The sequence below is a fragment of the Triticum aestivum genome, chromosome 2D, assembly GCF_018294505.1.
Source record: "Triticum aestivum cultivar Chinese Spring chromosome 2D, IWGSC CS RefSeq v2.1, whole genome shotgun sequence".
NCBI classification, from domain to species: Eukaryota; Viridiplantae; Streptophyta; class Magnoliopsida; order Poales; family Poaceae; genus Triticum; species Triticum aestivum.
The window spans coordinates 517,249,759-517,321,847 of record NC_057799.1 but is presented as its reverse complement, the minus strand read 5'-3'; positions in this window follow the sequence as shown (position 1 = coordinate 517,321,847).

Genomic DNA, 72,089 nt, shown 5'->3' with positions numbered 1-72,089 from the left:
GAGGAGGAGGAGGGTGAAGACGTCGCGCCAGATGGTGGAGCGGCCGATCAGCCTCAGCTTGACCGTGCCTCCAGCAACAAGGCACGCGCGGGTGCATTGCCTGCAGCCGGCGATGATCAAGCCGAGACCCGCCAGCCGGCCACTCCTCCAGCTGGCAGCGCTGTCTCCACCGACCAGCCCGGCTCTCCTGCTGCGCCCTTAGTCTAGTCTGCTGCCTCTACTTTCCTGTTTTACCACTCTTGGAATAGCATTTTGTTAAGTTTGCGCATTTCCACCCACTAGGGGTGTATTCGAACTATATTGATTGTCGGCCTGTTAAGGGCCTTATGTGTAAATATAATTATGCATGCGTTTGGCTTTCCCTTGCTCTTTGCTTTTCATCCTTCGGCTGTTTCCTTTGCCGCCCTCCCTTGGTTGCCGCCTTCCTAGCCGGACAGCTGCTCTGCAATCTGTGGCTGGAGAAGTGCTTGGCCAGTTGGGAGGGCAAGTGCTCTAGCTTTGTTGGATTATAGCGAAGTGACTGGGAGGCCGGTCAGCCGGCTGGTTTGACAGCCGGTAGGCGTGGTTGGAGGTTGTCTTTGCGTTATATAAGTTCGTTAGTCCTTAGTCGTTTTTTGTGTGGGCATCCTTTCTGCCTTTGGCTCTTGCCAGTCGGACAGTTGGTTCTTCGAGCTGCGACTTTCAACAAGAGAGGGCTCGGGTGCCGGCACACTACTTATCTGACTTCAGGTAGAACTTTTAATATAACTTAAGGCGGCCAGTCCCCGGGCCGACTAGTCGAACCCGGTGCCAGACAGAAAATCAAATGTAATAATACATTCATGAGTATGACACTCGTCATTCATAGATAAAGGAGGGCAGTCCCCGAGTGCTCCTCGGGGTGCCCGTTTGTCTCATATTTAATAAAAACGGTAGCATGGTACATACTGCTTTCAACTGTAAAATCTTCTCAGGAGGTTTGCGTTCCATGGTCGCTCCGACTCCTTGCCGGAATCATCCCTCTTGCGTGCTCTTGGTTTTTGTGCGTCGATCAGGTAGTAGGAGTCATTGCCTAGTGCCTTGCTAACAACGAAAGGGCCTTCCCAAGGGGCCGAGAGCTTGTGCTGGCCGGCTGTTCGCTGGATCAGCCGAAGCACAAGGTCGCCCTCTTGGAAGGATCTTGGCTTGACCTTCCGGTTGTGGTAATGGCGCAAACCCTGTTGGTAGATGGCGGACCGGCTGAGCGCTAACAGACGGCCTTCTTCCAGCAGGTCGACGCCGTCTTCTCGCGCTTCCTTGGCCTCCGCCTCCGTGTACATGGTGACCCGAGGTGAGTCGAACTCGATGTCAGTCGGGATGACAGCCTCGGCACCATATACAAGGAAGAACGGAGTGAAGCCGGTTGACTTGTTTGGGGTAGTATGCAGACTCCAGAGGACAGCCGGCAGCTCGTCGAGCCAGCAGCCGGCTGAGCGCTCCAGTGGTACGACCAGGCGGGGCTTGATGCTGGAGAGGATGAGGCCGTTTGCTCGCTCGACCTGGCCGTTTGACTGCGGGTGGGCAACGAACGCTAAGTCCAGTCGGATGCCTTGTGTCGCGCAGAAACGTGCCAGTGCTCCTTTGGCAAAGTTTGTGTCGTTGTCGGTGATGATGTTGTGCGGCACACCATACCGAGTAGTGATGTCGGCAATGAATGTCACGGCAGTCGGCCCGTTCAGCTTCTTGATTGGCTTCGCTTCGATCCACTTGGTAAATTTGTCCACGGCGACAAGCAGATGTGTCAAGCCGCCGCGGGCTGTCTTGAATGGGCCCGGCATGTCCAGCCCCCAGACGGCAAAGGGCCAGGTGAGGGGGATGGTCTTGAGTGCGGAAGCCGGCAGGTGTTGCTTGGAACTGAAGACTTGGCATCCTTTGCAGCATTTGACTATCTCTTTGGCATCTTCCAACGCAGTCGGCTAGAAGAAACCGTGGCGGAAGGCTTTGGCCACAAGTGATCTTGAGGCTGCGTGGTGGCCGCATTCGCCTTGGTGGATATCCTTGAGGATTGCTACACCTTTTTCTGGCTCGACGCAGCGCTGAAAGATCCCAGTGACGCTGCGCTTGACAAGTTCTCTGTTTATTATTGCATATGCTCCGGCTCGGCTTTGCACTAGTCTTGTCGTGATCTCATCAGTCGGCAGCTCTCTGTTGACTAGGAAGTTGAGGATGGGCTGGGCCCATGATGGAGCTGTGACTTCTTCTACTGTTAGTACAGCCACTGTAACTCGGGTGGGTGGGTTGGGTGGTGGAGAGTTGGAGTCGACCACCGCTTCTTGTGCCGCTACAGTCCCCGGGCCGACTGTTGCAGTCCCCGGGCCGGGTTCTGAAGTCCCCGAGCCGCCTGCTGGGTTCCTCCAGTCGGATCCGGCTGCATCGGGGGCGGGCGGTACGAAGATAGAGTCCGATTCTAGAGATGGCTTGATAGATGGTTTGAGGAGGCACTGGAGAGAGACACCGGTTGGCATAGCCTGTCGGGTGGAGCCGATCCGTGCCAGGGCATCTGCTTGGTCGTTGTCGGCCCGTGGCACGTGAAGGAACTCGCACCCTTCGAAGTACCCACTGATCTGCTGGACAAGGAATCGATAGCTCGCCATATTTGCATCCTTGGCGTCCCAGTCGCCAGATGACTGCTGGACCACCAAGTCTGAGTCGCCGTAACACAGGATCCGGCGTATGCCGACCTCTTTGGCTAGCCGCAGCCCGTGTATGAGCACCTCGTATTCAGCCATGTTGTTGGAGGCGGCAAAGTGGATTTGAAGCGTGTATCTGAGCTTGTCGCCTTTGGGAGAGGTGAGGACGATGCTGGCTCCCAAGCCGGTGCGCATCTTGGACCCGTCGAAGTGCATCCGCCAATGAGTAGAGTCGGGAGCTGGTGGTAGGTACTGGGTCTCGGCCCAGTCGACGAGGAAGTCGGCCAATGCTTGAGACTTGATGGCGGTGCGGGGCTGGTAGAAGATTGTGTAAGGCGCCAGCCCAATGGCCCATTTAGCCACCCGGTCGGATGCATCCCGGCTACCTATGATCTCGGCAAGCGGGGCGGTGCATACGACCGTGATGGGATGCTCTTGAAAGTAGGGCTTCAGCTTCTTGGCGGCGAAGTACACTCCATAGCACATCTTATGGTAGTGTGGGTAGTTTTGCTTTGAGCTGGACAGTACTTCGCTTAGATAATATACCGGCCTCTGGACTAGCTGGGCTCGGCCTTCTTCTGGGCGCTGGACCACGATGACTGTACTGACCACTCGGCTAGTTGCGGCAATGTAGAGGAGCATGGGCTCCTTCTCAGTCGGCGCCGCCAGGACAGGTGGAGTGGTCAGCATCTTTTTCAACTCATGGAAGGCTTGGTCTGCTTGGTCATTCCACTCGAAATGAGTGGATTTCTTCACGAGTCGGTACAGGGGGAGAGCCTTCTCTCCTGGCCGGCTGATAAAGCGGTTTAGGGAGGCCAGGCACCCAGTGAACTTCTATACGTCTCGCAACTTGGTGGGAATCTCCATTCTCTCAATGGCCTTGATCTTCACAGGGTTGCACTCAATGCCGCGTTCGGAGACCAGAAAGCCTAGAAGCTGGCCGGCTGGTACTCCGAACACGCATTTCTAGGGGTTGAGCTTGATCTGGAATCGGCGCAAGTTGGCAAATGTTTCTTTGAGGTCTTCCAGCAGGGTGCCGCGCTTTTCTGTCTTCACCACAATATCGTCTACGTAGACGTGGGCATTTCTGCCGAGTTGCTTGAGGAGGCATTTCTGCATGCAATGCTGAAAAGTGGCACCGGCATTCCTCAAGCCGAATGTCATAGTCAGGTAACAGAAAGCTCTGAATGGTGTGATGAAGGTGGTCTTCAGGAGGTCTGCTGGGTCCAACTTAATCTGGTGGTATCCTGAGTAGGCATCCAAGAAACTCAACAGCTCGCATCCGGCTGTGGAGTCTATTACTTGATCAATCCGTGGCAGAGCAAATGGATCTTTGGGGCAGGCCTTGTTGAGGCTAGTGTAGTCTATACACATACGCCATTTGTTGTTCTTCTTCAACACCAAGACTGGGTTGGCAAGCCACTCTGGGAAAAACACTTCCATAGTAAAGCCGGCGGCAAGGAGCCTGGCTATCTCTTCTCCTACGATTCTTCTCTTCTCTTCGGACAGTCAGCGGAGAGGCTGCTTGACCAGCTTTGCGTCCGCTCGGACGTGTAACTTGTGCTCGGCAAAATCCTTCGGAACACCCGGCATGTCCTTTGGGGACCATGCAAAGATGTCTCGATTCTCACGGAGGAAGTCGACGAGCTCACCTTCCTATATACTATCCAGGTTTGCACCAATGACTGCAAACCTCTCCGGGTTCTCCGGGTCCAGAGGTATTTTCTTCGTCTCCTTGGCCGGCTGGAAGGAGCCCTGCGCATCATATTCCTTGGGGTTGGGGGACAAAGCCGGCTGTTTGCCGGCCATGACCACAACTCGCTCCAGCATCTTCTTCTCTTCTGCCACTACGAGGGACTCGGCCAGCCGGCTGCTGGCTGCAGCGCACTCGATGGACTTTTTGTAGTCGCCGGCTACAGTGATGATCCCCTTCGAGCTCCGCATCTTCATCTTCAGGTAGGCGTAGTGGGGCACAGCCATGAACTTGGCCAGAGCAGGTCGGCCAAGCAAGGCATGGTAAGGGCTTTCCAGATCCACTACCTCGAACCAGATTGCTTCTCGGCGAAAGTGATCCTTGTCTCCGAAGAGAACATCCATCTTGATCTTGCCGATCGGGAAACAGGACATGCAGGGTACGATGCCATGGAAAACGGTCCGGCTTGGCATGAGCTGCTCCACCTTGAGGTTCAACTTCTCCATGGTGTCGCGGTACAGTATGTTGATACTGCTTCCGCCATCAATCAGAACGCAGGAGAATCGGGCAGCCCGCCTCTCTGTTGAGAGGGTGACATCCAACACCAATGCGTAGGAGCCAGGGGACGGCATCACCTCTGGGTGATCGGCCCGGCTCCAATTGATAGGCCTTTCGGACCAATGCATGAACTCGGGGCTGCTGGAGGCGACTGCGTTGACCTCTTGGTGATGTCGGCGCCGGCTGCGCATGTCTTCAACCTGGCTCGTGAAGACGACGTAGGCGGCGTGCTCATCAGGGAACTCATCTTGAATGGCTCCGACTGCTGGTCGAGTAGCCGGCTGCTGGGGGGCTGCAGGCGGCGGGCCGGGAGGCGGAGGCGGCACCAGCCCCTCGCCCTTGGAGATCCGGGTGAGCCAGTGGCACTTTCGAGTCGTGTGGTTGGATGGCTTCGCGCCGCTGTGGAACTTGCATGGGGCATCGAGAGTCTGCTCGTAGGAGAAGGCCGGCTGCCAAGCCGGCCTGCCGCCCTTCTTCTTGGGAGCGGGCCGCTCTTCGGGCTGCTCGTCTTCGACTGTGGCCACCTGCCGACTGGTGGAAGGCGGCATAGGGGCCTTGCGCTTGTGGTCGTTCTGGTAGGGGCGCCGATTGGAGTCGCCAGCCGGCGTCTTAGGAGCCGGAGCGAGCACCTTCCCAGAGGCATCCACTCGGAGCTCGGTCTTCATCGAGGAGTCGGCTGTGGCGTACTTGTCTGCAATGACCAGCAGCTCGTCGAGGGTAGCCGGCTCATCGCAGAGGAGTCGGTGCTTGAAGAGGGTGCCCTCTCGGCACCCGGCGGTGAAGTATTCGATGGCCTGCACTTCGTGCACCCCCTCGCAGGAGTTGCGAAGCTCGGCCCACCGCGTGAGGTAGTCGCGGGTCGATTTGCTGGGCCCTTGGATGCATAAGGAGAGCTGGCGGGGCTTGGAAGGCCGCTTGTACGTGCTGGTGAAGTTGCGGACGAAGACTTCCGTGAAGTCCAGCCAGCTGTTGACGCTGTAGGGCTTGAGGCTGTTGAGCCAGGTGCGTGCCGTGCCTTGCAGCATGAGAGGGACGTACTTCATTGCTATGCGCCTGTTGTCGTTCGCTATACTGACGGCGGTAGAGTAGTCGATGAGCCAATCTTCCGGCTTCACAGAGCCGTTGTACTTGGGCGTGTCTCTGGGGAGCGAGAACCCTTTGGGGAAGGGCTCGTCGCGGATGCGGGGGCCAAAGCATGGCGGGCCAACATCGTCCTCTTCTTCTAGCGCCAGGGATCGAGCTAGGCGGTCGATCCGGTGGCGCGCCTCGTTCTCGCCGACTCCCTTGCGGCGGCCTAGTCGGCCACCGAGATTCGGATGCGTGACAGGCGGCGGGGTGGGACATCTCTCTCCACGAGGCGGGGGAGGACGCGGATTGCCCTGGCGCTCCATCGCTCGAGGGCGGCCTTCCGCGTCACGCTCGATGGTGATTCGAGTCCGGCTGCGGCTAGCAGCCGGCTCCTTGTCCTTCCTTGCGCAGGCGCCGCTCGCAGTCCGCGACCGGGATGTCGCGGCGTGCTCTCGGCGCGGGGGAGGACTCTCAGCGCGGGCGCCGGCTTCGTGCCGTTCTGCGGCCGCATTGATCAGCTGCTGGATGCGCCTTGTCATGTAGGGAAGCTCATCAGCCCCTAGCCCATTCAGCTCTTCTGCTGCCGCCTGAGCAGCTCGCAGATTTTCGAGCCGTGTGGCGTAAACGGGGCGGTCCGCCCCCAGCATGCTGGCGATGGCCGCGCCGCGCTTCTTGACAAGGCCGACTCGGCTCGGCCCGCCGTGAGGCGGCGTACCAAAAGCGGCGCGGTCGACTTCACGCTGGTGGGCCTCAGTGAGGCGTCTCATGGAGGCTATCTTCTGGCCCTCCGCGATGAGGGCAAGACGACGTGCCTCGAGGGTCTCGGCGTCGGCATCGGCTGGGATGGGGACAGACAAGTCATGCATCGCCGCCTGTAGGGTGTCGTGGGCGCTCTTGCCCGAGTCGGCGACGTGGCTGATGACCAGCACCTCAGTGACAGCGCTGTTGCCGCTGTCAGCTCGAGGGAGAGGGTCGTCGAAGACTACCACGTCTGAGGGGTAGGCGTCGAACGATGCCATGTCGGAGTCGACAAGCATCGGGTCGGTGGAGCCGACCAACTCCAAGTCTACAGCAAGCTCGCTGGAGACGTGAAGCTGGTCGAGGAGGCTGACGAGCCGGCTCTCGGGGTAGTCCGTGATCGCGTCGGACGCGGGCTCGTCGGAGATGCGAGTCTCGCCAAGAAGATCGGCGAGGCAGCTTGCCGCGCAGGCGTCGTCGACGCCTTGCAGCGCGTCGGGGCAACCGCCGTCGGGCGTAGCAGGCTGGCTGCGCTCGCGGGGGAGAAAAAGGTTTCCCGTCCAGAACAGGTCTCCGAACGACGGTGCACCTGGCCCCACGGTGGGCGCCAAATGTCGGGTGGTAGGTGCGACATATGCCAACGGGTGGCTTATCATTGTGGGAGCCAATAAAACATCGCCGGTGCCTGGAAACGGGATGAGGCGAAGACATGCACGCCGGCGGATCTTACCCAGGTTCGGGGCTCTCCGTGGAGATAACACCCCTAGTCCTGCTCTGCGGGGTCTCCGCATGATCACTAGATCAATACAAGTTGCTACAAGCGCTCCTAGAGCTGTTTGGATAGAGGAAGAGGAAGGGCGAGGCTAGCTCTCCTTTTCTCTCTAGGTGGTGTGTGGAATTCTATTAGATCAACCCTTTGCATGGGTGCCCTGGGGGGTTTATATAGGCCTACCCCCCAGGGGTACAAGGGTAATCCGGCTGGGCACGGGTCCCCGCCGTCAGTGTCTAGGCTCGCCGGCTTCTCCGCCGGTCATTGGGGCCCGCCGACTGGTGGGTCCCGCCGGCTGCCGGCCTCTTGGCCGGCAAGCCGGCCCCACCGCTTGGGGGCTTTGTCGGCGGCTGGTTACTGTTGCCTCGCCTCTGATGACGAGGGCTTCGTCGAGGTAAGCGTGGCTACAGTGTCGCCGACTTGCGAGCTCTCACTGTAGCCTTACCTCGTCTTGTCCCCTTAATGAGGCGCATGCTTCGAGGGAGGGAGGTAGCCGGCTATTGGAAGCCGGCCACATCCCTGGCCGACTAGAGGAGGCCAGGCCGCCTTCAGATGTCTCTCTGGCAAAGGGGCCCGCCGCCCACGGGCCGTACTCGCACCTGCCGTGGGTGACATCGAGGCCAACATGGCTACAGTGCCGCGCCGGACGGGGGATGGCTGGCACATACGGCGCCCTGTGGCCATGCCTGTTCCGGGATTCGGGGGTAGTGGGCTGTACTGTGGCCACACCCCATCCTATCGCCGCTATGTGGGTACAGTCTTGGTGGGTGCAGTCTTGGCCGGCTTCTGGGAGCCGGCTTTCTTCGTGGCCGGCTTCTGGGAGTCGGTCCTCTTGGGGCCGGCTTCCTGGAGTCGGCTATCTCGTATCTTCCTTGGAGGAGGTTTCTGAGGCTGGGTCGCCCTCTGGGAGTCGGCCCTCGGCCGGGGGAAGGTGATCCTACGCTTTGTATGCTTGAAGGCTCGAATGGCCTGGTAATTTTTCGAAGAGCCAGGGGGAGTCGGTTAGGCTACCCGTGGCCATTTACTCCGACAGGGAGGCAACTGGCTGGGTCGGAACGGAATGCGCCGTTGTGTTCATTGGGAGCCAACCGGCTTGGACGGAACAGCCAATGGAAACGAGGCCTGGCGTACCGCAGAACGGAGGAAACGGCCTTGTGTTCGACCGGCCACGGTCGAAACGGGATCCTGTTCATCTGGAGGGGTCTGGCATACCGCAAACCGGAGGAAACGGACTTCTCTTTGACCTCCTACGGTCGAAACGGGGTCTTGTTGATTGGGAGGGGTGTGGCGTACCGCAAAACGGAGGAAACGAACTTGTGTAGGAGCGCTACGGTCGAAACGGGGGTCCTGTTCATCGGGAGGGGTGTGGCGTACCGCAAAACGGGACTCCACGAGATTCTGTTCATCTCCACCGTCGACCTCCTCCAGCCTCCACAGGCTACTGTTCATCCACCGTCGACCTCCTTCAGCCTCCTCCTGTGACAGTTCTTCAACGGGCTCTTGTTCATCCAGTCTCCACCGCGCGCTCCTCCACCGGCTACTGTTCAATCGGCCCTCTCCACGGGGTCTGATAACCTACAAGTATAGGGGATCGCAACAGTTTTCGAGGGTAGAGTATTCAACCCAAATTTATTGATTCGACACAAGGGGAGCCAAAGAATATTCTCAAGTATTAGCAGTTGATTTGTTAATTCAACCACACCTGGATAACTTAGTATCCGCAGCAAAGTATTTAGTAGCAAAGTAATATGGAAGTAATGGTAACTGTAGCAAAAGTAATATTTTTGTGTTTTGTAGTGATTGTAGCAGTAGCAACGGAAAAGTAAATAAGTGAAGAACAATATGTGAAAAGCTCGTAGGCATTGGATCGGTGATGGAGAATTATACCGGATGTGGTTCATCATGTAACAGTCATAACATAGGGTGACACAGAACTAGCTCAAATTCATCAATGTAATGTAGGCATGTATTCCGAATATAGTCATACGTGCTTATGGAAAAGAACTTGAATGACATCTTTTGTCCTACCCTCCCGTGGCAGCGGGTTCCTAGCGGAAACTAAGGGATATTAAGGCCTCCTTTTAATAGAGTACCGGACCAAAGCATTAACACATAGTGAATACATGGACTCCTCAAACTATGGTCATCACCGGGAATGGTCCCGATTATTGTCACTTCGGGGTTGCCGGATCATAACACATAGTAGGTGACTATAGACTTGCAAGATAGGATCAAGAACTCACATATATTCATGAAAACATAATGTAACATCCCAAAACTCTAAATTTTGGAATGTTATAATAAATAAATAGTTATGATTGATTGTTTGATTGATTGTTTGATTGATTGTGTGAAGTTGAGTGAAATTTGAAACTTTTGAAAGTTAAATGAGAGGGAATAAAAGGACTTTCCCAAACTTTCATCTTTGCTTTCTGATCACCTTGAATTCAAATCTATTTCAACACAAAACCCTAGAGAGAAGATGACATGACTTCTTCAATTTAATTAAATGAAAAGGGTTGTTGAAAATATTTGAATTTCATTTGAAAATATTTCAAATTCAGAAACTTCAAGCAACTCAATGATTTTCATGAGAGAAGATAAAATGACTTCTTCAAAATATATGAAATATGAGTTGGGAGTTTAAAAGGATCAAATTTAAAGTCCTTTTGGAAATTATTTTTAATTTGGATTTATTTGGGTTTATTCAAATTATTTTTCTCCAAAAATAAAATATATGGAAAATAGGGTAACATGATTCCCTACATCAGAAAATTGGAGAGAAATCAATTCGACATCATTTTGGTATTTTAAAATGATTTTTATTGGATTTTATTGTAGCAGTAGTACTGTTATATTTATTTAAATTTTTTTGGATTTTATTTGATGCTATAAAAATGTTCATGTTGTAGAAAATCTTTTTGTGAAAGTTTTGATATATTATATGCCTATATAATATTTTAATTTATTTTGTTTTTATTATTTTTCTTTGTCTGGAAAAAATGTTTTTGAAAAACAAAAACTCTCCGCCGACTGGGCCGAAGCCCAGCCAGCCAGCCGACCGGACCAGCCCAGCCGCGCCGCTCGTCCCCGAGCTCGGGACGGAGTCCCGAGCCGCCACGGCATCGCCGCCGCCTCCGTGCCGCCTCCGGCCCCCTCCCTGCCCTCTCCTCCACGCATCCCGTGGTTCTCCGTCCCTCCCTCCATAAATACCGGAGCCCCGGGCCCCGTTCCTCTCTCCTCATTTCGCATCACGCCGCCGCCGCATCTCGCAGCAATTGCCGCGCCATCGCCGCACTTCCCGCCGCCGCCGCCGCCTGCTCGCCTCGCTGCCGCTGCAGTCCCGCGCCGCGTCCACCGCCGCCCCGCGCCACGCCCGCTATCGCAGCCGCCCTCGTCGCCGGAAAACCGCCACCGCCGTTGACCGCCATGGACCGGTAAACCGCACCGGTCCGATCAGGTTTTTCTTTTAAGTTCGGTTTTTATTTAAACCCTAGACTAGATCTGTTTTTTTAGGTTTTATTTAACAGCGAACGTCCACTGTTTAGATCTTATAAACGAACGTTCATCATTTAGTCTTTTTGTTTTCTGTTTATTTACGTCAGGGACCTATACGTAATTATCTTTCTTACAGATTAGTCCCTGTTTTTCAAACGACCACTACTTTTTACTCGTTTGTCCAAATCCAACGAAACCAGCGCCCACTTCTTTGTTATGATCCCCTCTATCCAGTAAAACAACTTAAATATGTTTTTGAAAGTTTTAAAATTTGAATTCAAACAGATTTGTATTTGAATTTCGTTTGATCGTAACTTGAGTTTCGTAGCTCAGTTTGAGTTGATTCTTTTTGCAAATTAAAGCACTTGACCTAAACTTTCTGATAAGGCCAAATTCACATAATTTTGGTACTGTTAGAAATTGTTTTATGTTGCAAGAGTTTTTTCTTGGTTTTGATGTTTTCCGAATAGTCTTCTTCGTTCTTTCCGATCTTTTGAGTGATTGCTTATGTGTGGTTACTATTGCTTGCTTACGATAGATTGACCGGAGTGTGATGAGTAGAACTATTAGGAGTTATGAGTGTGAATCATCTTCATCAACTGTACAGGCAAGTTCACACTTTGATCATACTTTTCATTACCCAGTTTTTATGCATTAGTTTCAACCCTCAAACATTGCATGAGTAGGATTGACAACATGTGGGTATTGGGAAGTAGTTGCTGAGGTAGGAGCTTATTGCCCTGCATTCAAACCATGGGAGTTACTATTACGTTATGCTTATATTGCCATGCTATGCTCGTAGACGTGGATTGGGTTTGAGTGTATTCCATGACAGATGTGAGATTGTTTACTTAATGGTTCAACTTAAGGTGGCTACCTTAATACACATCTGGGTGGATTGGTTGCGGGCACCTGGAGAATCCAGTGTTGTCCTAGGATATCCCGGAGGACCTGTGTGATCATCCTACGGCTCGCCACCCAGGCTCAAAGGGATCGTAAGATTATTCATGCTAGAAACTTCCGTGTGCAGCCACAAGCCATTATGGGCTCTGGCATAGTTGAGTAAGTTGCGTGAAGCTCTTGAAGAGGTAGACTAGCAGATGTAGTGGATTGTAGGTGGTACTGTCTATCCAGAGTAAAGAGTTAATGCTTCTGAAAGACTGTGTCTCGGTCATCCGTTTCTCAAACACCATGTAGTGCGAGAAATCCAACGGAGGAGATCGAGTCTTGTGGGGAAAAGTGTGCAAACCTCTGCAGAGTGTACAAACTAATCATGGTTAGTCGTGTCCCCGGTTAGGGACAATCTTGAGTATCTGGTTCTTGAATTATCATGTTGATCTCAACACTTTATTTAATTAATTTGATTGGGTTAATGATTATTATTTTGGGATTGAGTCGGAGGAACCTTCTCAATATTTATCAACCAACTTTGTAGTTAAATAAAATATATTCCTTTGATGTAGGGAAAATTTGGCTTTTCGCAAAAACATTATAACCATAGAGCTTTTCCACCAGCCAAATATGCATGTAGTGATAGCCTTTATTCATCATTATCCTATGGTGTGAATTTGCCAGTACATTCAATGTACTGACCCTTTGTGGCTGCAACGTCTCATGTTGCAGGAATCTTACGACGAGTAAGTGATACGTTAGGGTTATGATTTCTGCACTCAACTTTGTCGTTGGTGTTGATGGGAATCCACAACCTTGTTGTTACTTCCGTATTTTGGATTGAGGTAATAGTATTTACGTTATTTATCCATGTGATTTACCTCTGTTATAAATCCTCGAGTACTGTATGTGTCAGCATACCGATCCAGGGATGACACTTAAGCATAGAGACTTGACCGTCTAAGGTCAGGTCGCTACACATAATAGGTTCATATCTGAAATCATGGCACTCGGGCCCTAGTGACAAGCATTAAGCATAGCAAAGTCATAGCAACATCAATCTCAGAACATAGTGGATACTAGGGATCAAACCCTAACAAAACTAACTCGATTACATGATAAATCTCATCCAACCCATCACCGTCCAGCAAGCCTACAATGGAATTACTCAAGCACGGCGGTGAGCATCATGAAATTGGTGATGGAGGATGGTTGATGATGACGATGGCGACGGATTCCCCTCTCCGGAGCCCCGAACAGACTCCAGATCAGCCCCCCCCCGAGAGATTTTAGGGCTTGGCGGCGGCTCCGTATCGTAAAACGCGATGAATCTTTCTCTCTGATTTTTTTTCTCCCCGAACACGAATATATGGAGTTGGAGTTGAGGTCGGTAGAGCTCCAGGGGGCCCACGAGGCAGGGGGCGCGCCCCCCACCCTCGTGGAAAGGGTGTGGGCCCCCTGGCCTTGATTCTTTCGCCAGTATTTTTTATTATTTCCAAAAATAATCTCCGTGAAGTTTTAGGTCATTCCGAGAACTTTTGTTTCTGCACAAAAATAACACCATGGCAATTCTGCTGAAAACAGCGTCAGTCCGGGTTAGTTCCATCCAAATCATGCAAGTTAGAGTCCAAAACAAGGGCAAAAGTGTTTGGAAAAGTTGATACGTTGGAGACGTATCAACTCCCCCAAGCTTAAACCTTTGCTTGTCCTCAAGCAATTAAATTGATAAACTGAAAGTGATAAAGAAAAACTTTTACAAACTCTGTTTGCTCTTGTTGTTGTAAATATGTAAAGCCAGCATTCAAGTTTTCAGCAAAGATTATAACTAACCATATTCACAATAACACTTAGGTCTCATGTTTACTCATATAAATGGCATAATCAACTAGCGAGCAATAATAATAAATCTCGGATGACAACACTTTCTCAAAACAATCATGATATGATATGACAAGATGGTATCTCGCTAGCCCTTTCTGAGACCGCAAAACATAAATGCAAAGAACCTTTAAAGATCAAGGACTGACTAAACATTGTAATTCATGGTAAAAGAGATCCAGTCATACTCAATATAAATTAATAGTAATGGATGCAAATGGCAGCAGTGCTCTCTAGCTGGTGCTTTTTAATAAGAGGGTGATGACTCAACATAAAAGTAAATAGATAGGCCCTTCGCAGAAGGAAGCAGGGATTTGTAGAGGTGCTAGAGCTCGGTTTTGAAATAGAGATAAATAATATTTTGAGCGGCATACTTTCATTGTCAACATAACAACCAAGAGATGGCGATATCTTCCATGCTACACACATTATAGGCAGTTCCCAAACAGAATGGTAAAGTTTATACTCCCCGTCCACCAACAAGCATCAATCCATGGCTTGCTCGAAACAACGAGTGCCTCCAACTAACAATAGTCCCGGGGGAGTTTTGTTTGCAATTTATTTTGATTTGGTTTGCTTAGAGCATGGGACTGGGCATCCCGGTGACCAGCCATTTTCTCGTGAGTGAGGAGCGGAGTCCACTCCTCTTGAGAATAACCCGCCTAACATGGAAGATACGGACAGCCCTAGTTGATACATGAGCTATTCGAGCATACAAAACAGAATTTCATTTGAAGGTTTAGAGTTTGGCACATACAAATTTACTTGGAACGGCAGGTAGATACCGCATATAGGAAGGTATGGTGGACTCATATGGAATAACTTTGGGTTTAAGGGATTGGATGCACAAGCAGTATTCCCGCTTAGTACAAGTGAAGGCTATAAAAAGACTGGGAAGCAAACAACTAGAGAGCGACAACAGTCATGAACATGCATTAAAATTAATGAACATTGAGTGCAAGCATGAGTAGGATATAATCCACCATGAACATAAATATCGTGAAGGCTATGTTGATTTTGTTTTCAACTACATGTGTGAACATGTGCCAAGTCAAGTCACTTAAATCATTCAAAGGAGGATACCACCCCATCATACCACATCACAACCATTTTAATAGCATGTTGGGACGCAAGATAGACCATTATAAACTCCTAGCTAATTAAGCATGGCATAAGCAACTATAATCTCTAATTGTCATTGCAAACATGTTTATTCATAATAGGCTGAATCAGGAACGATGAACTAATCATATTTACAAAAACAAGAGAGGTCGAGTTCATACCAGCTTCTCTCATCTTAGTTAGTCCATCATATATCGTCATAATTGCCTTTCACTTGCACGACCGAATGATGTGAATAATAATAATAGTGCACGTGCATTGGATTAAGCTGGAATCTATGAGCATTCAATAAACAGGAGAAGACAAGGCAATATGGGCTCTTGGTTAAATCAACAATAATGCATATAAGAGCCACTTCAACATTTTCATTATGGTCTTCTCCGATCGACCCCCAAAGAAAAGAAATAAAACTATTTACACGGGAAAGCTCCCAACAAGCAAAAGAAGAACAGGAAATATTTTTGGGTTTTCTTTTAATTACTACTACTACAACAAGAAAGTAAACTAGCTAAAAGCTACAACTAATTTTTTTGGTTTTTCATAAAGTTTTTCAAACACACAAGAAGAAAGCATAAAAAGGAAAATAAACTAGCATGGATAGTACAATGAAAGAGTATGAGCACCGACATCTAGCAATGAGTGTGTGAACATAAATGTAATGTCGGTGAGAAATACGTACTCCCCCAAGCTTAGGCTTTTGGCCTAAGTTGGTCTATTGCCATGGCTGGCCTGGCGGATATCCAAAGTTATAATTGGGGTCGTACTGAGATGAAGCCTCGGATTGCCATTGGTTGGCACTCATCTCCGGATCCCACTGGTAATCAGACTGTCGTGGAGGATCAAATTGTTGTTCCGGCTCCGGCTCTGTAGCTGATGTAGGATTCCGATAGGCTTGGATGGTCGCCAGCAGAACGAGATACTGGCCTGCAGATAAATCAAACAAGGAAGGAGCAGGCAAGGTGATAGTCTCAGGGTGATTTTTATCAAATAACAGTTTGTATTTAAGCGCCCTTTCCCTATTCTTAACAATAAAATCATGCGCTGCCATACTCTTATAATCTAGAAAAACAGTAGGCAGCAATTTTTCTTCTCTCTCATAGTGCCTAATAGGTATGTTATAGTATGCAGCGAGGCGTGAGGCGAAGATGCCTCCCAAGATAGGGCCCTTAGTACGGTTAAGATTTAACCGCTTTGCAACAATAGCGCCCATACTAAATGTGTCATCACAAAACAAGGCATGGCACAAAATAATAATATCAGGGACACTCAGGTTTCCACAGTTTCCATGACCAATTAAACACCTACTAGCAAATATAGCAAAGTAACATAGAACAGGAAAATGTATGCTAGTGATTCGTGCGTCGGAAACCTTCCTCGTTTCCCCTACAGCAATTGTATCAATAAACCCCTCCACATCTTTACTATGTGGTTCCTCTATGAAACCTGGAAAAGGTAACTTGCAAACCTCACAAAATTCAGAGAGGGGCATCTCCTTATACTCATCATATAAATAAAAATCCACCGAAGGTGGTGACCTCCTAGAGTGGAAATGAAAATTTTGCACAAAGATATTGGTGAGTAAGAGATACTGTTTGCGTCGGTCGCGGGGGAAGTCGGTAAGGCCTGCATTCTCAGCCAACTCATAAAAATCATCATAAATCCCGGCTGCACTCAAGAAATCATCACAAGGCCATTCACACGGCCGAACCTCCGTGGTGCGAGGCAGATTATATTTGGGCCTCTCCTCTTCTTCGCTTTGTTTATCCTTCGAGCTTCGGCTCGAAGAGCCCCTCAAAAATCTCTTCATTATTTTCTGAAAATTTCTGAAATTTTTAGTAACTTCAAATAAAAGTGAACCAAACTCAATAAAATTGATAGCAACTACTCCTACAAGTGCCTAGAGACTATATCATGCATTAGAACTACTTGGGACCAAATAAATTTGACATGCAAGCTCAAGAACATGGTCACCTAGGCAGCACAAATTTGCAATGAATAAAGCACTAGAACAAAAACTAATTGGACCATTGGAGGAGTCACATACCAAGGAACAATCCCCCAAAGCAGTTTTGTGAGAGGTGCTTTGAGCAAGGAGATCGAAAATCGCAGCAAAATGAGCTAGAACTCGTGCTTGAGCTGGTTGGTGAATTTTTTTGGAAGGAAGAAGGAGTGTGTGGTGGCTGGAATAAGTGAAAGGGAGCCACCATGGGCCCACGAGGCAGGGGGGCGCGCCTTGGACCCTCGTGGCCAGGTGCCAGCTCCCCCTGCTGTGTTCTCAGTGCCAGATATTCTCAAATATTCCAGAAAAAAATCATATTTCAATTTCGGGGCATTTGGAGAACTTTTATTTTCGGGGTATTTTTTTATTGCACGGATAATTCAGAAAACAGACAGAAAATACTATTTTTTCTTTATTTCAACTAAATAACAGAAAGTAAAGGAAGGGTACAGAGAGTTGTGCTTTCTATCTTCATCCATCTCATGTTCATCAAAAGGAATCCGCTAACAAGGTTGATCAGGTCTTGTTAACAAACTCATTCCGAATTGCATGAAACCGGAGAATTTTCGAATAGCACGAAGTTACCTCAACGGGGATATGCACATCCCCAATAATAAGAATATCATATTTCTTCTTGACAGTAGGAACGGGAAATTCAAAACCTCCAAAAATAATTGATGGAATTTTCCAATAGCGTTTATACTATGAACTTGAGGTTGTTTGCTCGGAAAGTGTGCCGTATGCTCATTACCATTGACATTAAAAGTGGCATTGCCTTTGTTGCAATCAATAACAGCCCCTGCAGTATTCAAAAAGGGTCTTCCAAGAATAATAGACATACTATCGTCTTCGGGAATATCAAGAATAACAAAGTCCGTTAAAATAGTAACGTCTGCAACTACAACAGGCACATCCTCACAAATACCGACAGGTATAGCAGTTGATTTATCGGCCATTTGCAAAGATATTTCAGTAGGTGTCAACTTATTCAAGTCAAGTCTACGATATAAAGAGAGAGGCATAACACTAACACCGGCTCCAAGATCACATAAAGCAGTTCTAACATAATTTCTTTTAATGGAGCATGGTATAGTGGGTACTCCTGAATCTCCAAGTTTCTTTGGTATTCCACCCTTAAAAGTATAATTAGCAAGCATGGTGGAAATTTCAGCTTCCGGTATCTTTCTTTTATTAGTAACAATTTCTTTCATATACTTAGCATAAGGATTCATTTTGAGCATATCAGTCAAACGCATATGCAAGAAGATAGGTCTAATCATTTCAGCGAAGCGCTCAAAATCCTCATCATCCTTTTTCTTGGATGGTTTAGGAGGAAAAGGCATGGGTTTCTGAACCCAAGGTTCTCTTTTTTTACAGATTGACTGTAAGGGAACCCCTTACAGTATAATTGGTGCAACAAACCCAAATTGCAAGTACCATGCCTTGAACCTGGGTGGGTGGGAAGGCATCAGCCCCTTCCCACCACTAGGCTATGCCTTAGTCTGCAACCCAAGGTTCTCTTTCTTTACCGTGTTTCCTAGCAATAAAGTCTCTCTTATCATAACGTTGATTCTTTGATTGTGGGTTATCAAGATCAACAGCAGGTTCAATTTCTACATCATTATCATTGCTAGGTTGAGCATCAACATGAACATTATCATTAACATTATCACTAGGTTCATGTTCATCACCAGATTGTGTTTCAGCATCAGAAATAGAAATATCATTAGGATTCTCGGGTGTGTCTACAATAGGTTCACTAGAAGCATGCAAAGTCCTATCATTTTTCTTTTTCTTCTTTTTAGAAGGACTAGGTGCATCAATATTATTTCTCTGAGAATCCTGCTCAATTCTCTTAGGATGGCCTTCAGGATACAAAGGTTCCTGAGTCATTTTACCAGTTGTAGTAGCCACTCTAACAGCAAAATCATTATTCTTACTATTCAATTCATTGAGCAAATCATTCTGAGCTTTAAGTCCTTGTTCTACTTGAGTGTTAACCATAGAAGCATGTTTACTAATGAGTTTAAGTTCACCTTTAACTCTAGACATATAATCACTCAAGTGTTCAAGCATATCGGAATTGTGTTTCAATTGTCTACCAACATAAGCATTGAAGTTTTCTTGTTTGACAATAAAATTATCGAACTCATCTAAGCATTGGCTAGCAGACTTATAACGAGGAATATCACCTTCATCAAATCTATAGAGAGAATTTACCTTTACTACTTGTGTCGGGTTATCAAGACCATGTGTTTCTTCAATAAGTGATGGATTAAAACCATGCATTTCTTCAACAGGCGGTAAATTAAGACCATGTATTTCTTCAACAGGAGGTAAATTCTTAACATCTTCAGCTTTTATACCTTTTTCTTTCATAGATTTCTTTGCCTCTTGCATATCTTCAGGACTGAGAAATAGAACACCCCTTTTCTTTGGAGTTGGCTTAGGAGTTGGTTCAGGGAGTGTCCAATTATTTTCATTAGTCAACATATTATTCAATAGAATTTCAGCTTCATCTGGTGTTCTTTCCCTGAAAACAGAACCAGCACAACTATCCAGGTGGTCTCTGGAAGCATCGGTTAGTCCATTATAAAAGATATCAAGTATTTCATTTTTCTTAAGAGGATGATCAGGCAAAGCATTAAGTAATTGGAGAAGCCTCCCCCAAGCTTGTGGGAGACTCTCTTCTTCAATTTGCACAAAATTATATATTTCCCTTAAAGCAGCTTGTTTCTTATGAGCGGGGAAATATTTAGCAGAGAAGTAATAAATCATATCCTGGGGACTACGCACACAACCAGGATCAAGAGAATTAAACCATATCTTAGCATCACCCTTTAATGAGAATGGAAACATTTTAAGGATATAATAGTAGCGAGTTTTCTCATCATTAGTGAATAGGGTGGATATATTAGGATCAATAGAGAATTCATAATCCTTATCAGTAACAAAGATAGGTGAAGTAGCATAAGCAGGATCATATTTCATTGTAGCATTCAGAGTTTTTTGTTTCAGCTTAGCAAATAATTTCTTAAGATCACTTCTATCATTGCAAGCAAGAAAGTCTCTAGCAGTTTCTTCATCCATAACATAGCCCACAAGCACAACAGGCAATTCATATTTAGGGGGAGAGTCTTCATCATCACTTTCATCAATATTATCAGTTTCAATTATTTCATTCTCTCTAGCCCTAGAAAGTTGTTCATCAAGAAATTCACCAAGTGGCACAGTAGTATCAAGCATAGAAGTAGTTTCATCATAAGTATCATGCATAGCAGAAGTGGCATCATCAATAACATGCGACATATCAGAATTAATAGCAGAAGCAGGTTTAGGTGTCGCAAGCTTACTCAAAACAGAAGGTGAATCAAGTGCAGAGCTAGATGGCAGTTCCTTACCTCCCCTCGTAGTTGAGGGATAAATTTTTGTTTTCGCGTCTTTCAAGTTCTTCATAGTGACCAGCAGATATAAATCCCAAGTGACTCAAAGAATAGAGCTATGCTCCCCGACAACGGTGCCAGAAAATAGTCTTGATAACCCACAAGTATAGGGGATCGCAACAGTTTTCGAGGGTAGAGTATTCAACCCAAATTTATTGATTCGACACAAGGGGAGACAAAGAATATTCTCAAGTATTAGCAGTTGAGTTGTCAATTCAACCACACCTGGATAACTTAGTATCTGCAGCAAATTGTTTAGTAGCAAAGTAATATGGAAGTAACGGTAACAGTAGCAAAAGTAATATTTTTGGGTTTTGTAGTGATTGTAATAGTAGCAACGGAAAAGTAAATAAGCGAAGAACAATATGTGAAAAGCTCGTAGGCATTGGATCGGTGATGGAGAATTATGCCGGATGTGGTTCATCATGTAACAGTCATAACATAGGGTGACATAGAACTAGGTCCAATTCATCAATATAATGTAGGCATGTGTTCCGAATATAGTCATACGTGCTTATGGAAAAGAACTTGCATGACATCTTTTGTCCTACCCTCCCGTAGCAGCGGGGTCCTAGCGGAAACTAAGGGATATTAAGGCCTCCTTTTAATAGAGTACCGGACCAAAGCATTAACACATAGTGAATACATGGACTCCTCAAACTATGGTTATCACCAGGAGTGGTCCCGATTATTGTCACTTCGGGGTTGCCGGATCATAACACATAGTGGGTGACTATAGACTTGCAAGATAGGATCAAGAACTCACATATATTCATGAAAACATAATAGGTTCAGATCTGAAATCATGGCACTCGGGCCCTCGTGACAAGCATTAAGCATAGCAAAGTCATAGCAACATCAATCTCAGAACATAGTGGATACTAGGGATCAAACCCTAACAAAACTAACTCGATTACATGATAAATCTCATCCAACCCATCACCGTCCAGCAAGCCTACGATGGAATTACTCACGCACGGCGGTGAGCATCATGAAATTGGTGATGGAGGATGGTTGATGATGACGATGGCGACGGATTCCCCTCTCCGGAGCCCGGAACGGACTCCAGATCAGCCCTCCCGAGAGAGTTTAGGGCTTGGCGGCGGCTCCGTATCGTAAAACGCGATGAATCTTTCTCTCTGATTTTTTTCTCCCCGAACACGAATATATGGAGTTGGAGTTGAGGTCGTGGAGCTCCAGGGGGCCCATGAGGCAGGGGGCGTGCTTAGGGGGGCAGGCGCGCCCCCACCCTCGTGGAAAGGATGTGGGCCCCTTGGCCTTGATTCTTTCGCCATTATTTTTTATTATTTCCAAAAATAATCTCCGTGAAGTTTTAGGTCATTCCGAGAACTTTTGTTTCTGCACAAAAATAACAACATGGCCATTCTGCTGAAAACAGCGTCAGTCCGGGTTAGTTCCATTCAAATCATGCAAGTTAGAGTCCAAAACAAGGGCAAATGTGTTTGGAAAAGTAGATACGTTGGAAACGTATCAGGGTCCTGTTCAACCACCCCTCCACGGGCTACTGTTCATCCAGCCCTCCACCTGCTACTGTTCAACCAGCCCTCCACGGGGTCCTGTTCATCCAGCCCTCCACGGGGTCCTGTTCATCCAGCCCTCCATTGGCTCAATCGATCGGGGTCCTGTTCATCCATCGGCAACACCACGGGTTCATGTTCATCCAACCCCCCAACAGGAACTATTCATCGAAACCCCCCCCCCCCAACAACGCTCACTGTTCATCCAGAGGCATCATTGATTGGCTTCAGTTAGCAGCAGTAGCGAAGGAATCGCTCGATTGGGTTCAGTTAACAGCCATCGATTGATCGCTCGGGTTCAGTAACGCGTAGCCTGCAGTGCAATCGCTCGGGTTTAGTAGGCGAACGCCTCGCTCGGGTTCAGTTAGAGCCCAACACCTCGCACCCACGCGCGTACATGTACGAGAGAAACGCGCATCGCTCGGCCCCCGACCACCCATCGTAACCATACGAGAGAAACTCCCCGATATTTTCCTCGCCCTCGCTTCTACCACGGTTTTTTCCATCGTGGACGGCCCAAAGAATGTCATGCAGCTGCGTCTCCGGCCCGCCCAGGATGAAATGCCCATTTTCTGTCATGATTTTTTGTCATAGAAGTAGGAGCCCACCACATCTATGATGATACCGGGTTTTGTCACAATTATCGTCATAGAAGTGTCATAAGCATGACAGGAAAAAAATTCGTTCAGCCCAAAATGTCACGGATGTGTCTTTTTTTGTAGTGAATCATCAAAAGACTTCCATAAACAGAGAAATCATCCATGAAAACATCAACAATCTTTTCACAAAAGTCAGAGAATATAGCAGTCATACATCTTTGAAAGGTAGCAGGTGCATTGCATAAACCAAAAGGCATAAGTTCCGAAGGGACAAGTAAAAGTGGTCTTTTCTTGATCAGGTTGAGAAACAGGTATTTGTGAAAAACCAGAATATCCATCAGGGAAGCAAGAATGTGTGTGCTTAGATAATCTTTCTAGCATTTGATCAATAAAAGGCAGAGGGTAATGATCTTTTCTAGTTGCTTTGTTTAATTTTCTAAAATCAATTACCATTCTATAGCCTGTAACAATTCTTTGTGGAATAAGTTCATTCTTATCATTAGGAACAACAGTAAAACCTACTTTCTTAGGAACACAATGAACAGGACTTACCCATCTACTATCAGCTATAGGATAGATTATACATGCTTCCAGAAGTTTTAAGATTCCCGTTCTTACCACTTCCTTCATTATTGGATTTAACCGGCATTGGTGATCAACAATGGGTTTAGCATCAGGTTTCATATTAATCTTGTGCTGACATAGAGTGGGACTAATGCCCTTTAAATAATCAAGAGTATATCCAATAGCAGCTCGGTGCTTCCTTAGAACTTTCAATAATCTTTCTTCTTCATGTTCTAAAAGGTTAGCACTAACAGGATATATCTTCTGTTCATCAGGATAAGCATATTTCAAAGTGTTTAGCAATTGTTTTAATTCAAACACAGGATCACCTTTAGGTGGAGGAGGACCTCCTAGAGTTTCAATAGGAAAATTGTGTTTAAGCAGAGGATGTTGTTCAACGAAAATCTTCTCTATTTCATTTCTTTCATGCATATGTAAATCATTTTCATGGTCTAGCAAATATTATTCTAGTGGATGAGTAGGAGGCACAGCAATAGAAGCAAGACCAATTAATTCATCTTTACTAGGCAATTCTTTTTCATGAAGCTTTCTGCTAAACTTGGAATAAGTAAATGCATGAGACTCATCACCAAAACTAACATCGACAGTTTGTTTCTCACAGTCTATTCTAGCATTAACGGTGTTCAAGAAAGGTCTACCAAAGATAATGGGACAAAAGTCATCTCGTGGGGAACCAAAAACAAGAAAATCAGTAGGGTATTTTATTTTCCCACACAAGACTTCAACATATCTAACAATCCCAATTGGTGATATAGTTTCTCTATTAGCAAGTTTAATAGTAACATCTATGTCTTCTATCTCTGCGGGTGCTAAGTCATTCATAATTTCTTGATATAAGGAATAAGGAATAGCACTTACGCTAGCACCTATGTCACATAAACCATGATAACAGTGATCTCCTATTTTAACTCAGACAACGGGCAAGCCAACAACAGGTCTATGTTTATCCTTTTTATCAGGTTTGGCAATTCTAGCAGCTTCATCACAGAAGTAAATAACATGCCCATCTATGTTTTCTTCCAAGAGATCCTTAACCATAGCAATACTAGGTTCTACTTTAATTTGTTCATCAGGTTTAGGTGTTCTAATGTAACTTCTGTTGACCACAGTTAAAACTTTAGCGTGTTCCTTCATCCTAACAGGGAAAGGTGGTTTCTCAATATAAGAAGTAGGGACAACTGGATCAACATTGTAAAGTATAGTTTCTTATTTAACTGGTACCGGTTCTTTAATTTCTTCTATAATAGGTGGGTAATATTTAAACGACTTCTCTTTAGGGAGATCAACATGAGTAGCAAATGGTGCACAAAATGAGCTACTATCTCAGAGTCAAGTCCATATTTAGTGCTAAACTTTTGAAAAGCATCAGTATTCATAAAAGATTTAGCACAATCATACTTTAGCTTAATACCTCACTCTTTACCTTCGTCGAGTTCCCAATCTTCAGAGTTGTGTTTAATTCTTTCCAAAAGATCCCACTAGAATTCAATAGTCTTCTTCATAAAAGAACCAGCACGAGAAGTATCTGAAGGAAATATGCCCTAGAGGCAATAATAAAGTTGTTATTTATATTTCCTTATATCATGATAAATGTTTATTATTCATGCTAGAATTGTATTAACCGGAAACTTAGTACATGTGTGAATACATAGACAAAACAGAATGTCCCTAGTATGCCTCTACTAGACTAGCTCGTTAATCAAAGATGGTTAAGTTTCCTAACCATAGACATGTGTTGTCATTTGATGAATGGGATCACATCATTAGAGAATGATGTGATGGACAAGACCCATCCGTTAGCTTAGCATAATGATCATTAAGTTTTATTGCTATTGCTTTCTTCATGACTTATACATATTCCTCTGACTATGAGATTATGCAACTCCCAAATACTAGAGGAACACCTTGTGTGCTATCAAATGTCACAACATAACTGGGTGATTATAAAGATGCTCTACAGGTGTCTCAGAAGGTGTTTGTTGGGTTGGCATAGATCGAGATTAGGATTTGTCACTCCGAGTATCTGAGAGGTATCTCTGGGCCCTCTCAGTAATGCACATCACTATAAGCCTTGCAAGCAATGTGACTAATGAGTTAGTTACGGGATGATGCATTACGGTACGAGTAAAGAGACTTGCTGGTAACGAGATTCAACAAGGTATGATGATACCGATGATCGAATCTCGGGCAAGTAACATACCGATGACAAAGGGAATAACGTATGTTGTTATTGCGGTTTGACCGATAAAGATCATCGTAGAATATGTAGGAACCAATATGAGCATCCAGGTTCCGCTATTGGTTATTGACCGGAGATGGGTCTCGGTCATGTCTACACAGTTCTTGAACCCGTAGGGTCCGCACGCTTAAAATTCAATGACGATTTGTATTATGAGTTATGTGTTTTGGTGACCGAATTTTGTTCGGAGTCCCGGATGAGATCACAGACATGAAGAGGAGTCTCGAAATGGTCAAGAGGTAAAGATTGATATATTGGAAGGTAGTATTCGGACACCGGAAGGGTTCCGGAGTGTATCGGGTACATACCAGAGTACCGGAGGGGTTACCGGAACCCCCCCCCCCTGGAAAGATATGGGCCATATGGGCCATAGGAGGGAGGCTAACCAGCCCACAAGGGGCTGGTGCACCCCCCACAAGGGAGGAGGCTGAATTGTAATAGGGAAGGGGGCCACCCCCTTACCTTGTCCTACTCCCTCTCCTTCCCTCTTTCCCCCTCCGTTGGAAGGAAAAGGTGGGGGCGAATCCTACTTGGACTAGGAGTCCAAGTAGGACTCCCCGCTTGGCGCGCGCCTCCTAGGCCGCTGGCCTCCTCCTCCCCCTTTATATACAGGGGAGGGGCACCCCAAGATTTGTCTTAGCCGTGTGCGGTGCCCCCCTCCACAGTTTACTCCTCCAGTCATAGCGTCGTAGTGCTTAGGCGAAGCCCTGCGCGGATCACATCACCATCACCGTCGCCATGCCGTCATGCTGACGGAACTCTCCCTCGACCCTCTGCTGAATGAAGAGTTCGAGGGACGTCATCGAGCTGAACGTGTGCTGAACACGGAGGTGTCGATGTTTGGTACTTGGATCGGTTGGATCGTGAAGACGTTCGACTACATCAACCGCGTTAATCTAACGCTTCCGCTTTTGGTCTATGAGGGTACGTGGGCACACTCTCTCCCTCTCATTGCTATGCATCTCCTAGATAGATCTTGCGTGAGAGTAGGAATTTTTTTGAAATTACATGCTACGTTCCCCAATAGTGGTATCAGAGCCGGGTCTATGCGTAGATGATATGCACGAGTAGAACACAAAGAGTTGTGGGCGATAATAGTCATACTGCTTACCACCAATGTCTTACTTTGATTCGGCGGTATTGTTGGATGAAGTGGCCCGGACCGACATTACATGACCGTGTTCATGAGACTGGTTCTACCGACGTGCTTCGCACACAGGTGGCTAGCGAGTGTCTGTTTCTCCAACTTTAGTTGAATCAATTTTGACTACGGCTGGTCCTTGTTGAAGGTTAAAACAACACACTTGATGAAAAATTGTTGTGGTTTTGATGCGTAGGTAAGAACGGTTCTTGCTAGAAGCCCGTAGCAGCCACGTAAAACTTGCAACAACAAAGTACAGGACGTCTAACTTGTTTTTGCAGGGCATGTTGTGATGTGATATGGTCAAGACATGATGTGATATAAGTTATTGTATGAGATGATCATGTTTTGTAAAAGTTATCAGCAACTAGCAGGAGCCTTATGGTTGTCGCTTTATTGTATGAAATGCAATCGCCATGTAATTGCTTTAGTTTATCACTAAGTGGCAGTGATAATCGTGGAAGCAATAGTTGGCGGGACGACAACGACGCTACGATGAAGACCAAGGTGTCAAGCCGGTGACGATGGAGATCATGACGGTGCTTTGGAGATGGAGATCAAAGGCACAAGATGATGATGGCCATATCATGTCACATATTTTGATTGCATGTGATGTTTATCCTTTGTGCATCTTATTTTGCTTAGTACGGTGGTAGCATTATAAGATGACCCCTCACTAAATTTCAAGGTACAAGTGTTCTCCCTGAGTATGCACCGCTGCTACAGTTCGTCGTGCCGAGACACCATGTGAGGATTGGGTGTGATAAGCTCTACGTTCACATACAACGGGTGCAAGTCAGTTTTGCACATGCAGAATACTTGGGTTAAACTTGACGAGCCTAGCATATGCAGATATGGCCTCGGAACACTGAGAGCGAAAGGTCGAACGTGAATCATATAGTAGATATGATCAACATAGTGATGTTCACCATTGAAAACTACTCCATCTCACGTGATGATCGAACATGGTTTAGTTGATATGGATCACGTGATCATTTAGATGACTAGAGGGATGTCTATCTAAATGGGAGTTCTTAAGTAATATGATTAATTGAACTTAATTTATCATGAACTTAGTCCTGATAGTATTTGCATATCTATGTTGTAGATCAATAGCTTGCGATGTAGCTCCCCGTTTATTTTTGATATGTTCCTAGAGAAAAATAAGTTGAAAGATGATAGTAGCAATGATGCGGACTGGGTCCGTGATATGAGGATTATCCTCATTGCTGCATAGAAGAATTATGTCCTTGATGCACCGCTAGGTGACGGACCTATTGCAGGAGCAGATGCAGACGTTGTGAACATTTGGCAAGCTCGGTATGATGACTACTTGATAGTTTAGTGCGCCATGCTTTACGGCTTAGAACCGGGACTTCAAAAACGTTTTGAATGCCACAGAGCATATAAGATGTTCCAAGAGCTGAAATTGGTATTTCAAACTCATGCCCGAGTCGAGAGGTATGAGACCTCTAACAAGTACTTTGCCTACAAGATGGAGGAGAATAGCTCAACCAGTGAGCATGTGCTCAGAATGTCTGAGTACTACAATCGCTCGAATCAAGTGGGAGTTAATCTTCCAGATAAGATAGTGATTGACAGAGTTCTATAGTGACTATCACCAAGTCACTGGAACTTCGTGATGAACTATAATATGCAAGGGATGACGAAAACAATTCCCAAGCTCTTCGCGATGCTAAAATCGGCGAAGGTAGAAATCAAGAAAGAGCATCAAGTGTTGATGGTTAAGAAGACCACTACTTTCAAGAAAAGGGGCAAAGGAAAAGAAAGGTAACTTCAAGAAAAAATGGCAAGCAAGTTACCACTCCCGTGAAGAAACCCAAAGCTAGACCTAAGCCCGAAAATGAGTGCTTCTACTGCAAAGGGAATGGTCACTGGAAGCGGAACTACCCCAAATACTTGGCGGATAAGAAGGATGGCAAAGTGAACAAAGGTATATTTGATATACATGTTATTGATGTGTATTTTACTAGTGTTCATAGTAACCCCAGGGTATTTGATACCGGTTCAGTTTCTAAGATTAGTAACTCGAAACAGGAATTGCAAAATGAATAGAGACTAGTTAAGGGCGAGGTGACGACGTGTGTTGGAAGTGATTCCAAGGTTGATAAGATCACCATCGCACACTCCCTCTACCTTTGAGATTAGTGTTGGACCAAAATAAATGTTATTTTGGTGTTTGCGTTGAGCATGAATATGATTGGATCATGTTTATTGTGATACGGTTATTCATTTAAGTTAGAGAATAATCGTTGTTCTGTTTACATGAATAAAACCTTCTATGGTCATACACCCAATGTAAATGGTTTACTGAACCTTGATCGTAGTGATACACATATTCATAATAGTGATGCCAAAAGATGCGAAGTTGATAATGATAGTGCAACATATTTGTGGCACTGCCGTTTAGGTCATATTGGTGTAAATCGCATGAAGAAACTCCATGCGGATGGACATTTGGAATCACTTGATTATGAATCATTTCATACTTGCGAACCATGCCTCATGGGCAAGATGACTAAAACTCCGTTCTCCGGAACAATGGAGCGAGCCACTGACTTATTGGAAATAATACATACCGATGTATGTGGTCCGATGAGTGTTGAGGCTCGCGGCCGTATCGTTATTTTCTAACCTTCACAGATGATTTGAGCAGATATGGGTATATCTACTTGATGAAAAACAAGTCTGAAACATTTGAAAAGTTCAAAGAATTTCAGAGTGGAGTGGAGAATCATCGTAACAAGAAAATAAAGTTTCTACGATCTGATCACGGAGGCGAATATTTGAGTTACAAGTTTGGCCTTCATTTAAAACAATGTAGAATAGTTTCACAACTCACGCCACCTGGAACACCACAGCATAATGGTGTGTCTGAATGCCGTAACCGTACTTTATTAGATATGGTGCGATCTATGATGTCTCTTACCGATTTACCACTATCGTTTTGGGGTTATGCATTAGAGACAGTTGCATTCACGTTAAATAGGGCACCGTCTAAATCCGTTGAGACGACACCATATGAACTGTGGTTTAGCAAGAAACCTAAGATGTCGTTTCTTAAAGTTTGGGGTTGCGATGCTTATGTGAAAAAGTTTCAGCCTGATAAGCTCAAACCCAAATCGGAGAAGTGCATCGTCATAGGATACCCAAAAGAAACTGTTGGGTGCACCTTCTATCACAGATCCGAAGGCAAGATTTTCGTTGCTAAGAATGGATCCTTTCTAGAGAAGGAGTTTCTCTCGAAAGAAGTGAGTGGGAGGAAAGTAGAACTTGATGAGGTCATTGTACCTTCTCCTGAATTGGAAAGTGGTTCATCATAGAAATTAGTTCCAGTGATGCCTACACCAATTAGTGAGGAAGTTAATTGTGATGATCATGAAACTTCAGATAAAGTTACTACCAAACCTCGTAGGTCAACCAGAGTATGTTCCGCACCAGAGTGGTACGGTAATCCTGTTTTGGAAGTCATGTTACTAGACCATGACGTACCTACGAACTATGAGGAAGCGATGATGCGCCCAGATTCCGCGAAATGGCTTGAGGCCATGAAATCTGAGATGGGATCCATGTATGAGAACAAAGGGTGGACTTTGGTTGACTTGCCCGATGATTGGCAAGCCATAGAGAATAAATGGATCTTCAAGAGGAAGACGGACGCTGATAGTAGTGTTACTATCTACAAAGCTTGAATTGTCGCAAAAAGGTTTTTGACAAGTTCAAGGTGTTGACTACGATGAGATTTTCTCACTCGTATTGATGCTTAAAGTCTGTCTGAATCATTTTAGCAATTGCCGCATTTTATGAAATCTGGCAAATGGATGTCAAAACTGTATTCCTTAATGGATTTATTAAAGAAGACTTGTATATGATGCAACCAGAAGGTTTTCTCAATCCTAAAGGTGCTAACAAAGTGTGTAAGCTCCAGCGATCCATCTATGGACTGGTGCAAGCATCTCGGAGTTGGAATATACGCTTTGATGAGTTGATCAAAGCATATAGTTTTATACAGACTTGTGGTGAAGCCTGTATTTACAAGAAAGTGAGTGGGAGCACTATAACCTTTATGATAAGTATAGGTGAATGACATATTGTTGATCGGAAATGATGTAGAATTTTCTGGAAAGCATAACATAAAGGAGTGTTTGAAAGGATTTTTTTCAAAGAAAGACCTCAGTGAAGCTACTTAAATATTGGGCATCAAGATCTATAAAGATAGATCAAGACACTTGATAAGACTTTCAATGAGTACATACCTTGATAAGATTTTGAAGGAGTTCAAAATGGATCAGTCAAAGAAGGAGTTCTTTCCTGAGTTGTAAGGTGTGAAGTTGAGTAAGACTCAAAACCCAACCACGGCAGAAACTAGAAAGAGAATGAAAGTCATTCCCTATGCTAAAGTCATAGGTTCTATGAAGTATGATATGATGTGTACCAGACCTATTGTGTACCTTGCCATGAGTTTGGCAAGGGGGTACGATAGTAATCCAGGAGTGGATCATTGGACATCGGTCAAATTTATCCTTAGTTACCTAAGAGGACTAAGGAAATATTTCTCGGTTATGGAGGTGATAAAGAGTTCGTCGTAAAGAGTTACATCGATGCAAGCTTTTACATCAATCCAGATGACTCTAAGTCTCAATCTGGATACATATTGAAAGTGGGAGCAATTATCTAGGGTAGCTCCATGCAGATCATTGTAGACATAGAAAATTTGTGAAATACATATGGATCTGAATATGGGAGACCCGTTGGCTAAACCTCTCTCACAAGCAAAACATGATCACATCTTAGTACTCTTTGGGTGTCAATCACATGGCGAAATGAACTAGATTACTGACTCTAGTAAACCCTTTGGGTGTTGGTCACATGGCGATGTGAACTATGGGTGTTAATCACATGGTGATGTGAACTATTGGTGTTAAATCACATGGCAATGTGAACTAGATTATTGACTCTAGTGCAAGTGGGAGACTGAAGGAAATATGCCCTAGAGGAAATAATAAAGTTGTTATTTATATTTCCTTATATCATGATAAATGTTTATTATTCATGCTAGAATTGTATTAACCAGAAACTTAGTACATGTGTGAATACATAGACAAAACAGAGTGTCCCTAGTATGCCTCTACTAGACTAGCTCGTTAATCAAAGATGGTTAAGTTTCCTAACCATAGACATGTGTTGTCATTTGATTAACGGGATCACATCATTAGAGAATGATGTGATGGACAAGACCCATCCGTTAGCTTAGCAGAATGATCGTTAAGTTTTATTGCTACTGCTTTCTTCATGGCTTATACATATTCCTCTGACTATGAGATTATGCAAATCCCGAATACCAAGGAACACCTTGTGTGCTATCAAACGTCACAACGTAACTGGGTGATGCTATCTCTTGAGCACTACGTTGGTTTTCCCTTGAAGAGGAAAGGGTGATGCAGTAAAGTAGCGTAAGTATTTCCCTCAGTTTTTGAGAACCAAGGTATCAATCCAGTAGGAGGCTACGCTCGAGTCCCACGTACCTACACAAACAAATAAGAACCTCGCAACCAACGCGATAAAGGGGTTGTCAATCCCTTCACGGTCACTTACGAGAGTGAGATCTGATAGATATGATAAGATAATATTTTTGGTATTTTATGATAAAGAGAAAATAAAGATTGCAAAGTAAAATAAACGGCGCCAGAAATAGCTAGTTGTTGGGAAATTAATATGATGGAAAATAGACCCGGGGGCCATAGGTTTCACTAGTGGCTTCTCTCAAGAGCATAAGTATTACGGTGGGTAAACGAATTACTGTCGAGCAATTGATAGAAAAGCGAATAGTTATGATAACATCTAGGTATGATCATGTATACAGGCATCACGTCCGTGACAAGTAGACCGAAATGATTCTGCATCTACTACTATTACTCCACACATCGACCGCTATCCAGCATGCATCTAGAGTATTAAGTTCATAAGAACAGAGTAACGCTTTAAGCAAGATGACATGATGTAGAGGGATAAACTCATGCATTATGATATAAACCCCATATTTTTATCCTCAATGGCAACAATACAATACGTGTCGTTTCCCTTACTGTCGCCAGGATCAAGCACTGCAAGATTGAACCCAAAGCTAAGCACTTCTCCCATTACAAGAAAGATCAATCTAGTAGGCCAAACCAAACTAATAATTCGAAGAGACTTGCAAAGATAACCAGTCATACATAAAAGAATTCAGAGGAGATTCAAATATTATTCATAGATAATCTTGATCATAAACCCACAATTCATCGGATCTCGACAAACACACCGCAAAAAGAAGAGTTACATCAAATAGATCTCCAAGAGAATCGAGGAGAACTTTGTATTGAGATCCAAAGAGAGAGAAGAAGCCATCTAGCTAATAACTATGGACCCGAAGGTCAGAGGTAAACTACTCACACTTCATCAGAGAGTCTATGCATGGTGTTGATGTAGAAGCCCTCCGTGATCAATGCCCCCTCCGGTGGAGCGCCAGAAAAGGCCCCAAGATGGGATCTCACGGGTACAGAAGGTTGCAGCGGTGGAACTAGGTTTTCTTGGTGCTCCTCGATGGTTTGGGGGTACGTAGGTATATATAGGAGGAAGAAGTAGGTCAGTGGAGCCACGAGGGGCCCACGAGGGTAGAGGGCGCGCCCAGGGGGGGTAGGCGCGCCCCCTGCCTCGTGGCCTCCTCAGTGATTTCTTGACGTCCACTCCAAGTCCTCTGGATCACGTTTGTTCCAAAAATCATGTTCCAGAAGGTTTCATTCCGTTTGGACTCCGTTTGATATTCTTTTTCTGCGAAACACTGAAATAGGCAAAAAACAGCAATTTGGGCTGGGCCTCCAGTTAATAGGTTAGTCCGAAAAATAATATAAAAGTGTATAAATAAGCCCATTAAACATCCAAAACAGAATATATAATAGCATGGAACAATCAAAAATTGTAGATACGTTGGAGATGTATCAGGTGATTATAAAGATGCTCTACAGGTGTCTCCGAAGGTGTTTGTTGGGTTAGCATAGATCGAGATTAGGATTTTTCACTCCGAGTATCGGAGAGGTGTCTCTGGGCCCTCTCGGTAATGCACATCACTATAAGCCTTGCAAGCAATGTGTCTAATGAGTTAGTTGCGGGATGATGCATTACGGAACGAGTAAAGAGACTTGCCGGTAACGAGATTGAACTAGGTATGATGATACCGACGATCGAATCTCAGGCAAGTAACATACCGATGACAAAGGGAATAACGTATGTTGTTATTGCGGTTTGACCGATAAAGATCTTCGTAGAATATGTAGGAACCAATATGAGCATCCAGGTTCCGCTATTGGTTATTGACCAAAGATGTGTCTCGGTCATGTCTACATAGTTCTCGAACCCGTAGGGTCCGCACGCTTAACGTTCGATGACTATTTGTATTTTGAGTTATGTATTTTGGTGACCGAAGTTTGTTTGGAGTCCCGGATGAGATCACGGACATGACGAGGAGTCTCGAAATGGTCGAGAGGTAAAGATTGATATATTGTAAGGTAGTATTCGGACACCGGAAGGGTTTCGGAGTGTATCGGGTACATACCGGAGTACCAGAGGGGTTACCGGAACCCCCGGGGAAAGATATGGGCCATATGGGCCATAGGAGGGAGGCTAACTAGCCCACAAGGGGCTGGTGCGCCCCCCACAAGGGAGGAGGCCGAATTGGACTAGGGAAGGGGGCGGCACCCCCCCCCTTTCCTTGTCCTACTCCCTCCCCTTCCCTCTTTCCCCCTCCGTTGGAAGGAAAAGGTGGGGTGGCGAATCCTACTTGGACTAGTGTAACGCCCCGGATGTAACTTTCCATATTTGTGACTCCAACTCTTGCCATTTTCGGCTATGTGTTATGATATTCCCTCCGTGGTCAGGTTTTGTCTTTCGTTTTGCATTTTGTTCATGTCATGCATCCCATATCATGTCATCATGTGCATCTCATTTGCATACGTGTTCGTCTCATGCATCCGAGCATTTTCCCCTTTGTCCGTTTTGCAATCCGACACTCCCACGTGCACCGGCGCACCCCTCTTTTTTCTTTTCGTGAGCGGGTGTTAAACATTCTCGGAATGGACCGAGTCTTCCCAAGTGGCCTTGGTACACCACCGGTAGACCACCTGTCAAGTTTCGTTCCATTTGGAGGTCGTTTGATGCTCCAACGGTTAACCGGGTAACCGCAAAGGCCTTTTGTGTGTTGCAGCAAAACCCCCCTCCAAACATCCCAATAACCCATCTAAGTCCCCTCCATGCTCTCGGTCGTTCGATCACGATCATGTCGGCGAAAACCGCACCTCATTTGGACTCTCCTAGCTCCCTATGCCTATATAAACACCCCCTCCCCCGAAATTCGCGGATGATTCCACCCTAACCCTAGCCTCCTTCTTCCTCCGCGCGCCGGACACGTCCGCCCTTGCGCCGGACAGATTTCCGCCGCTGCCCCGTCCAACCAGAGGCCGCCACGTGGGCAGCTCCACCGGCGCCCGCCGCCGGCCCGCGAGGCCGCGGGGCCCGACCGCCGCGCCCGCGCCCGAGGCTCCCCGTCGCCTCGCGTCCGCCGCCGACGCCCGGCCCGATCCGCTGCCTCCTCCCGCCGGCGAGCGTCGCCCGAGCCCCGCACCGCCGCCTCCTTCCTCGCTGCCGGCGCCCTTCGCCGACCGCCGCCGCCGCCTCGATCCTCCCGCGCCCGAGCTCCACCCCGCCGGTGCCGTCCCCGAACCCCGGCGCCTCCTCCTCCTCCCTCGCCCGAAGCGCTGGCGAGCCACCCGCCTCGGTTCGCGTGCGTGCCCGATCCAGATCTGGAGAGGTTGATTCTTCCCCCCTCTCGAATTTCTCTGTCCCGAAGTTCCAACATTCTGTTGCCATGTTCATTGCATCATAACTCTTGGCATATTGCTCCGTTTCATGCGTGTGATCTATAGAAATGTTCATCACGAGAGGCTCTTCATTTTGTTCCATTGTGCCATGCTCGTTTGAGTTCATCTTGATGCCCAAATCTCTGGTGCAAGAGTGCTATATGATGTTTACTGCTGTTACTTATCAGAACTTGGTGATTTGTTATTTTTGTTGCAATTGATGTGTGCATCTTATGGGCATGAGCTCTACAGGTGTTTTGATCTATGCCATGTCATCCTTACAGAGGTCTATGTCATGTATTTTTGTGATCTATGTGGTGATTAGCACAAGCATGTAAACTAGGCTTCATGATGTTTCTGTTTTCAGGAACTTAGGATTTTTGCTGTCTGTTACTGCTGTTATTTTGTTATCATGTATCCATGTGGCTACAGAGAGATCCATGCTTCTTTTGAGTATGTTTAGTAAGGATGTTTTGTAGATATAGTTGTGCTCTATCCATCCATGCCCCTGTTTGCAATTATGGAGTGCCCTAGCATGTCTTAATCTTGCTCTAATTTTGCTATAAAATATTTCTGGCAGAATGTTAACATGATATTCAATTTTGCCAAGGTTGTTGTAGTTGATCCATACATGCTATGAACTTGCTCTTGCCATGGTTAGCTTCATAAACATGCCATATTGTTGTAGGTATGCTTGTTTTGTCATGCATTGCTTTGTGATGAGTGAATAAAGCTCACCAAGATGCCCTCCTAATTTTTGTTAATGCCATGCTCTGTTTTCTGCTGTCTGAAACCTGTTAACGAAACTTGCTATGTTTACATGGGTACCATCATATCTTCTGATCCTTTTTGGCTCATGGTCAGTAAGGGACTTTTGTTATATGCATTTAGTAGATTCATGCCATGCCTTGCTTTGCTATGTTAAGTTCCTGTAGCATGTTGATTGCTTGCTCTGAACATTGCTACCTGATGCTGTTTCTGCCATGTCCAGTATTTTTACCAAGTCTGTGAACCTGATATCTTTTGCACTTTTGCCATGTTTGTTCGAACCTGTTATGATGTGATCTAGCCGTAGCTCAGTGTTCATCTTTTGTCAAGCATCTCCTTTAGATCACTTTCATATGCTTTGTTGCTATGTTGGGGCGCTGTAGCATAGTTACTTGATGTATTCTAAGTGCTATCATGCTGTTAATCGTAGAATCGCGTCATTCTTGTTTTGCTTGCCATTTGCAAACCGTGCGTCCGTTTCCGGTGATCTTTATATCGATTTCGACCGAAATCATCTCATCTTTCTAGTGGCATACTTGGTTTGCCAAGTTACTGCCTTGTTCATCATTTTTCTTCCGGAGCACGCATACGCATCGCATATCATATCTCGCATATCATGCATGTATTGCATCATGTTGTTTGTGCATTTCCCGTGATTGATTATGGTTCCATTGCTTGTGTTCTTGCTGTGGGTAGAGCGGGGAGATGAGTTCGTGAACGAGGAACCTGTTGAGTACGCTTACGAGGATCAAGCTTTCGACAACTCTGAGAACCTTGCAGGCAAGATGACCATACCCTCGAAATCACTTCTATCTTTGCTTTGCTAGTTGTTCGTTCTATTGCTATGCTGCGCTACCTACCACTTGCTATATCATGCCTCCCATATTGCCATGTCAAGCCTCTAACCATCCATTCCTAGCAAACCGTTGTTTGGCTAAGTTACCGCTTTTGCTCAGCCCTTCTTATAGCGTTGCTAGTTGCAGGTGAAGTTGAAGTTGGTTCCATGTTGGAACATGGATATTTTGGGATATCACAATATCTCTTATTATTTTAATGCATCTATATATTTGGTAAAGGGTGGAAGGCTCGGCCTTATGCCTGGTGTTTTGTTCCACTCTTGCCGCCCTAGTTTCCGTCATACCGGTATTATGTTCCTTGAGTTTGCGTTCCTTACGCGGTTGGGTGATTTATGGGACCCCCTTAACAGTTCGCCTTGAATAAAACTCCTCCAGCAAGGCCCAACCTTGGTTTTACCATTTGCCATCTAAGCCTTTTTCCCTTGGGTTTTCGCGAGCCCGAGGGTCATCTTTATTTAAACCCCCGGGCCAGTGTTCTTCTGAGTGCTGGTACAAACTAGAGCCCTTTGCAGCGCCACCTCGGGGAAACTTGAGGCCTGGTTTTAGTTGTACGGACTGCTCATCCGGTGTGCCATGAGAACGAGATATGTGCAGCTCCTATCGGGATTTGTCGGCACATTCGGGCGGCTTTGCTGGTCTTGTTTTACCATTGTCGAAATGTCTTGTAAACCGGGATTCTGAGACTGATCGGGTCTTCCTGGGAGAAGGTTTATCCTTCGTTGACCGTGAGAGCTTATAATGGGCTAAGTTGGGACACCCCTGCAGGGTATTATCTTTCGAAAGGCGTGCCCGCGGTTATGAGGCAGATGGGAATTTGTTAATGTCCGGTTGTAGAGAACTTGTCACTTGACTTAATTAAAATACATCAACCGTGTGGGTAGCCGTGATGGTCTCTTTTCGGCGGAGTCCGGGAAGTGAACACGGTTTGAGTTATGCATGAACGTAAGTAGTTTCAGGATCACTTCTTGATCATTTCTAGCTTCGCGACCGTTGCGTTGCTTCTCTTCTCGCTCTTTTTGCGTATGTTAGCCACCATATATGCTTAGTGTCTGCTGCAGCTCCACCTCCTTACACCATCCTTTCCTATAAGCTTAAATAGTCTTGATCTCGCGGGTGTGAGATTGCTGAGTCCTCGTGACTCATAGATTCTACCAAAACCGTTGCAGGTGCCGACAATGTCAGTGCGGATGACGCAACCGAGCTCAAGTGGGAGTTCGACGAGGAACGTGGTCGTTACTATGTTTCGTTTCCTGATGATCAGTAGTGGAGCCCAGTTGGGACGGTCGGGGATCTAGCATTTAGGGTTATCTTATTTTCATTTGGATTTTGACCGTAGTCGGTCTATGTGTGGATTTTGGATGATGTATGTATTAATTTATGTATTGTGTGAAGTGGCGATTGTAAGCCAACTCTCGTTATCCCATTCTTGTTCATTACATGGGATTGAGTGAAGATGACCCTTCTTGCGACAATACCTACAATGCGGTTATGCCTCTAAGTCATGCCTCGACACGTGGGAGATATAGCCGCATCGTGGGCGTTACAACTAGGAGTCCAAGTAGGACTCCCCCCTTGGCGCGCCCCTCCTAGGCTTCCGGCCTCCTCCTCCCCCCTTTATATACGGGGGTGGGGGCACCCCAAAGGTACCCGAAGATTTGTCTTAGCCGTGTGCGGTGCCCCCTCCACAGTTTACTCCTCCGGTCATAGCGTCGTAGTGCTTAGGTGAAGCCCTGCGCGGATCACATCACCATCACCGTTGCCACGCCATCGTGCTGACAAAACTCTCCCTCGACCCTCTGCTGGATCAAGAGTTTGAGAGACGTCATCGAGCTGAACATGGAGGTGCCGTACGTTCGGTACTTGGATCGGTTGGATCGTGAAGACGTTGGACTACATCAACCGTGTTAATCTAACGCTTCCGCTTTCGGTCTACGAGGGTACGTGGACACACTCTCTCCCTCTCGTTGCTATGCATCTCCTAGATAGATCTTGCGTGATCATAGGAATTTTTTTGAAATTGCATGCTACGTTCCCCAATAGTATCAAGCATGGTTTGATCATACGAGAAAGCCGCGCATAAAAATTCTGGATAATAATTTATCTTGGGGAGCTCATGATTGGGGCATGAATATAACATTGACTTAGGCCTCCCCCAAGCTAGAGCGATACTTTCTCCTTCACGAGGCCAAAAATTATATATGTAATTCCGATCACGATGAACTAGATGCATATGATAATTTTTTTGATGGAACTCCAATTTCAATCGATTCCAATTCCAGGATCCAATATCATCGCATAGCCTATACCATGCCAATGCTTTTCCCTTCAAAGATAAAGGGAAAACCTTCTTCATTACTTCATCTCCGGGTAAACCTGCAAGCTTGAACAATCCACAAATTTGTTCTACATATATCAAGTGCATATTAGGATGTTTGGTTCCATCTCCTGCATAAGGATTAGCTAGCAGTTGTTCTATCATACCCGAAGGAATTTCATATTCAATATTTTCAGTAGGTGAAGTAGGTTGAGGGGTAGCTAATTTTGGTTCCGGTCGAGGTGAAGATACCCCGAACAAACCCCTCAAAGGATTGTTTCCCATACTAACAAGTGACAATAAATTTCAGCACACTATATAAATGTTTCCTTACCAAATTCCACTTACCAAAGGTGCTTCACTCCCCGGCAACAGTGCCAGAAAATAGCCTTGATGACCCACAAGTATAGGGGATCAACTGTAGCTCTTTTCGGTAAGTAAGAGTGTCGAACCCAACAAGGAGCAGAAGGAAATGACAAGTGGTTTTCAGCAAGGTAATGTCTGCAACTGCTGAAATTGTAAGTAGCAGAGTAGTTTGATAGGAAGATAATTTGTAACGAGCAAGTAACGATAGTAGTAACAAAAGTGCAGCAAGGTAGCCCAATCCTTTTGAGGCAAAGGACTGGCCAAAATGGTCTCTTATGATAAGCAAAGAGTTCTTGAGGGTACACGTGATATTCATCTAGTCACTTTCACCATGTTGGTTTGATTCGTGTTCGGTACTTTAATAATTTGATATGTGGGTGGACCGGTGCTTAGGTGTTGTTCTTACTTGAACAAACCTCCTGCTTATGATTAACCCTCCCGCAAGCATCCGCAACTAAGAGAAAAGTATTAAGAATAAATTCTAACCATAGCATTAAACTTTTGGATCCAATCGGTCCCTTACGGAATAGCGCATAAACTGGGGTTTAAACTTCTGTCACTCTCGCAACCCATCATCTAATTGCTACTCCATAATGCATTCCCTTAGGCCCAAGTATGGTGAAGTGTCATGTAGTCGACGTTCACTTGACACCACTAAGGGAATCACAACATACATACTATCAAAATATCGAACACATATCAAGTTCACATGATTACTTGCAACACGATTTCTCCCGTGACCTCAAGAACAAAAGTAACTACTCACAAATGATAATCATGCTCAAGATCAGAGGGGTATTAAATAGCATATTGGATCTGAACATATAATCTTCCACCAAATAAACCATATAGTAATCAACTACAAGATGTAATCAACATTACTAGTCACCCACAAGCACAAATCTATAGTTCGGTAACAAGATTGAACACAAGAGATGAACTAGGGTTTGAGATGAGATGGTGATGTTGATGGAGATTTCCCTCCCCAAGAAGGGAGAGTTTTTGGTGATGATGAGGACGATGATTTCCCCCTCCGGGAGGGAAGTTCCCCCGGTGGAATCGCTCCGCCAGAGGGCAAAAGTGCTCCTGCCCAAGTTCCGGCTCGAGACGGCGGCGCTCCATCCTGAAAGTCCTCTCCTTATTTTTTTTCTAGGTCAAAATGACTTATATACCATAAGATGGGCACCAGAGGTGGCCCTGGGTGAGCACAACCCACCAGGGCGCGCCTAGGCTTCCTGGCGCGCCCAGGTGGGTTGTGCCCACCTGGTGGGCCCCCTCTGGTAGTTATTTGCTCCAATATTCCTTAAATATTCCATAAAAAATCTCCGTGAAGTTTCAGCCTGTTTGGAGTTGTGCAGAATAGGTAGCCTGACGTAGCTTTTCCAGGTCCAGATTTCCAGCTCCCGGAATTCTCCCTCTTTGTGTATACCTTGCATATTATGAGAGAAAAGGCATTAGAATTACTCCAAAAAGCATTATTATGGATAAAAACATCATAGATTATAGTAGGAAAACATGATGCAAAATGGACGTATCAATGACCTAAGGTTTATCAATCCGTGGGTGGCGTAGGATGAATATAGTCTCTCTCAAACAACCCTGCAACCAAATAACAAAGAGTCTCTTGTGTCCCCAACACACCAAATACAATGGTAATTTGTATAGGTGCACTAGTTCGGCGAAGAGATGGTAATAAAATTGTAGTAATGATAGTAGATATTGGTTTTTGTAATGGTAACGATAAAAACACCAAGGTAGCAAGTAACAAAAGTGAGCACCAACGGTATTGCAATGCTTGAAAATGAGGCCTAGGGTCTGTACTTTCTCTAGTGCAATCTCTCAACAATTCTAATCTAATCGGATCATATAACCATCCCTCAACGTGCAACGAAGAATCACTCCAAAGTTCTTATCTAGCAGAGAACATAAGAAGAAATTGCTTGTAGCTATTCTTTCCGATCGATCTATCAAGAATTCATACTAAAATAACACCAAAGAAAATTCAGAATTATAATACTCGATCCAACACAAAGAACCTCAAAGAGTGCCCCTAGATTTCTACCGGAGAAATAAAGACGAGAACGTGCATCAACTCCTATGCATAGATTACCCCAATGTCACCTCGGGAATCTGCGAGTTGAGTGCCAAAACATATATCAAGTGAATCAAAATAATACCCCATTGTCACCACGGGTATTCATATGCAAGACATATATCAAGTGCTCTCAAATCCATAAAAGTATTCAATCCGATAAAACGAAATCTCAAAGGGAAAACTCAATTCATCACAACAAGATAGAGAGGGGAAAACACCATGTGATCCAACTATATTAACAAAGCCCCCGATACATCAAGATCATTCCATCAAGAACACGAGAGAGAGATTAAACACATAGCTACTGGTACAAACCCTCAGCCCCGAGGGTGGACTACTCCCTCCTCATCATGGAGACCATAAGGATGATGAAGATGGCCTCCGGTGATGATCTCCCCATCCGGTAGGGTGCTGGAACGGGCTCTAGATTGGTTTTTCATGGCTACAGAGGCTTGCGGCGGCGGAACTTCTGATCTAGGGTTATTTCTAATGGTTTCTCTATTTTTAGGATTTTTTGGCATCAGTTTCATGCGAAGATGGGCCTCGAGGTGAGTGCAACCCACCGGGGTACGCCCCGATGTCTTGTTCCCTACTCCTTCACCTTCTGGTCCTTCCACGAAGCTTCGGGTCTCTTTTTTCCAAAAAAAATCATCAAAAAGTTTCAGCTCATTTGGAGAACTTTCATTTTTGCACAAAAAACAACACCACGGTTGTTCTACTGAAAACAGCGTCAGTCCGGGTTAGTTCCATGCAAATCATACCAAAACCATATAAAATTGTTGTAAACATGGCATGAATAGTACATAAATTATAGATACGTTGGAGACGTATCAGCTTCCTCTCTCTCTCTTTTGATTCTCAATACAATGGTCTCTTGGAGATCTATTTGATGTAACTCTTTTTGCGGTGTGTTTGTTGGGATCCGATGAACTTTGAGTTTATGATCAGATCTATTTTATCCATGAAATTTATTTGAGTTTTGATCTCTTATATGCATGATTACTTATAGCCTCGTATTTCTTCTTTGAATCTTTGGTATAGTTAGGACAACTAGATCGATTTTTCTTGCCATGGGAAGAAGTGCTTTGTGATGGGTTCGGTCGTGCGGTGTTCTTTCCCAGTGACAGAAGGGGCAGCAAGACATGTATTGATCGTTGCCATTAAGGATAACAATATGGGGTCTATTCCTACATGAATAGATCTTGTCTACAACATCTTATCATTCTTATTGTATTACTCCGTTTCTCCATGAACTTAATACACTAGATGCATGCTGGATAGCGGTCGATGTGTGGAGTAATAGTAGTAGATGTAGGCAGGAGTCGGTCTAATAATCTTGGACGTGATGCCTATATAATGATCATTACCTGGATATCATCATGATTATTTGAAGTTCTATCAATTGCCCAACAGTAATTTGTTTACCCGTCATATGCTATTTTTCTCAAGAGAAGCCGCTAGTGAAATCTACAGACCCTGGGTCTATTCTTTATCATATTTTCTTTGAGATCTATTTTTATTTGCTTTTGCTTTCAGATATATTATTCTAAAAACCCAGAAATACCTTGCTGCACATTTTATTTATTTTTTATTTTGTTTCATCGCAAGATCTATTTATCCAAAATCATACAAACCAATCTATCTTTTACCCGAGAGGAATTGACAACCCCTCTTACGCGTCGGGTTGCAAGTATTTGTTCTTTGTGTGCAGGTACCGTTTACATAGTGTTGCTTGGTTCTCCTACTAGTTCGATAACCTTGGTTTCATCACTGAGGGAAATACCTACCGAAACTGTGCTGCATCATCCCTTCCTCTTCATGGAAATACTGACGCGGACACGAGCCATCAATTATGAGCCCCCATTAAATATTATCTATATATACCAATATAAAAAGACCCAAAGGGGCAGATCCAATTAATCTCAGCCATCAAATCATGTCAATCCAATGACCTAGACTGCTTCAATGTCGAGCGCTCAACACGTTTAGCGTGCAATTAATTTCATGCCAAATATAGTGCTAATCACATAATAACACGTAAGTAATATCCTACTTAATATCCGCATGCACTTACTCCCTCCGTTTCAATTTACAAGTCCTGCGCATATACCTAGGTTGCCAATTTTATCACCCTAATATAAACTATATAACACAAAAATTATACCATTTGAAAATAGAACATCTGAAGTTTATATTGGTATATTTTTGTAATATATGACTTGTATTAGGTTGGTCAAATTGACGACCTAGGGATACGCGCATGCCCTGTAAACTGAGAAAGAGGGAGTAATATACTTCCAAATTAACGTGCATTGCACGTACACATTGACTAGTATGTCAAAATTGTTGATGTTGGACAAGGAAGACAACATAATGATTTATATTTGTTCATATTCACATAGAAGTTATATTGTCATAGATACTTCAACATGTGGTGCTTGCTCAATATCTTTGCTAGCCAAAAACTCTGCACTAAGTAGAGATACTACTTGTGCATCCAAAAACCCTTAAACCCAAAATCTTATTTTGAGAGTCCACCATACCTACCTATGGATTGAGTAAGATTCTTCAAGTAAGTTGTCATCGGTGTAATAATGCAATAAAAATTGCTTCTAAATGTGTTGGATCATTTAGTGCAAGAGAAAATTGAGCGTTGAATGAACTTGTGATGGCAAAATTATAAAAGCGACAGACTACATAATAAAGGTTGCTATCGCAAGGGGCAATATAACGTGACATTATTTTACATTAAGGTATTTGGCATACAAACAAAAAGCGCATGGCGACCTCTGCTTCCCTCTGCGAAGGGCCTATCTTTTATTTTTATGTATTTACTTTTATGCAAGAGTCAAAGTATTCTTCCCTATTCCTTTTTTATTTTCTCTTTTTGCAAGCATCATGTGGTGAGGAAAGATCTAGGCACATATACCTAGTTGGATATGAGTGAATATGAGTTATTATTGTTTACATCACCCTTGAGGTGTATACGTTGGGAGGCGAAACTATAAGCCCCTATCTTTCTATGTGTCCGGTTGAAACTTTTTGGTCATGGGTATGTTGTGAGTGTTAGCAATCATAGAAGAATAAAAGATCGTTGAGTATGTGGACTTGTCAAAAGGCTCCGATACATGACCCTTCCTGAAAATATGATGAATTCTAGTTGCAAAGTTGACTGAGAACATAGTTTGTTGGTTTTCAATAGAGTTTATGCTTTATACTTCAATATTGTGATGAATTGTTACTCGTTCATAAGAATTTATATGATAGAAGTTATATGATAAAAGTTTTATCATAAAATTTGTTGCTCTTATAACAATATGCATGATGCTTCTATGTCCGTATTTTGTTTTTATCGACACCCCTCTCTCTAAGCATGTGGACATGTCTTTCGATTTCGGTTTTTCGCTTGAGGACAAGCGAGGTCTAAGCTTGGGGGAGTTGATACGTCCATTTTGCATCATGATTTCCTACTGTTATTTATAATGTTTTTATGCATAATAAAGCTTTATGGGGTAATTCTAATGCCTTTTCTCTCATAATATGCAATGTTTACACAAAGAGGGAGAATGTCGGTAGCTGGAATTCTGGACCTAAAAAAGCTACGTCGGAGTTACCTATTCTGCACAACTCCAAACGAGTTAATTTATGGAGAATTATTTTGGAATATATAAAAAATATTGGAGAAAATAACTATCGGAGGGGGCCACGTGGTGAGCACAAGACACCAGGGCGCGCCAGGCCCCCCAGGCGCGCCCTGGTGGGTTGTGCTCAACCAATCCCACCACCGGTGCCCATCTTCTAGTATATAGGTCACTTTGACCTAGAAAAAAATAAAAAGAGGACTTTCGGGATGGAGCACCGCCATCTCAAGGCGGAACTTGGGCAGGAGCATGTTTGCCCTCCGATGGAGCGATTCCGCCGGGGGAACTTTCCTCCCGGAGGGGGAAATCGAAGCCATCATCATCATGAACAACCTTCTCAACAACACTATCTCCTCTCAAACCCTAGTTCATCTCTTGTGTTCTATCTTTATACCGGAACCTCAGATTGGTACCTGTGCGTGGCTAGTAGTGTTGATTACATCTTGTAGTTGATTACTATATGATCATATGTTCAGATCCATTATGATATTTAATACCCCTCTGATTTTGAGCATGATTATCATTTGTGAGTAGTTACTTTTGTTCTTGAGTTCACGAGAGAAATCTTGTTGCAAGTAATCATGTGAACTTGATATGTGTTCGATATTTTGATGATATGTATGTTGTGATTCCCTTAGTGGTGTCATGTGAACGTCGACTACATGGCACTTCACCATATTTGGGCCTAAGGGAAGGCATTGTGGAGTAGTTATTAGATGATGGGTTGCTAGAGTGACAGAAGCTTAAACCCTAGTTTATATGCTACTTTGTAAGGGACCGATTTGGATCCAAATGTTTAATGTTATGGTTAGTTTTATCTTAATACTTTTCTCGTATTTGCGGATGCTTGCGAGGGGGTTAATCATAAGTGGGAGGGTTTGTTCAAGTAAGAACAGCACCCAAGCACCGGTCGACCCACATATCAAATTACCAAAGTAGCGAACGCAAATCAAACCAACATGATGAAAGTGACTAGATGGCATTCCCGTGTACCCTCAAGAATGCTTTGCTTATTATAAGAGACCGTTTTGGCCTGTCCTTTGCCACAAAAGGATTGGGCTACCTTGCTACACTTTATTTACCGTTACAATTACTTGTTTGCTACAAATTATCTTGCTATCAAACTACCTGTTACCGCTATTTCAGTGCTTGCAAAAAATACCTTGCTGAAAACCACTTGTCATTTTCTTCTGCTCCTCGTTGGGTTCGACACTCTTACTTATTGAAAGGACTATGATTGATCCCCTATACTTGTGGGTCATCAAGAAGGAGGCAGAATTGGATGGGAAGTCCACTCCCCTTGGCCAGCCAAGGCAGGGAGTCTTTCCCTCCCTCTTGTCGCGGCCCCTCCTCCTCCAACCTATATATACTAGAGGATTTTACACCTTGTATATACAAGTTTTGCTCTAGTTCATCTAGTTCTAGTTCTAGTTTGTCAGGGGAAATCGACACCTAAGGAATCACTAGGATGCCTTCTACGGTTGGCGGGCACGGGGTTGTGCAAAGAGCGGGTCTGACAGGAAGCACACGGATCGTTTACCCAGGTTCGGGCCGCGAAGATGCGTAATATCCTAGTCATGCTTTGGTGGATGTATTTGAGTGTTCTTGTGTTCTTGAGCTAGCTACGGGCGTAACTTGCCCAAAAGATCTGAATCCTTCTCCTGGTGGCCTCGGGCCTCCTTTTATAGGAAAAAGGGCTGCCACAGTGGCACATAGGAGGTGGAAAGGTGTACAGTGGATGAGTCTATCCTCTGGCACCGTCGGACAAACGCATTTAATGCACTGCTGACGTGCCCCTCTCGCTTTATCGGGGACGGCAAGGAAGCACGTCCCAGCTGTCGCTGCCTCGCCTAGCTTCGACACGCATCCGAGCTGACGGGGCGTCGTAGCGCCACGTCAGCTGGCTGCTGGGCTGGCGCGGTGGTGGAGTCTTCATGAAGATCTGCATGCCACCATGCAGGTGTTTGCTGGGTCGGTGTAGAGGCGCTCGTCGCCACGCAGGTGCCTGCCCAGCTGGTTGAGCTAGCAGCTACATGGGGACGGCGGTGGTGTGTTGGCAGACGTGGGCCTGGCTGCGGCCTCGCTGGTGTCCTCGGCAAGGGTCTTGCCGGGGCCCCGGCAAGGATCTTGCCGTGGCGTCGTGGTCGTCCCCGGCAAGGATCTTGCCGGGTGTCTTGTGGATTTCCTCGGCAAGGATCCCGCCGAGGGTCGTCGCCTTCTGGTCCCCATTTGATCTCGTGTATTTATGATCTTGACAAAGATCTGCATGCCACCACGGAGGTGCCTCCCGAGCCTCGGTTCCAATGTAGTTGTTGGCGGCGTTTGGAACCCTTGGGCTCAAGGGTGGCTCGCTCTACTGGTGTTGGTCAAGCTACCCCGGCAGGGCTCTTGCCGGGGCCGCGGAGGCCGCCCCGGCAAGGCCCTTGCCGGGGGAGTCCACCTCGCCCCTTTGCTCTTTAGTGTTTCTAGTCTTGGCGTTGCCTCGTTTGTCTTGTGCTCTGGCTTCTCTCCGGCTTCCCTCCTCTGCCCTGCTAAGTGTGGCCGCGGGCGCAGCTCTGACTGCCCGTGCATAAGTAAAGTGGTCAAAAGGAGAGCCCCTACTTTTGTACACCGACAGGAGCCCCCGGGCCACACATAAGCACGACGCGTTGTTTGGCTAGGCCCAGAATGGTGCGCGGGCAGGTGGGGCGGATTTTACCGCAGTAACTTTTTCGGCCGCTGCGCTTCCCCACGACCGGCGTTGAACGCGCGATGTGGAGGGTCGTGCATGACGTGGGGGTCATGCGTGGGGCGGTTCCCACATGCATGCATCACATCGCAGTCAATGGGGAAAGAGGCGGCCGCGCCTTCCCCGTAAAAAGGAATAACCGCGGGCGCGCTGCTCATTTACCCCGTGCGCCTTCTCCAATCTTGGAAACGTCGTCCCCTTCTTCCTCCCTCTCAAACTCTTGCTCCCGCTCGCCGCCGCCGTGCCTTTGTCCTCCTCAACCGCCATGGCGCCCAAGACCAGCAGAGGCAAGGGGGTGGCCAAGGACGCCGGGGAGAAGGAGCCGCCGGAGAGTGAGTTGGCGGTGTGGCAGACGCAGCACGCCTACTTTCCGTCGACGGTCGACGCGGTCGAACTCCGGGACTACTTCAAACACCTGTGGGGGTGCAAGACCGGGGGCGAGACGACGGGGCATCCGGCCACGCGCGTCATCCCCGCCGCTTTCGCCGAAGCCAGCCCGAATCGGTACCCATTTTTCATCGATTACTTCTCCTGCGGGCTCTGTCCCCCTTTCTCCGATTTCTTCAATGATTTCATGCACACCTATGGCTTCCGCCTTCTGGATTTTACTCCAAATGTTGTGGTGTGCATGGACCTTTTTGCTCATCTCTGTGAGGGCTTCGCCGGAGTGCATCCCAACACGGCACTCTTCAGCCACTACTTCTTCCCTCGCATCCAAAAGGGAGGCGCCATTTTCCAGTTGTGTCGCCTAGATCCCAAGGACCCAGGAGAAAAAGGCATATCCGGAAGGCGCCCAGAAGGAGAGGTGGGAGGAGTGGCGGGGCCGGTGGTGCTGGATTGAAGAGGAGGATCCGCATGATTTTTGCCGGGTCCGCCACGCGCTGCCGGTCCGCAGAAACGACTGGAGTGATGTCGACGCCAATGACAAGAAGCTCACGGTCGCCACCACCAGGATTCTTCGTCTCACCGAGGCCGGGCTCACCCTTGAGATGATCGGGGCGGATTTCATGCCCGCCAAATCACTCCGCTGCACAACAAGGGGAGGCCGGCCTGGCTCTTCACGAATGCGGCCGACATCATGAGGCTTCGCCCCGGCTTGGACCACAACCTCACGGTGATGGGGCACGCCCACTTCTGCCAGTGGCTCTTCCAGACTCCACCTTCTTCCCCTCCCCCGGCAGTCGACGATGCAGATGTTGTCTTTGACTTCGGGTCCCTCAGCCCAAGGAGGAAGAGGAAGGCAGCAGAAGAGGAGGTGGGGGATGAGTAAGTATCTTGCTCTTCTTTTTGTCATCTCCGTCTTCTCAAACTGTGCCGCTTATCTTGATATGTTCTCATCTTTGCAGGGATGCGGAGACGCTGGCCGAGAGGGTGACGAGGGCCAAGGCTTCGGCGGGCGGCCAGCCCCCGGCAGGCACTTCTGGTACACCGCTGGTGGTGTTGAGCAGTCCGGACAGCAGCCCCCGGCACAGCCCCCAGCTTAAGCTCGTCACTCACCCCTCGTCAATGTGTGTTGGGGGTATGATCCTTTGGCGCTGACCTTGCCGTAGTTGCAGGAGGAGGACAGCAGCAGGAGGAGCCACTGAGGGCTACCCCCAACACGCCGCCCCCATCGACCACGTCGCCCCGAGGGGCGTCCCCGGCAAGGGCGCCAAGCACTGAGCCCATGCACACAGAGGAGGAGGAGGAAAACTCGGGCGTTGGTGGCTTCGCCTCGGCGCCAGATGTTGGCGGGGAGGGGGCCTCTTCTTCCCAGACCGGCACAGGTAAGTCACTCGCCTTCCGTCCCTGCTCTTTTTCTCTTTGAATCTTGGTCTTGGCTTCGTCTCATCCCCTTCTCGATATCCAGACCCTCCCTCGGCGGGCCGGGAGGACATAGACACCGTCATCGAGGATGTCGCCAAGGTCGCCGCGGTAGAGGCCGAGAAGATCGCCGCCGAGGAGGCCGCCAAGGGCGCTGCTGAGGGCGCCGCCAAGGGGTCTGCCGGGGAGCCTGGCAAGGCTACTGCCGAGGAGGCCGGCAAGGGGCCCGCCGGGGAGGCCGGCAAGGCCACTTCCGAGGAGGAGGTGGTTGATGACCAACCTTCCACCTCCGCTGCCTCTGGCTCGGGTAGGTACCTGAGGGTGAGCGACAACCTGTTCGTCCACCTCCCAGGGACGGCGAGCACCGGGGCGCCCGTCGAGGGGGAGGTGTTTGATGACGAAGTGCTCGCCGCCGCCGGGCTTGAGGTTGTTGACGAGCCAAGCACCGGTGGCGGCGGTTCCAAGAAGAGCGGCTCCTCCAGGCCATGGGCGCCAACTTCCAGAAGCTCCGGGCGCTTCACCGCGCTCGCCTGGACAAGGCCAAGTCCAGGATGGCGGTGGTGGACAAGGCGGAGGCGGACCTCGAGGGGCGTGTTGCCGAGGCGCAGGCTTGGTTCCGCCAGGCCCACAAGGACCTGAAAGCCGCCCAGGACACGTTGGCCGAGCGCCAGTTGGAGCTTGTCATGAAGCAGACCGACATTGAGAAGGCCCAAGAACTGGCAGAGCAGCAGGCCGCCAAGGCCGAGGCCGCTCGGCACCAGCAGCAGGCCACGCTAAACTCCCAGGAGGAGGACCTTGCCGCGCATGAGGAGAAGCTCACGGTAACGCTCCACGGCAAGGACGAGGAGGTGGAGAAGCTCGTCGTGCAGCGGACCCAGGAGCTGGAGCAGAGGCACAGGGAGGCACTCAATGCCCAGGCTCTGGTTCACGCCGGCAAGGTGAAGGAGCTGGAGGTGGAGCGGGACGGGCTGAAGAACCAGGCCCTGAAGCTGGCCGAGGAGAAGGACACGCTCAACGGTGCCCTGGTGGAGGCGCAGGGCGCAGTCCTCGACAAGGCTGAGCAGGTCTCCAAGGCCAACAACTCCATCAAAGACCTAAAGCTGAAGCTGAAGGGCCTTGAGGAGACGCTCTCAGAGGCCAAGCCCCGGGAGGAGACCCTGGCCAAGGATCTGGAGGCCGAGAAGCAGCAGCGGAAGAACGAAGCCGCCAACCACAAGGATTTTGTGGAGGGCAAGACCCGCTGGATCGACCGCCTCGAAGACGTCGCCGACAAGATCACCACGCAGCTGGCTACCATGGGGATGCCAAATGTGAGGTACACCCCGGAGCGCAACGTGAGTCCCAATGCCAAGCTGACGCTATTCTTCGAGGGTGTCCTCGGGGCCTTGGAGCAGCTCCACTCCAATCGGGCGGTCTCTCTGGCCGATGAGGCCCGGAGGCTTTGCCGGGGTGCCATGACCAAGGTCCTCACCAAGGTGGCGCACTGGAATCCCAACCTCGACATTGATGCCGCGCTGAAGAGCTTGCCGGAGGATGCGGACCTCGCGGTGCTCAAGGAGCGTATCGAGCCCATCATCAGCCGCATCGATGGAATTCAGAGGATAGAGGGCCAGCGCCAGGACTAGGCACCCCGTTTCTCACCGCCGCTGCAGGTTCATGACCAAGATAATTTTTGTCTTTAGTTAGAACCGCGGCAACAATTGATGTAATATAACTCTGCAGCACTTTTGACATTATGCATGCTATTTCCCTGTTTGATCCCCCTTTGTATGTCCACCCTACGTTAACGGGTAGGCTTGCCGGCGCGTAAACCCAGGCCGCGGCACCTTGGGGACGGATCCCCAATAGCCTGCCGGGTGTGCTTGCTGCCAGGCGAACCACCTTACCGCTCTCAACGCGGCCGCTCGAACTATCGAGCTTGACTCGAGTCAGAATCGAGAGCGCTGCCAATTGCGGAAGGCTACTCTGCCGTTCTCGACGCGGCCGCTTGGGCTGTTGAGCGGACTCGAAACAGAGCAAGGGTGTTGCCAATAGCGAAAGGGCCCCTTTGCGTGCAGGTTTTCCATACATAGGGCAGGACCTTCGAGGACATATAACCTTATATATACGAAGAAATTGTTTAAAGTTTCGCACAACTTAGCTTTTCTGTCGTTGCACGGGCGTCCACCGCATCTGCAGATGGTGTCATCAAGCTTGGTCGTCTTCTTCCTTGGAACGACAGCCATGATGAAGCCGCTGCTCCGATCAGACCAGATTTCCACAACTGCGCCCCCCTACCTGGCACGCCAAAGATGTCGGGGGAAATCGACACCTATGGAATCACTGGGATCCCTTCTACGGTTGGCGGGCGCGGGGTTATGCAAAGAGCGGGTCTGACAGGAAGCACACGGATCGTTTACCCAGGTTCGGGCCACGGAGATGCGTAATACCCTAGTCCTGCTTTGGTGGATGTATTTGAGTGTTCTTGTGTTCTTGAGCTAGCTACGGGCATAACTTGCCTAAAAGATCCGAATCCTTCTCTCGGTCGCCTCGGGCCTCCTTTTATAGGAAAAAGGGGCTGCCACAGTGGCACACAGGAGGTGGAAAGGTGTACAGTGGATGAGTCTATCCTCTGGCACCGTCGGACAAACGCATTTAATGTGCTACCGACGTGCCCCTCTCGCTTTATCGGGGACGGCAAGGAAGCATGTCCCAGTTGTCGCCGCCTCGCCTGGCTTCGACACGCGTCTGAGCTGACGGGGCATCATGGCGCCACATCGGTTGGCTGCTGGGCTGGCGCGGTGGTGGAGTCTTCATGAAGATCTGCATGCCACCACGCAGGTGTTTGTTGGGTCGGTGTAGAGGCCGCTCGTCGCCACACAGGTGCCTGCCCAGCTGGTTGAGCTAGCAGCTGCATGGGGACGGCGGTGGCGTCTTGGCAGACGTGGGCCTGGCTGCGGCCCCGCTGGTGTCCTCGGCAAGGGTCTTGCTGGGGCCCCGGCAAGGGTCTTGCCGTGGCGTCGTGGTCGTCCCCGGCAAGGATTTTGCCGGGGGTCTTGTGGATTTCCTCGGCAAGGATCCCGCCGAGGGTCGTCGCCTTCTGGTCCCCATCTGATCTCGTGTATTTATGATCTTGACAATGATCTGCATGCCACCACGGAGGTGCCTCCCGAGCCTCGATTCCAATGTGGTTGTTGGCGGCGTTTGGAACCCTTGGGCTCAAGGGTGGCTCACTCTGCCGGGGTTGGGCAAGCTGCCCCGGCAAGGCTCTTGCCGGGGCCGCGGAGGCCGCCCCGGCAAGGGCCTTGCCGGGGGAGTCCACCTCGCCCCTTTGCTCTCTAGTGTTTCTGGTCTTGGCGTTGCCTCGTTTGTCTTGTGCTCTGGCTTCTCTCCGGCTTCCCTCCTCTGCCCTGCTAAGTGTGGTCGCGGGCGCGGCTCTGACTGCCCGTGCACAAGTAAAGGGGTCAAAAGGAGAGCCCCTACTTTTGTACACCGACATAGTTGATCCTGGTTGATCTAATTAGCACTAGATCTAGTTCTTCTAATCCTCATACTTAGAAGCCAAGTGTGGTTCTAATCTCCTCCCTCTAAGTCTCCGGCAACGATTAGCTCTGGACGGCGAAGCACTGTCAGATCATGAAGATCGTACGCTTGCAAGCAAGTAGAGAGGTCAAGTTTCTGGTCTTCCGTTCGAGGGTGGTTCACAGGATTGTCATCAACGGTTTGAGGGACTCCAAGTATGATCTACACCGACTCGTGTACATCTGCTGCACTTCAGAATCGGTAACGATCATGATCCAGACCGTTTATGCATCTTCATATTGTTCCTGGGTGTTCGTAGGGCGATTTTTTGTTTTCTACTACATTTCCCAACAGTGGCATTGAGCGGTTATATGAGTAGATGCAGGTTTTGATCTAGGTCACATGTGGATGTGAGGATTTTAAGTTCTTGCTATGCTTCCCTCGAGTGTTGCTTCGTGTGGCACCCCGGCTCAGAGAAAACCGGAACGCCCCGTATTCCAGCCCAGAGATCGAGGAGAAGTCTTCTGGAATACGGCACTGCTTAGCATAGAACAAACCAGCTTTCTATTATATCATGAATATGAATACAAGGTCTCCGATATTACAATGAATAACATCGGCACAACGACACTACGCCATCCTCAGTTGCTCTATGCAAGCAGCAGAACAACTCGAAGCGGCGGAATAACTCTAGCAGCGGAACAACGACGACGGTGGTGAACTCCAATCCGCAGGGACTCTGGCTGGAACGCTTATCCTAGCTCGCAAACAAAGAATCCATGGCAAACAAGCATGCAATCCACGCACGACCTGCAAGCTGGCATGACACGCCAGGCCAGTACATTGAATGTACTTGCAAGCTCACAATTAACCAGAAGCATTCAAGACAAACAACAGCATGGCAATTACAGGTTAAGCAGGAATTAACATGAGATGCTCATAACAACATGACCTGAACAACATGACACCCAAAGTAATACTCCCAAAATAATACCAGGTACCATCATGAAAATAATCATAATAGCCACTAAAAATCCAAAGGCAACATGAACACGATACAGCTAGAACAACATGAGCATAGCATGAGCATATGAGTCTGACGATACTAGCATGCAACATGATGACACTATATGCATTATTTATTTTGCTCGGGTTACTACGTAACCATCACATGCCTCACTTACCAACCTCGGACATCACACGATTATCTCAGGATCAAATCAAGCTTGGTATAAACAATACCGTAGTAATCATTAAATGACCACAAGGAGCTTGATCTTTACCCATGATTCTCGCACAACCTCGCGAATATACAATAACTCGGTATCCTCGATACCACGGTGATCCTTCCGGCGATCACAACCACGACCAACACTTGGTCTCAAACAGTGATCTTTCCGGCGATCACAACCAACTTATCTCATCATCAAACCGGGGTTGTCTATTAATCAAGTTATTATTAATACTATTGACTCACGGTGGGACCGACACGAACTGGGCCCTTATCCGCTGGCGCGGCTATCGATAGATTTAATATACACTCTGCAGAGGTTAGTACACTGTACCCACACTACGGAACCCATGGCCTCGCACTCCCATTCGGGTGGACCAACGGCGTTCCGACAAAACCGATCTACTGCCGTGACATTCTCCCGGCCACTCCGACAAAATCCCCAACGGGCTAGTCCTGGGTGGCCCCGTGTCTAGCAAAGACACCCCGACCACCGTCGTGGTCAAAACACTCCCACTCGGGGACTGGATCCATAAAACTAAAAACAACGAGCACACAAGGTTATGTCTGCCTACCTGATCAGGGTAAGCACACCCATAACCTTCCCTCGTGGGAGGCACAGGCGAGATGCACGATAATAGACCCAGTTAGGACCTTCCCATAAGGTAAGCGTGGTTGCACTGGTCAGTTTCGATCTGGCGGCACCATGACTCAGCCAACAGTTGTTCAAGTTCAATTAAATCTGGTTAAACTTGAATGCAAAATGTTGAGCCATGATAAAATAACATGATGCAATTACAATGCATGAACATGATATCAACATAAGTACGGGATGCAACATAACTATCCACCATATCAACTATGAATAATCTCCAACTGAACATGGCATAATGACGAGCATAAATTTTACAAGTACAACACTACTCATAGCATAACATGACCATTATCATCAAATATAAATAACATGCAAGAAATCATCAATAACATCACCGAGTAAGACTTAACCAACTAACAACAAAGGAACAACGCATATTAATGGTACTCGATAACCGACGTTAATCATGCACCGAAGAACATGACCAACCCAACATGTATTTGAGAAAGATATGACCCAAACAATTTATGAGAATTATTTGGGAATTTTAGGAGTGATGGAAATAAAGGTTGCTTCACAACCTAGGTCAATTTGAGTTATTCCTTTAATAGAAAAGGAATATCCCCAATAAAAAGAATATTGGGATTTGGGCTAGGATGAAAATGACAGGTCTAGGGAAGGATTTGGGAATGACAAGCCACTTTGGAAGCAAAGAAGAGTTCATCTTCTTCAGTTTCCAGACCACATAGCCACGGAAAAAGGAAATCTCAGGCAAAAACCTCAGAAAAACAAAAGAAAAAGAAAGGGCCAAAAATCAGGCTGTCACAAACCTTGCCCCCTTAAAGAAATCTCTTCCTCGAGATTTGGTTGTTCAGGGAACAAGTATGAAGATACTGACTTAAGGAAACCGTTTCCAACTCGGGTATCCTTTTTCTTATTTTTGTTCCCACTAAATTTTTATCTGGCTGGCCCTGGGGTGGTTTGCTTTAATATATTCTGACAGATCTCACCTTGCTTGTTCATGCTTATACAGCCTCCAATTTCTTTTTAGATCTGCTGACTTAACTGACTGTGATTGATCCTCACGACTGAAATATATGTCGGCCTCACAAATCCAAGAGTGATTTTCGCTGGGTGTGTCATCCGGCACTGACAATCTTTCATGAAGTGGTGATCAGATTTTTCTAGTGGACCCCCAAGCTCTAACTCCTTGCATTGGGTTTCTCCACTAAATGCAGGTGCTTCGGGTTCCAATCAGTGAGTTGGGTCATAACTGCTTTCCTGACAGATTCTGGCTTATCTCGGAAGTTTCTGATTCATCTTAACTGGTTCCACTGTCTTGAGTATCGGATCCGTACCAAATATTTGATTGTCGCCTGTCGTGGCTAGCATAAGAGTTTGACCTGTAGGATAATATCTGCAGACTTGACTGACGGTGGTTCTACACCACACGGGTCTTGCAACAATTTTCATACCCACATCATTGGTCTTGCTCCATCATTATTGTTTTCTTGGTCTGGATCCTTGACTGAAAGAGCTGGGTTATATTGCCTTTTTTCGTATCACCCTAGGTACTGTCGGTGCAAAAAAAAATTCGGCAATCGCAGCTTATCCTCATTTTTCTGACAGGGTACCCCATTAAATGGCAGTTTCAACTTCCCTCAGGTTCTGACTGATTCTTGCTTCTGACCAAAATGTTGCGGATCTGATTCTTGGGATTCGCTGCCATATGCTGTCAATTCACAGCGTACTACCTTGTACCAATGTCTTACTAAGGAAGATTGGCTGGCTTGTGCTTGAAACTTTCATCGGACAGCTTGCTGAAGAAGACTGGGTATCGTGCTTCAGAAGCTTACCCCCTTAAAGATGTTGCTCGGGAAAAACTCAGTACCTTATGCTGGAATCTTTTGCGGTTGCTTACTGAAGAAGGCAGAGTACCTTGTACGGGAAATCATCCATGTATCGTACTGAAGAAGATAGATGAATCTTGCCTTGGAAGCTTTTCGGGTATCTTGCGAGGGAAGATTGGGTTGTTTACACCAGAAGCTTCTTATTGTGATATGCGGACCGATTTCCACATATATAACCATCTTAAATTTTTGTTATTGATTTCTTGTATGAAACAGGGGTTTTGTAGGACTATCCTCCTTTCTGAGGACATGCCATATTTTGCTTGCTTCCAGGTACATCGGGTTCCAAAATCATCCTCAACGAAAAATTAAACTTGTATCTGAGCCATACCTTTGATAATATTCTGTCAACCTTGCACACAATTTATCTTCTTGCGATTGATATTCTGCTATGAGGAGCACACGCTGAGGGAGACTTGACACTCAGTAACATGATCAGATATTCCCCAATCTGAATGCGTCGGCTGAGAATTCCATACTTGTGAGGAGTGCACGTTAATGCAAACTTTATACTGACATTCCATCCAGGATTTCTTTTGTATTCAGACGAGCTATTTCCAATTTCACTGCAGTCTGCTGACAATTCCATTCTGTTTAGCTGAGTTTCCAAATATATGCATTTCTTGCTGACTCTTCGGGTCCGGTGTCGGCTGACGAGCAACTTTAATAGGGGAAAATTTTGTAACACCGAAGGCCCAAAGAAAGAAACAAAAGAAACGACTAAAACAAAAGCACACAAGCATACTACTAATTTAATTAATCAAGCAATCATCACATATTACTGCTACTCACACCATAATATGCATGCACACCTAAGCACACAAATCGCGCAGAAACTCTGGTATTACGGTCTAATATGTTGTGGCGGTGTGCACGAAAATTATATCCATGTGTGGAAGGAGTTGGCGTAGCCGAAGCTACACCAAGCACTGGCTGAACAGTGGCTGGATCTGGATGGATACACAGGTGAGAACGAACTTGACGATCAAGTAGTGAGACACAAAAGTCACGACTTCCTCATCATCAAGCGTACGAAGGGAATCATACCTGTCCAAAGAATGATATGACAGGGCAAGATAATAGTGGAAGACTGGGTTTAATAGCATTGCCCTTTTTTGATAACAAAGATCAGCAAGGGTTGCCAAGGGGACGAGATGGAGAGCCTGGATGATGATGTGGTTGCATCACACCGAAGAGCAGGCATGCTATGAAAGAGGGTGCAGGTAGTGGATCGAAACCGATGCCACCTACACTCACAAGATTAACCGTTAGTGACAAAATAATAATCTATATGCATGCTGTGCGACAAACAAATGCAACAATCAAGTGCAACAAACCAACTGGGGTCTATACTACCGCTTTCTAACGTTCGCGCGGGCCGAGGCATCCTACAGCCAGACCTGCTCTGATACCAAGCGCTGTGGCACCCCAGCTCAGAGAAAACCGGAACGCCCCGTATTCCAGCCCAGAGATCAAGGAGAAGTCTTCTGGAATACATCACTGCCTAGCATAGAACGAACCAGCTTTCTATTATATCACAAATATGAATACAAGGTCTCCGATGTTACAATGAATAACATCGGCACGGCGACACTACGCCATCCTCAGTTGCTCTATGCAAGCAGCAGAACAACTCGAAGCAGTGGAATAACTCTAGCAGCGGAACAACGACGACGGTGGTGAACTCCAATCCGCAGGGACTCTGGCTGGAACGCTTATCCTAGCTCGCAAACAAAGAATCCATGGCGAACAAGCATGCAATCCAGGCACGACCTGCAAGCTGGCATGACACGCCAGGTCAGTACATTGAATGTACTTGCAAGCTCACAATTAACCAGAAGCATTCAAGACAAACAACAGCATGGCAATTACAGGTTAAGCAAGAATTAACATGAGATCCTCATAACAACATGACCTGAACAACATGACACCCAAAGTAATACTCCCAAAATAATACCAGGTACCATCATGAAAATAATCATAATAGCCACTAAAAATCCAAAGGCAACATGAACACGATACAGCTAGAACAACATGAGCATAGCATGAGCATATGAGTCTGACGATACTAGCATGCAACATGATGACACTATATGCATTATTTATTTTGCTCGGGTTACTACGTAACCATCACATGCCTCACTTACCAACCTCGGACATCACACGATTATCTCAGGATCAAATCAAGCTTGGTATAAACAATACCGTAGTAATCATTAAATGACCACAAGGAGCTTGATCTTTACCCATGATTCTCGCACAACATCGCGAATATACAATAACTCGGTATCCTCGATACCACCGTGATCCTTCCGGCGATCACAACCACGACCAACACTTGGTCTCAAACAGTGATCTTTTCGGCGATCACAACCAACTTATCTCATCATCAAACCGGGGTTGTCTATTAATCAAGTTATTATTAATACTGTTGACTCACGGTGGGACCGACACGGACTGGGCCCTTATCCGCGGGCGCGGCTATCGATAGATTTAATATACACTCTGCAGAGGTTAGTACACTGTACCCACACTACGGAACCCATGGCCTCGCACTCCCATTCGGGTGGACCAACGGCGTTCCGACAAAACCGATCTACTGCCGTGACATTCTCCCGGCCACTCCGACCAAATCCCCAACGGGCTAGTCCTGGGTGGCCCCGTGTCTAGCAAAGACACCCCGGCCACCGTCGTGGTCAAAACACTCCCACTCGAGGACTGGATCCATAAAACTATAAACAACGAGCACACAAGGTTATGTCTGCCTACCTGATCAGGGTAAGCACACCCATAACCTTCCCTCGTGGGAGGCACCGGCAAGATGCACGATAATAGACCCAGTTAGGACCTTCCCATAAGGTAAGCGTGGTTGCACTGGTCAGTTTCGATCTGGCGGCACCATGACTCAGCCAACAGTTGTTCAAGTTTAATTAAATCTGGTTAAACTTGAATGCAAAATGCTGAGCCATGATAAAATAACATGATGCAATTACAATGCATGAACATGATATCAACATAAGTACGGGATGCAACATAACTATCCACCATATCAACTATGAATAATCTCCAACTGAACATGGCATAATGACGAGCATAAATTTTACAAGTACAACACTACTCATAGCATAACATGACCATTGTCATCAAATATAAATAACATGCAAGAAATCATCAATAACATCACCGAGTAAGACTTAACCAACTAACAACAAAGGAACAACGCATATTAATGGTACTCGATAACCGACGTTGATCATGCACCGAAGAACATGACCAACCCAACATGTACTACTATCCAGCATGTCAATATGAAAGCAGTACTAGCAACTAGCAGGGCATGATAACCAGGTGCATAACAACATAGCAAACAAGTAAGCACTAAACCAGAAGCATTACCGAAACAACGATAACCATGTTTTAAACAAGCAATCATTTAATAAATATTCAAGTTGAAAACCATGGCAACTGCATGACTATCATGCAAATGGGTATTGTGGCTTGCCTGGGGATGAAGAAGGCACCGGGGAGAAGTGCGGTGAAGCCGCGGAAAGACTTGCCGGAAACAGTTCTCTCGGAGGGGCTGTTTACGTGCAAGGGCAAAAAGGTCATTTTCACAGTGTCAAACCATAGTGAAAATGAAACCAACAGAACGGGCTCAACGAAACGAAGAAGTGGGCTTCGGATTCGCCTCATTTGGAGTTGTGATTAAAAAGATATGAGATGTTGAAGTTTAGGGACTAATCTGTAAAGATTTCTAACAAACAGGCCCCTGAGCTGAAAAACAGAAAACGTATTACAGACAATAAGTTTTCAGAATAGGAAAACGCGTTCAGTGCTTAAGAAGGACTGGAATACGTTTTCAGTGAAAGAAAACGTACAATCACCTGAAGCAGTACTCTAATACGCTTTCACCTAAGGAAAACGTACGACTGTGTTCACGCTTCCACTTAAGTGACGTGGCGGTGGCGGGGCCCGGCTTGAGCAGCTGACAGAAGGGGCCCGCCTTATCCGTCTCCCTCTCCTCGCGCCTGTCTTCTTCCTCCTCGCTGCCTCCCCGATCAGTGACAGAGGAGCGAGGGAAGGGAAGAGGCCGGCGCCGGCCCGGCCAACTCCGACCGTCTCCGACCGAGGTGAGGGAACCGGCGGCCGCGGGATGCGACGGCGCACCCGTCCAGAGGGGAAAGAGGCGTCGGGGAGGAGTGGAGAGAAGGCAACGGGAGGAGGCAGAGGCGGAGCAGAGGCGCTGCCGGCGACGGGCGCTGGCGATTCCGGCCACCTCCGGCCAAGTGGAACATGCCGGCGAGGTCGGGGAAGGACGGCGCGTCCGTTCAGAGGGCAAACGGCGCCGGGGAGGAGCGGGGCTGCCGCGGCTGGAGGCAACAGAGAGCGCGGCCGGCGGCGGCCATTCAATGGAGGGGCGGCCACAGGGCCTCCGGCGAAAAAATGAGGGAGTGGGGAGGTGAGGTGGACTCCGGTGGGTCTCCTGGTGGTGGAACGAGGAGGGGAGGGGCTCGGCATGCCGCGAATTTAGGCGGAGACCCGAGGCGAGGCTTCGGCCATGGGAGGGCAATGGGATCTCCTCGAGCTCGGGGAAGTGGCTCTGGAAGGCGACGACAGAGGGAACGGACGAGGGTCAGGGCTCACGGAGACTAGGGTGAGCTCGTGGACAAGAGGAGAAGAGCCGAACGCCATTAAAGCCTCGGTCAGTTACAGCTCGCCCGTGGGCGCGCGGCGACGAGCGCTGACGGAGGGGCTGACGGAGGGGGAGAGGGCTCCAGGAGGACAGCGACGACGCGGTGCAGCTGTGGGACATGCTCACGAGCTCGAAGACGCCGAAAGGGAGAAGGGGTCCAGCACAAACAGCCACTGGACGCGCGCACCGCACACAGAGCGCGTGCACAGGCATGCCAGTGTCGTGGTCACCATGTGCACTGGCATGTAGTGGGGGAGAGGTACTTGGCAATGTTGTCTAGTAAGTAGTTCATCCAAGGGAGGTTGCATCTGAGGTGGTAGATGGGTTAAAAGTGACATGGTTAAAAAGTAATCAAGCTCTGAAGTTTACTGCAGTAAACTTGATCGAGCACTGCTGATCCACAGAGACTTGATTGAGGTCAAAAGAGATGTCTGGTATGTTTAGGGTAAGAAGGAGTTACATCCTGGTAATTTTTAGAAGAATTGGACCACTAATTAATATAATTGCTTTATGACTAAGTAATCTGGTCGAGAATGAAGATCATGATGATGCTCTCAAATGGAGAAGCCACTTGAGCTGAAATTGAGCAAGGAAGAGTTATTTGGTCTTATGAATATGATCAAAAGGTTTCATACCAATTGGATAAACCAAAATGGTACTTCCTTCACAAACATTTCCACTGACCAGAAACTTGCAAACATTCTAGAGGAATAATGGCTTGATGAAACATGCCCAAAATGGGTGGAGGTACGTTATATGGATAACATAAGGCCTAGAAAAATTGGCAGCCATAATGGAGCAAGATAACATATACTTGCTTCACAAACTGAAATTTTGAACAGAATCAAAGAATTGAAGATGAGCTCACATGGAGGCATGACATGAGCTCTACTTTGGTGGAGAGCTATGATATGATGATATTAGGGATCATGAAAAATGGAAACTCATTTGGATATGCCTAGCTTGTACTTCCTTCACAACCAGTTCCCTCAGACATGAACTTTGAAAAATTGCTCAGGAATATTTACTAGGCAAATGAGGTTTCACTTTGGCATGTGGCAACGATATGGACAGGAAAAGGTGTCCAAGGAGTTTGAGGTTAATTGGGAAAAGTCAAATAGCACTTGCTTCACAATGTCCCATTTAGGGCAGAATAGGAAATGAATTATTTGAGCATGATGATAAACATGACAAATGAAATATTTTGCTGTATTTGAGAAAGATATGACCCAAACAATTTATGAGAATTATTTGGGAATTTTAGGAGTGATGGAAATAAAGGTTGCTTCACAACCTAGGTCAATTTGAGTTATTCCTTTAATAGAAAAGGAATATCCCCAATAAAAAGAATATTGGGATTTGGGCTAGGATGAAAATGACAGGGTCTAGGGAAGGATTTGGGAATGACAAGCCACTTTCGAAGCAAAGAAGAGTTCATCTTCTTCAGTTTCCAGACCACATAGCCACGGAAAAAGGAAATCTCAGGCAAAAACCTCAGAAAAACAAAAGAAAAAGAAAGGGCCAAAAATCAGGCTGTCACAAACCTTGCCCCCTTAAAGAAATCTCTTCCTCGAGATTTGGTTGTTCAGGGAACAAGTATGAAGATACTGACTTAAGGAAACCGTTTCCAACTCGGGTATCCTTTTTCTTATTTTTGTTCCCACTAAATTTTTATCTGGCTGGCCCTGGGGTGGTTTGCTTTAATATATTCTGACAGATCTCACCTTGCTTGTTCATGCTTATACAGCTCCAATTTCTTTTTAGATCTGCTGACTTAACTGACTGTGATTGATCCTCACGACTGAAATATATGTCGGCCTCACAAATCCAAGAGTGATTTTCGCTGGGTGTGTCATCCGGCACTGACAATCTTTCATGAAGTGGTGATCAGATTTTTCTAGTGGACCCCCAAGCTCTAACTCCTTGCATTGGGTTTCTCCACTAAATGCAGGTGCTTCGGGTTCCAATCAGTGAGTTGGGTCATAACCGCTTTCCTGACAGATTCTGGCTTATCTCGGAAGTTTCTGATTCATCTTAACTGGTTCCACTGTCTTGAGTATCGGATCCGTACCAAATATTTGATTGTCGCCTGTCGTGGCTAGCATAAGAGTTTGACCTGTAAGATAATATCTGCAGACTTGACTGGCGGTGGTTCTGCACCACACGGGTCTTGCAACAATTTTCATACCCACATCATTGGTCTTGCTCCTTCATTATTGTTTTCTTGGTCTGGATCCTTGACTGAAAGAGCTGGGTTATATTGCCTTTTTTTGTATCACCCTAGGTACTGTCGGTGCAATTTTTTTTCCGGCAATCGCAGCTTATCCTCATTTTTCTGACAGGGTACCCCATTAAATGGCAGTTTCAACTTCCCTCAAGTTCTGACTGATTCTTGCTTCTGACCAAAATGTTGCGGATCTGATTCTTGGGATTCACTGCCATATGCTGTCAATTCACAGCGTACTACCTTGTACCAATGTCTTACTAAGGAAGATTGGCTGTCTTGTGCTTGAAACTTTCATCGGACAGCTTGCTGAAGAAGACTGGGTATCGTGCTTCAGAAGCTTACCCCCTTAAAGATGTTGCTCGGGAAAAACTCAGTACCTTATGCTGGAATCTTTTGCGGTTGCTTACTGAAGAAGGCAGAGTACCTTGTACGGGAAATCATCCATGTATCGTACTGAAGAAGATAGATGAATCTTGCCTTGGAAGCTTTTCGGGTATCTTGCGAGGGAAGATTGGGTTGTTTACACCAGAAGCTTCTTATTGTGATATGCGGACCGATTTCCACATATATAACCATCTTAATATTTTTGTTATTGATTTCTTGTATGAAACAGGGTTTTGCAGGACTATCCTCCTTTCTGAGTACATGCCATATTTTTGCTTGCTTCCAGGTACATCGGGTTCCAAAATCATCCTCAACGAAAAATTAAACTTGTATCTAAGCCATACCTTTGATAATATTTTGTCAACCTTGCACACAATTTATCTTCTTGCTGATTTGATCATTTGTGCTATGAGGAGTGCATGTTAATGCAAACTTTATACTGACATTCCATCCAGGATTTCTTTTGTATTCAGACGAGCTATTTCCAATTTCACTGCAGTCTGCTGACAATTCCATTCTGTTTAGCTGAGTTTCCAAATATATGCATTTCTTGCTGACTCTTCGGGTCCGGTGTCGGCTGACGAGCAACTTTAATAGGGGAAAATTTTGTAACACCGAAGGCCCAAAGAAAGAAACAAAAGAAACGACTAAAACAAAAGCACACAAGCATACTACTAATTTAATTAATCAAGCAATCATCACATATTACTGCTACTCACACCATAATATGCATGCACACCTAAGCACACAAATCGCGCGGAAACTCCGGTATTACGGTCTAATATGCTGTGGCGGTGTGCACGAAAATTATATCCATGTGTGGAAGGAGTTGGCGTAACCGAAGCTACACCAAGCACTGGCTGAACAGTGGCTGGATCTGGATGGATACACAGGTGAGAACGGACTTGACGATCAAGTAGCGAGACACAAAAGTCACGACTTCCTCATCATCAAGCGTACGAAGGGAATCATACCTGTCCAAAGAATGATATGACAGGGCAAGATAACAGTGGAAGACTAGGTTTAATAGCATTGCCCTTTTCTGATAACAAAGATCAGCAAGGGTTGCCAAGGGGACGAGATGGAGAGCCTGGATGATGATGTGGTTGCATCACACCGAAGAGCAGGCATGCTATGAAAGAGGGTGCAGGTAGTGGATCGAAACCGATGCCACCTACACTCACAAGATTAACCGTTAGTGACAAAATAATAATCTATATGCATGTTGTGCGACAAACAAATGCAACAATCAAGTGCAACAAACCAACTGGGGTCTATACTACCGCTTTCTAACATTCGCGCGGGCCGAGGCATCCTACAGCCAGACCTGCTCTGATACCAAGCGCTGTGGCACCCCGGCTCAGAGAAAACCGGAACGCCCCGTATTCCAGCCCAGAGATCAAGGAGAAGTCTTCTAGAATACAGCACTGCTTAGCATAGAACAAACCAGCTTTCTATTATATCACAAATATGAATACAAGGTCTCTGATGTTACAATGAATAACATCGGCAGGCGACACTACGCCATCCTCAGTTGCTCTATGCAAGCAGCAGAACAACTCGAAGCAGTGGAATAACTCTAGCAGCGGAACAACGACGACGGTGGTGAACTCCAATCCGCAGGGACTCTGGCTGGAACGCTTATCCTAGCTCGCAAACAAAGAATCCATGGCGAACAAGCATGCAATCCAGGCACGACCTGCAAGCTGGCATGACACGCCAGGTCAGTACATTGAATGTACTTGCAAGCTCAAAATTAACCAGAAGCATTCAAGACAAACAACAGCATGGCAATTACAGGTTAAGCAAGAATTAACATGAGATCCTCATAACAACATGACCTGAACAACATGACACCCAAAGTAATACTCCCAAAATAATACCAGGTACCATCATGAAAATAATCATAATAGCCACTAAAAATCCAAAGGCAACATGAACACGATACAGCTAGAACAACATGAGCATAGCATGAGCATATGAGTCTGACGATACTAGCATGCAACATGATGACACTATATGCATTATTTATTTTGCTCGGGTTACTACGTAACCATCACATGCCTCACTTACCAACCTCGGACATCACACGATTATCTCAGGATCAAATCAAGCTTGGTATAAACAATACCGTAGTAATCATTAAATGACCACAAGGAGCTTGATCTTTACCCATGATTCTCGCACAACATCGCGAATATACAATAACTCGGTATCCTCGATACCACCGTGATCCTTCCGGCGATCACAACCACGACCAACACTTGGTCTCAAACAGTGATCTTTCCGGCGATCACAACCAACTTATCTCATCATCAAACCGGGGTTGTCTATTAATCAAGTTATTATTAATACTGTTGACTCAAGGTGGGACCGACACGAACTGGGCCCTTATCCGCGGGCGCGGCTATCGATAGATTTAATATACACTCTGCAGAGGTTAGTACACTGTACCCACACTACGGAACCCATGGCCTCGCACTCCCATTCGGGTGGACCAACGGCGTTCCGACAAAACCGATCTACTGCCGTGACATTCTCCCGGCCACTCCGACCAAATCCCCAACGGGCTAGTCCTGGGTGGCCCCGTGTCTAGCAAAGACACCCCGACCACCGTCGTGGTCAAAACACTCCCACTCGGGGACTGGATCCATAAAACTATAAACAACGAGCACACAAGGTTATGTCTGCCTACCTGATCAGGGTAAGCACGCCCATAACCTTCCCTCGTGGGAGGCACCGGCGAGATGCACGACAATATACCCAGTTAGGACCTTCCCATAAGGTAAGCGTGGTTGCACTGGTCAAATTCGATCTGGCGGCACCATGACTCAGCCAACAGTTGTTCAAGTTCAATTAAATCTGGTTAAACTTGAATGCAAAATGCTGAGCCATGATAAAATAACATGATGCAATTACAATGCATGAACATGATATCAACATAAGTACGGGATGCAACATAACTATCCACCATATCAACTATGAATAATCTCCAACTGAACATGGCATAATGACGAGCATAAATTTTACAAGTACAACACTACTCATAGCATAACATGACCATTATCATCAAACATAAATAACATGCAAGAAATCATCAATAACATCACCGAGTAAGACTTAACCAACTAACAACAAAGGAACAACGCATATTAATGGTACTCGATAACCGACGTTAATCATGCACCGAAGAACATGACCAACCCAACATGTACTACTATCCAGCATGTTAATATGAAAGCAGTACTAGCAACTAGCAGGGCATGATAACCAGGTGCATAACAACATAGCAAACAAGTAAGCACTAAACAGAAGCATTACCGAAACAACGATAACCATGTTTTAAACAAGCAATCATTTAATAAATATTCAAGTTGAAAACCATGGCTACTGCATGACTATCATGCAAATGGGTATGGTGGCTTGCCTGGGGATGAAGAAGGCACCGGGGAGAAGTGCGGTGAAGCCGCGGAAAGACTTGCCGGAAACAGTTATCTCTCGGAGGGGCTGTTTACGTGCAAGGGCAAAAAGGTCATTTTCACAGTGTCAAACCATAGTGAAAATGAAACCAACAGAACGGGCTCGACGAAACAAAGAAGTGGGCTTTGGATTCGCCTCATTTGGAGTTGTGGTTAAAAAGATATGAGGGGTTGAAGTTAAGGGACTAATCTGTAAAGATTTCTCCACAAACAGGCCCCATACGCTTTCAAAGCAGGAAAACGAATTACGGGCTTAAGAAGGACTGTCATACGCTTTCAGTAAAAGACAACGTACTCTGACCTGAAGCAGTACTTTAATACGCTTTCACCTAAGGAAAAGGTACACCCGAGTTCATGCTTCCACTTAAGTGACGTGGCGGTGGCGGGGCCCGGCTTGAGCAGCTGACAGAGGGGGCCCGCCTTATCCATCTCCCTCTCCTCGCGCCTGTCTTCTTCCTCCTCGCTGCCTCCCCGATCAGTGACAGAGGAGCGAGGGAAGGGAAGAGGCCGGCGCCGGCCCGGCCAACTCCGGCCGTCTCCGACCGAGGTGAGGGCACCGGCGGCCGTGGGATGCGAAGGCGCACCCGTCCAGAGGGGAAAGAGGCGGCGGGGAGGAGTGGAGAGAAGGCAACGGGAGGAGGCAGAGGCGGAGCAGAGGCGCTGCCGGCGACGGGCGCTGGCGATTCCGGACACCTCCGGCCAAGTGGAACACGTCGTCGAGGTCGGGGAAGGACGGCGCGTCCGTTCAGAGGGCAAACGGCGCCGGGGAGGAGCGGGGCTGCCGCGGCTGGAGGCAACAGAGCGCGGCCAGCGGCGGCCGTTCAATGGAGGGGCGGCCACAGGGCCTCCGGCGACAAACTGAGGGAGTGGGGAGGTGAGGTGGACTCCGGTGGGTCTCCTGGTGGTGGAACGAGGAGGGGAGGGGCTCGGCATGCCGCGAATTTAGGCGGAGACCCGAGGCGAGGCTTCGGCCATGGGAGGGCAATGGGATCTCCTCGAGCTCGGGGAAGTGGCTAGGCAGGACTAGAGGAGGGAGGAGAGGCTGCTAGTGTGCTCGAACGGGTCTGGGGCTGGCTACTAATAGCCGGGGCGAGGGTCACGGGCTCGGGTGCCGCCGCTCGCTCTCGGCCAAGGTTCTGGCGATGCTCAGCGAGCACGGTAGGGCTCGGGAAGGCGACGAGAGAGGGAACGGACGAGGGTCAGGGCTCACGGAGACGAGGGTGAGCTTGTGGACAAGAGGAGAAGAGCCGAACGCCATTAAAGACTCGTTCGGTTACAGCTCGCCCGTGGGCGCGCGGTGACGAGCACTGACTGAGGGGCTGACGGAGGGTGCAGCTGTGGGACGTGCTCACGAGCTCGAAGACGCCGAAAGGGAGAAGGGGTCCAGCACAAACAACCACTGGACGCGCACACTGCACACAGAGCGCGTGCACAGGCATGCCATTGTCGTGGTCACCATGTGCACTGGCATGTAGTTGGGGAGAGGTACTTGGAAATGTTGTCTAGTGAGTAGTTCATCCAAGGTAGGTTGCATCTGAGGTGGTAGATGGGTTAAAAGTGACATGGTTAAAAAGTAATCAAGCTCTGAAGTTTACTGCAGTAAACTTGATCGAGCACTGCTGATCCACAGAGACTTTATTGAGGTCAAAGGAGTTGTGTGATATGTTTATGGTAAGAAGGACTTACATCCTGGTAATTTTGAGAAGAATTGGACCACTAATTAATATAATTGCTTTATGACTAAGTAATCTGGTCCAGAATGAAGATCATGATGATGCTCTCAAATGGAGAATACACTTGAGCTGAAATTGAGCAAGGCAGATTTATTTGGTCTTATGAAGATGCTCAAAAGGTTTCATACCAATTGGATAAACCAAAATGGTACTTCCTTCACAAACATTTCCACTGACCAGAAACTTGCAAAAATTCTAGAGGAATAATGGCTTGATGAAACATGTCCAAAATGGGTGGAGGTAAGTTATATGGATAACAGAAGGCCTAGAAAAATTGGCAGCCGTAATGGAGCAAGATAACATATACTTGCTTCACAAACTGAAATTTTGGACAGAATCAAAGAATTGAAGATGAGCTCACATGGAGGCATGACATGATCTCTACTTTGGTGGAGAGCTATTATATGATGATATGAGGGATCATGCAAAATGGAAACTCATTTGGATATGCCTAGCTTGTACTTCCTTCACAACCAGTTCCCTCAGACAGGAACTTTGAAAAATTGCTCAGGAATATTTACTAGGCAAATGAGGTTGCACTTTGGCATGTGGCAATGATATGGACAGGAAAAGGTGTAAAAGGAGTTTGAGGTTAATTGGGAAAAGTAAAATAGCACTTTCTTCACAATGTGCCATTTAGGGCAGAATAGGAAATGAATTATTTGAGCATGATGATAAACATGACAAATGAAATATTTTGCTATATTTGAGAAATATATGACCCAAAAAATTTATGAGAATTATTTGGGAATTTTAGGAGTGATGGAAATAAAGGTTGCTTCACAACCTAGGGCAATTTGAGTTATTCCTTTAATAGAAAAGGAATATCCCCAATAAAAAGAATATTGGGATTTGGGCTAGGATGAAAATGACAGGGTCTAGGGAAGGATTTGGGAATGACAAGCAACTTTGGAAGCAAAGAAGAGTTCATGTTCTTCAGTTTCCAGGCCACATAGCCACGGAAAAAGGGAATCTCAGGCAAAAACCTCAGAAAAACAAAAGAAAAAGAAAGGGCCAAAAATCAGGATGTCACACTTCGGTTCAATTCATTGACGGCATGATGTAGCTTTGTACAAAGTTCTGACAATCGATCGGCTCTGGCTGTCGTCGATCTGGTAACAGTACTTTGGCTTCATCATAGTCAAGAATAGTGAACCATCACGTACACAAGAGGGCGATGAAGATGAACAATCTTCTAGTGGGTCACGCGTATTTGACAAAGTTTAGTGTGGGGCTAGAGATTTTTAATTAAGTCTTTTCCCTCACACACCCCGAAAGTTACTCTAGCAACAAGAATTATTGCCTTGATTGTGCATCTAGGTAGTTAGTATTATTCAGAAACCCTAGCAGCCAAGTAATTAATATTTGCCGAACCGACTAGAGGACGTCAAACTTGGTTTTGCAGTTTTGCATATGATGTGGTATAGCTTTCATCATGATAATGAGTTTATGTATGAGATGGTTATATGTTGTAATGTTAAGTGGCCTACGCGTCACGGCATGATGGCTGGAGCCATGAGATTGCCACTCTAATGTAAAAGATGTAGAGATAGCCTACAGGTTACAGGTGATGGTGGCAAGTGTACACGGATGACCCCGACATGGAGAAGGTGTAGCAGGCCCAGGAGGAGGTGTTGAAATTTTCGTGCCACAGTAGCATTTTCTGAAAGTGGTGCCACAACAACGTTTTTGAAACGGTCGCCACGGCAATTTTTTTTTGAAATTGCCGCCACGATAGAGTTTTTGAAACGGCTGCCATGATAATGATTTTTCTACCGCCACGACGATGTTTCAAGTGCAAATTCAAGAAGACAATGAAGACTTCTCGGCGCCCAGGGTTATACCATATCATGCTATTATGAATTGCCTGAGATGTTTATCCCTTTATTGTTTGCACCCTTCGACTGCGTAGTAGTCAATTATTCAGGTGATCTCTCACAGTAGATGCCAAGTTGAAAGGTGATCTTCCTAGTGTTGCAACCGTCTATAACACGTAGCCTCCTAGAGTGCGTCACGTCCACATGAGTAGAAAGGGGTTGTGAGGTGTAAGACGGGGATGATCAGACCATGTATGCAGATAGCACTCGGTTGTCTTGAAGTTTTGGCAGAATCGTTCTGAGCTCGGAGCATGAAGTATCCAAAGATGAACAAGAGTCATATGGAGATATGATCGGCAAAGGTTTGCCTACCGTTCGAAGTTCACGCCATCAGTGATGTCCACATCAATGGCTGTGAATCAGCCCAGGGTCTTGAATCACTTAAAATCAATCATGAGAGATATTGATTTGAGTGGGAGCACCATTATGTATTAATTAAGTCGAATCACTAGTGCAAATTAATTATGAACATTGTCTATGTGTGGTTTGCATCATAGTTGTAGAATTATGGCTCATGGTTCCACCTTTGTTTTTGAATTGATTAGCTATTATTTATCTAGTTGAATCT